Raw genomic sequence first — 72,089 nt, 5'->3', positions numbered from 1 at the left:
CAAAATCACATCTATATTAACTCTCGGGCGTATTAGCCAAAGCTAACTCGAGTTTTAATATAAATGCGGATATTGATTTTATAAACAAGAGTTGCATAGAGATGTAATTGGTAATCATTACCTACCGATTATATTAAGCCTTGGGCGTATTAGCCAAAGCTAACCCAAGGGTTAGTATGATGTGGATCTTGTCCCACAAGAATTATAGAATTCAGTGGGAGCATCATTTAATTAAAGAGCTAATTAAATGATTTTAAAAGAATATGATATTTATTTCTACTTTTATTCTGTTGTAGATAACCATGACGTCAAATACGAACACCTTCTCCCTGCGATCTGTCCTTGAGAAGGACTAGCTCAACGGAGCAAACTTCCTGGACTGGTACAGGAACTTGAGAATAGTTCTCACTCAGGAACGTAAATTGTACATTCTGGAGCAGCCCATTCCGGAGGCTCCTCCTGCCAATGCCCCGCGAGCTGACAAAGATGCTTACAAGAAGCATCAAGATGACGCATTAGATGTGTCTTGTCTAATGCTCGCGACCATGAACTCTGAGCTTCAGAAGCAACACGAGTTAATGGGCGCTTACGATATGGTTGAACATCTTCGTCAACTGTATCAAGGTCAAGCGAGGCATGAGAGATTTGAGATCTCAAGGGCACTGTTTCAGTGCAAGATGTCAGACGGGGCTCCTGTAGGCCCATATGTACTCAAAATGATTGGGTACATAGAGAACCTACAAAGGTTGGGGTTCCCACTTGGCCAAGAGCTGGCCACTGATCTGATCTTGGAATCCTTGCCGGATAGCTATAGTCAGTTCGTTCTAAACTACAATATGAACGAGATTGACAAGCCACTGCCCGAGCTGCTCAGCATGTTAAGAACTGCTGAGCTAAACCTTAAGAAGGCTAAGCCCAACACTGTTATGATGGTTCAGAAACATAAGGGCAAGGGCAAGCCCAAAGGTAAGGGAAAGTCCCAAGCCAAGGGCAAAGGCAAGGCACTGAAGCCGAAAGGAGGGGTCGCCAAGGATGCTACCTACTTCCACTGCGGTCAGACCGGGCACTGGAAGAGGAACTGCAAGGTATACTTGGAGGATCTTAAGAAGAAGCGAAGTGAGACTTCCACTTCAGGTATATATGTTATAGAAGTCAATCTATCTATTTCTACATCATGGGTATTAGATACTGGATGTGCTTCTCACATTTGTACTGATGTGCAGGCACTGAGAAATAACAGGGCATTGACAAAGGGCGAGGTGGACCTACGAGTAGGCAATGGAGCACGGGTTGCTGCTGTTGCTGTAGGGACTTACTTTTTATCTCTACCCTCTGGGCTTGTACTAGAGTTAGACGATTGTTGTTATGTGCCTGCATTAACTAAGAACATTATTTCAGTTTCTTGTTTGGACAAGAAAGGTTTCTCGTTTACTATAAAGAACAAATGTTGTTCCGTCTATTTAAACGATATGTTCTATTGTAGTGCACCTCTGATGAACGGACTCTATATTCTAGACCTTGAGAGCTCTATCTATAACGTTAGTACCAAGAGGTTCAAATCGAACGATATGAACCACACCTATCTCTGGCACTGTCGCTTAGGTCATATAAATGACAAGCGCTTATCCCAGCTCCATAAGGATGGTTTGCTGGACTCATTTGATTTTGAATCATATGAGATATGCGAGTCATGCCTACGAGGGAAGATGACCAAGACTCCCTTTAGTGGCCACAGCGAGAGAGCGACTGATTTGTTAGGACTCATACATAGTGATGTATGTGACCCTTTCAATATCGCTGCTAGAGGCGGTTATAGATACTTCATCACATTTATTGATGACTTCAGTAGATATGGTTATGTGTACTTGATGACACATAAGTCCGAATCCTTTGAAAAGTTCAAAGAATTCAAGAATGAAGTATAGAACCAGCTTGGCAAGAGTATTAAAATACTTCGATCAGATCGAGGTGGTGAATACTTAAGCCATGAGTTTCGTGACTATTTAGTTGAGTGTGGGATTCTATCCCAACTCACTCCTCCTGGAACACCACAGTGGAATGGTGTATCCAAAGGAGGAATCGTACCCTATTAGATATGGTACGATCTATGATGAGTCACACAGATCTTCCGACAAACCTTTGGGGCTATGCTCTAGACACGGCAGCTTTCATTCTCAACCGAGTTCCATCCAAGGCCGTGATAAAGACACCATATAGGATATGGACTGGGAGAGATGCCCAGGTGTCTTTCATGAGGATTTGGGGTTGTGAGGCTTACGTACGACGTCAAGTCTCAGACAAATTAGGACCCAAATTTGACAAGCGCTATTTCATTGGATATCCCAAGGAAACTAAGGGATATTACTTCTACATTCCCAGTCAGCACAAGATAGTTGTGGCAAAGACTGGGGTCTTTCTAGAAAGAGACTTTGTTTCTAGAAAGACTAGTGGGAGCGCGTTCGATCTTGAAGAAGTTCAAGATGCGAACAATAGCACTGATGCCTCGATAGAAATTGAACTGGAACCACAAAGTGTTGTGGATGATGTTCCACAAGCAGTTGAGGAACAACAACCAGTTCAAGTAGACATACCTCTTCGTAGGTCTGATAGGGTACGTCGTCAGCCTGAGAGATATTCTTTTCTCTTGTCTGACCATGATGACGTTGTGCTCATAGAGGATGAGCCTACCACCTATCAGGAAGCTGTGATGAGACCAGATTCCGAGAAATGGCTAGAAGCCATGAGATCCAAAATGGAATCCATGTACACCAACCAAGTATGGACTTTGGTTGATCCACCTGAAGGGGTAAAACCCATAGGGTGCAAGTGGGTCGTTAAGAGAAAGACTGACATGAATGGACTTATCTATAAGGGTCGCTTGGTAGCTAAAGGTTTCAAGCATATTCATGGTATTGACTATGATGAAACCTTTTCTCCAGTAGAGATGTTTAAGTCCATTCGGATCATGCTTGCTATTGCAGCCTACCATGACTATGAGATATGGCAGATGGATGTCAAAATCGTGTTTCTGAATGGAAACCTACTTGAGGATGTGTACATGACACAACTTGAGGGTTTTGTAGATCCACAGCATACTAGCAGAGTATGCAAGCTACATAGGTCCATTTATGGACTAAAGCAAGCTTCTCGGAGCTGGAATCTTCGATTCGATGATGTAATCAAATAGTTTGGTTTCATCAAGAATAAAGATGAGCCTTGTGTCTACAAAAAGGTTGTAGGGGATATAGTTGTCTTCCTCATATTGTATGTGGATGACATATTAGTCATTGGGAAGGACATCCCTATGCTTCAGTCTGTCAAGACCTGGCTAGGGAGTTGCTTCTCAATGAAGGACTTAGGTGAGGCATCCCGCATTCTAGGGATACAGATCTATAGAGATAGATCTAAGAGATTGCTTGGCCAAAGTCAGAGTACATACATTGACAAGGTACTCCTTCGGTTTGCCATGCAGAACTCCAAGAAGGGATTTCTGCCGATGTCACATGGCGTGAGTCTTTCGAAGACTCAAGGTCCCTCTTCTAGAGAGGAGAGAGACCGCATGGATCAGATCCCTTATGCCTCAGCCATAGGATCGATCATGTATGTCATGCTATGTACTCGACCTGATGTCTCGTATGCTTTGAGCAGATACCAGTCAGATCCAGGTGAAAGTCACTGGATAGCGGTCAAGAATATTCTTAAGTACTTGAGAAGGACTAAAGAATATTTCTTGATATATGGAGGCAATGATGAGCTAGCTGTAAAGGGTTACGGTGATGCTAGCTTCCAGACCGATCAGGATGACTATAGATCGCAGTCGGGGTTAGTATTTTGCATTAATGGTGGTGCTGTCAGCTGGAAGAGTTCGAAGCAGGATACAATAGCTGATTCTACAACAGAAGCCGAGTATATTGCTGCATCAGTGGCAGCAAAGGAGGCAGTTTGGATTCGCAAGTTCATCACTGAACTTGGGGTGGTTCCAAGCATCGCTGACCTAGTTGAGCTCTATTGTGACAACAATGGAGCTATAGCACAGGCGAAGGAACCTCACTCACACCAGCGGACCAAGCACATACTACGGCGCTTCCATCTCATTCGAGAGATCATCGAGAGAGGAGATGTGAAGATTTGCAGAGTACCGACAAAGGCTAACATTGCAGATCCCTTGACCAAGGCTTTGGCACAGAGGAAGCATGATGGTCACACTAGGTCATTTGGGCTTAGAGCCTACACTGATTGGCACTAGTGCTAGTGGGAGATTGTTAGCTAGAGCCCTAGAGCCAATCATTTGATGATTGTATATTGGACTTATTGTATCATATTCTTTATAAATAAAAGGCATTTGGATTTTGGTTATTATACTTACTTGTATTGGTGCCAAATAAACTAAGTATAATAATGTCCTTGAGTAGATGGTTCTCACCTATATCAATCGGTTAGTTGAACCGATAGTGAGATGATATAGGGAACACTACTCTTAATCATTCCTAGTCGAGTATTAACATTCAGGGATAATGTTAATGCAATATGACTAGCATGTAGGTCAACTCGATGACTTGATCTCACAAGTCATGGATATAGAGATATCAAGTTGACACATGGGTATACATTAGAGAATGTATACTAAATGACCCGCCATGAGAAAGTATCATGGATCATTATATGAGTGTCATATACTTTCTCATGTGGCTATTAGTATGACTACTAGTCCTTAGACCTGAAGTCACCATAGATCCCTACATAAGGAGTTATGTACTTTAGTTTCGTCAAACGTCACCCGTAACTGGGTGGACTATAAAGGCGATTACTGGGTATGTAACAAATTATGCGGAGGGATGTGAGTAATGTAGATGGGATCTATCCCTCCTATATGACGGGAGTGACATCAGTATTCTTGATAGAGTGAGACCACGAAGTGCATGGTCATTCCCAAATGAGTCAATATAGGATATTGAGCTCATTTGATTTAGTGTGTCTACTTGGAGTTCAAGATTTAGATTGATTAGAGGATGACACGGTCTATGCCTCATAATAATCAATCTAGATGTCTAGGATAGAAGGACACTTGTCATATATTGTGAGGAGTCACAATTAGTAGTCACAAGGTGATGTCGGATCTCGATATTCTTGTAACTTGGGTAGTAATGATGTGTTGCTAGATACCGCTCATTACTTATGCTCATAAATGGGTTTAGGGCATTGCCAACGTTACAAGAACCTATAGGGTCACACACTTAGGACAATTAGATGGAGATTAGGTTCATATGATGAACCAAGAGGATTAGATTCATTTTATAAATCAAATTGGATTAAGAGTAATCCTAATTGGGCTAACTTGAGTTTGACTCAAGTTGATTCATGTGTTTAATGAGTCTAATTTAGATTTTGACTCATTGAATCAATTTAATTAAATGAATTAGATTCATTATATTAAGTTGGCTTGAATCAAATGGTTGGATTCGATCAACCATGGAAGAGATTTGGTCAAGTTTGACTTGACTTGAGGGGAAGATTAAAAGTGAAGTTAGACTTGACTTTATGCCACCTCATTGGTGAGTTGGCATTGAAGTGGACCAATGATGTTACTCCACATCATCATGGGTGCCACCTCATGGAAGTTACAAAGCCATTTTCTTAATAACTTCACATTAATTGCATTTAATGGGGAGTTACACTATGGGAAGTGGCCGGCCACTTTTGGTTTTGAATGGGAATTCATTTTTCATTCAAGTGTGTATCTTCTTCCTTCTTCCTCTCAAGCTCTCCCTCTCCTCCTCAACTTGGCCGAACCATACATAGGTGCTAGCACACCTTTTGTGTGGTTTTCTCCACCTACGTGTTCGTGTGGATACTTTTAGAGGGGTATCTATCTTGATACTCTCGAGATCCGGCGTTTTGGACGAGAGAGAATTTTGCGAGGGCACGCTTCAAAGGTAAAAGCTCTCAACACATAGATCTAGGAGTAGATCTAAAGTTTTTGAAACTCATACTTATATTGTCTTCGAATTTTTCCTAGCACGGATCTACGGCTTTAGGTGATTCGGGGTTTCCGCGACGCGAAAAGCGGTTTTCGCGGCCCGAAAAAACCCAACACTTCAGAACATGGAGCCTCCGCGCAACATGAGAGAAGCTCAAAGACTTACTGGCCGGATTACGCCCTTGTCTAGGTTCATTTCCCGGTCGGTCGATCGTAGCTTCCACTTCTTTAAAATACTCCGGAAGGCAAACAAATTTCAGTGGAACGAGGAATGTGAGAAGGCCTTTCAAGAGTTAAAAGATTACTTGTCTACTCTTCCTGTATTAGCTAAGCCTATAGTAGGAGAGACCCTCTGGGTATATTTGGCAGCTAATGAAAACGCTGTAGGCTCTGTATTAGTTAGGCAGGAGGGAAAGGAACAACAACCTGTATATTTCTCTAGCCATTTATTAAAAGGAGCTGAGTGTAGATATACTACACTAAAAAAGTTGGCTTATGCATTAGTATTGATTGCTCGGAGGTTCCGCCCGTATTTCTTAGCACATGAAATTGTTGTATTGACCAACAGTACCCTCGGACGGGTCGTACTCAACCCAAAAGCATCCAGCCGGCTGATCAAATGGATGACTGAACTTGGTGAATATGACATACAGTATCAACCTTGCTCGTCCATCAAGGCACAAGCTCTAGCAGATTTCATTATAGAAGTTCAAGGCCCTGAGGAAGAAAATATTTGTAAAGTTTATGTAGGTGGCTCCTCAACCAGACAAGGTAGTGGAATTGGTGTTCTTCTTTTATCTCCAAGGGAAGATAGACTCCAACTCTCTATCAGATTAAATTACAGAGCTACTAACAATGAGGCAGAATATGAAGCCTTGATAGCTGGATTATAAGCCGCTCGGCATATAGGAGCAACTCGAGTCCTCATCTATTCTTATTTTCAATTAGCATCCCAACAACTATCAGGTAATTTTGAAATTAATAATGACAGCTCAAGTTATATGCTGAGGCATTTGATAGGTTGAAGTCCCAGTTCCAAGAAGTAAATATACAAAATGTTCCTCGATCTAAAAATCAGGTAGCAGATGAATTGACTAAGCTGGCCTCCGCTATAACACCATGGAATTTGGATCGGCCAGTAGAACAAACTCTATTAATATCTTGTATCGAAAGACAAGCTGATGCATAAATACAAGGTGACTGCAGGCCGCAAATCATATTGTATCTACAGCAAGGTATTCTTCCGAGTAATGCAGAACAAGCTAGGATATTTAAGAAAAGATCTGCTCGGTACACTATGATAGGAGAACAGTTATATAAAAGAGCTTTTTCTAGACCTCTGCTCAAGTGTATTGGCACAGAAGATATACAATTTATTTTACAAGAAGTTCATCATAGCTCATGTGGTAGTCATATAGGAGGAAGATCCTTGGCCCGCAAAATCTTACTAGCAGGATATTTCTGGCCTACTCTACACGAGGATGCCAACAAGTAGGTAAGAATTGTATTTCTTGTCAGAAACATCAAAATATTTCACATCATCCTACACAGTTGTTGAGGACCTCTATATAGTCTAATGTCCCTTCGATCAATGGGGTATGGACATAGTAGGCCCATTTCCTATGGCAACTGCACAAAGAAGGTTTTTATTGGTAGCAGTGGATTATTTTTCTAAATGGGTAGAAGCAGAACCACTTGCCTGGATTACCAAAGATGCAGTTATTAAATTTCTGTGGAAAAATATCATATGCAGATTCGACATTCCTCATAAATTAGTCTCTGATAATGGAAGGCAATTTCAAGGGGATAGAATCTTAGATTGGTGAAAAAGATATGGTATTATTTAGGCCTTCACCTCTGTAGCTTATCCGCAAAGTAATGGTTAAGCGGAAGTAACCAACAGAGAAATTATAAGGGGTTTAAAAACCAAACTAGATCGTATCGGAGGTAGCTGGGTAGATGAATTACCCAGCGTTCTTTGGGCCTATCGTACTACACCTTGAGAAGCAACCGGAATTACTCCTTTTCAATTAGTTTAGGGAGGAGAAGCTATAATTCCCATCGAAGTGGGAGTAGAATCTGATAGAAAATGACTATGTGATGAAGACAATGCTGGTCGACGGCTCATGGAGCTGAACTTGATAGAAGAAATTAGAGACAAGGCTGCAGCTCGACTCACCTCATATCGACAATGGATGAGGCAAAATTATAACAAAAGAGTTATCCCGAGACTTTTCCAAGTAGGAGATTTGGTATGGAAACGTGTAAAACCCGTTGGGGATGTCAGTAAGTTAGCACCACAATGGGGAGGACCTTACAAAGTAGTAAAAAAACTCGTATCGGGTTCGTATTATCTCAAGGATACTGAATGAAGAATTCTCGAGCGTCCCTGGAGTGTAAATCACTTACAGCCTTACCGAACCTAACCAGATCATATCAGTCAATAGTACATCTGAAAGAACAAATACAAATGATTTGAAACCAGTTCTCAGCAAAATAAGAACAATGATGCTTAATGTTTATGTATTTTATTCCCTTCAGTGGACATAATGCAAGACAAGTGTCACCCGAGAAATAAATGTGGTTCAAACAGTTTGATAATCTTTGGTTGAACTTTTATAATCTTTTCAAGCGGTCAACAATTGGGAACCCTGAGGAGAGACCTACCCATTTTCCTTAAAAAAAACTCGGAAGCATTAAACCATTACAAGGTCAGTGCAAGCATTATAGCTTTTTTGCATCTAAGCATAGTCGATCGGGAAGTCTCATGAAGTAACTCGGACGGGTCTTTATGGGAGGAACCGAAGACTTTAAACTATCACGGAGCATAGTCGATCGGGAAATCTCATGAAGTAACTCGGACGGGTCATCATGGGAGGAACCGGAGACTTTAAACTATCATAGAACATAGTCGATCGGTAAGTCTCATGAAGTAACTCGAACGGATCTTCATGGGAGGAACCGGAGACTTTAAACCATCACAGAACATGGTCGATCGGGAAATCTCATGAAGTAACTCAGACAGGTCTTCATGGGAGGAACAGGAGACTTTAAACTATCATAGAAAATAGTCGATCGGAAAGTCTCATGAAATAACTCGGATGGGTCTTCATGGGAGGAACCGGAGACTTTAAACTATCTTAGAACATAGTCGATCAGGTAATCTCATGAAGTAACTCTGACGGGTCTTCATGGGAGGAACCAAAGACTTTAAACTATCACAGAACATAGTCGATTGGGAAATCTCATGAAGTAACTTGGACGGGTCTTCATGGGAGAAACCGGAGACTTTAAACTATCACAGTGCATAGTCGATCGAGAAATCTCATGAACTAACTCGGACGAGTCTTCATGGGAGGAACCAGAGACTTTAAACTATCACAGAGCATAGTCGATCGGGAAATTTCATGAAGTAACTCGGGCGGGTCTTCATGGGAGGAACCGGAGACTTTAAACTATCACAGAGCATAGTCGATCGGGAAATCTCATGAAGTAACTCGAACGGGTCTTCATGGGAGGAACCGGAGACTTTAAACTATCACAGAACATAGTCGATCGGGAAATCTTATGAAGTAACTTGGACGGGTCTTCATGGGAGGAACCAGAGACTTTAAACTATCACAGAGCATAGTTGATCGGGAAATCTCATGAAGTAACTCGGACGGGTCTTCATGGGAGGAACCAGAGACTTTAAACTATCACAGAACATAGTCAATCGGGAAATCTCATGAAGTAACTCGGACGGGTCTTCATGGGAGGAACCGGAGACTTTAAACTATCAGAGAACATAGTCGATAGGAAAATCTCATGAAGTCACTCGGACGGGTCATCATGGGAGGAACCGGAGACTTTAAACTATCACATAACATAGTCAATCGGGAAGTCTCATGAAGTAACTCGGACGAGTCTTTATGGGAGGAACCGGAGACTTTAAACTATCACAGAGCATAGTCGATCGGGAAGTCTCATGATGTAACTCGGACGGGTCTTCATGAGAGGAACCGGAGACTTTAAACTATCACAGAACATAGTCGATCGGGAAGTCTCATGAAGTAACTCGGACGGGTCTTTATGGGAGGAACCGGAGACTTTAAACTATCACAGAGCATAGTCGATCGGGAAATCTCATGAAGTAACTCGGACGGGTCTTCATGGGAGGAACCGAAGACTTTAAACTATCATAAAGCCTAATCGACCAGGATTATATTGTCGAGGCAAATTCAAAGTTATACAGATTTCTTCACAAAAATCATTTGACATCCTACGCTGAATCAAAAGCCAAGGTTAGAAGGGGATTCTATACATATATACATACGTTACATTTCCTATCTGGAGGCCCGTTTACATGGAGCTCTTTATTTAAAATCGCCCAGAATATTATACCTAGCTCGAAGCTCAGAAGTTTTATAAAGTTCCTTATATGAAATCGCTCAGAATTATTCATTATTTTAAAATATAAAGCATACTCGGCACATTCCTATCTGAGTGAAACACAGGATGATTATGGAAATTCTACTGATTAAAGTTATATGGTCATGAAAGATATTATCTGCAAAGGTGTTTATTAAAACAAGGTTTAACTTCAAAACTTAAGCAAGGAATTCTTGACTAAAACTTATACTCAATATCCGGAAGCATTTCAATGGAGGCACTCTCAAACTAACACAAAAGAGAAACAGGTAAGTATCAAAACTTTCCCATATATCGCAATCACTTAATTACAAAGTTTTCGGTTACAGTTCCTTTCATTACAAGTTTCTCCATTGTAAGTTCTTTCATTGCCAATCTTTTTGAATACATAGATATGCTTACTTAAAATGACTTGTTAAATCTTCGGGTAATTCTTTGTTGAGTTTACGACGGCTTATGAATGAAGAAGGGGGTTCCCTAGGTAGATAACCACCCTCTCTCAGTTGTTGAAGAATTCCCGACACAGAGTGATTTAAAGCTCCTACCATTCGATGGACATATTCTTTAACAAATGCCGGAGATTTCAGATAATCTAGTCACCACTCTTCCCATCGGTTCTTCTCCTACTCCTTATAACTCTGAAAATTAGATTGTAGTTTAGTATTTTGATCTTTTAAAGCATCTTTCTCCAATTTGAGTTGATCCAGTTCCTTTTGGAGCAGGGACAGCTCAGCATCTTGAGCCTTTCTTTGCTCTTGTTCCTGTAGGATGGCAAAATCATGAGAGGCTAGGTCTTGAGCTTGTTCAGAAAGACAGACATTATGAAGCCTCTCTACTTTCTCTAAAACAAATCTTTTATGAGAAACATCTAAAAGAGCCTTTTCTTTCAAAGCAATTTCCAGCCGAAGGCCAGAATATAATCGGTCCACCTGTAGCTCCGAAGTTCTCCTTGCAAGCTCTTTATCTTTCAATAATTGTTGCGATTCCTGTAATTCCTGTCTCAATACCCTTAGTTGTTGATCTTGCAAAACCACTGCAACGGCCCACCTCCTACTGACTAAGCTGTGAGGCCGAGGTTACTTACTTTGTTCTAAACTGAACTATAAAGTGCGGAAAGCTGATCTAATTAAAAAAAATTCTGCTATATGCTATAAAATCCGGAATTCCATGTTCACAATACTGATCAAGAGCCAAAATCAGACTTTCCAATCGATCGACGGATCTATTGGAGTTATTTGATCGATCCACTGATCGATTCAACGTGCTACTGTGCACGGAGGTCAATTCTAGATCGATCGGCTGATCGATCCAGCCTGTCCAATCGATCCAATGGTCGATTCAGCAGGCTTCTGTTCGTGGGAACTCACCTTCTGATCGATCGGCTGATCGATCCATGGCCAATCGATCAGCTGATCGATTCATCAGCTCTCTGTACGCGGGGGAGTGCTTCTCAATCGATCGACTGATCGATTGAGGACTCCTCAATCGATCAGCTGATCGACTGGGTTTCTGATTTTCCAGAAATTCCACCCGAAACTCATTCACAACTCACATGAATCAACTACAAGCACAAAAATACTACTAGGCATGACATTACGTACAGTTTAGTATCTAATATCAAGACAACAAGAAGTCTAAGCATGGCATCGTGTATACCTTCACAATTCATGATTCTAAAATACCCTAAATGTGTAGTAAAGTAACCAAACCAGAAACACTAAGTCTTTCAATGGACTAATCCCCAAGGTCTTTATTCCAAGTTCCTTCTCACACACATTTGGTTGCATTGAACTCTAGCCTCTGTTAATCCATCTTCCCTTTACCTTTATCTGCAGTATAAGGAAAAAGGAAACTATAAGATTGGGAGCTTAGTAAGAACCATCTACCTCACAAAACATGTAATCGATGAAATCATGCTTTAAAGAATGCTAATTGCAATACATGCTGATGATCAAGCTGAAAAATACTAATACATGGCATATAGGCAAACAAATCATGGCAATCAAAGACTGAACATAAAGCTATTGTTATATCAATAAGAAAACTAAACTGAAGCTGAGCTGTATTCACATTTATGGTTTGTGAAGTTTGAAAACTATTTTCATAAATAGATAAAAAATAATAATCATGCTGCTGATGGGCTCGACATCTGTACTTGCTATGCGCGCATCCCTAATTAGACCCGAGGTAGCTAGTCCCGAATTTAATAGGGTTTACTAGGTTATCTGAACCTAGGGACGACTATGGGAGCTCAACCCAAGGACAACTGACAGTACAGTACAGTGCCACTGATAAAAGTAAATTACTGTTCATAAATTGATCTATCTTATCTTGCTCTTACTAGGTTATCTGAACCTAGAGCTAGGTTATCTGAACCTAGAGGCCACTATGGGAGCCCACCCATTGGACCGTAGTCCCATATAAACTGAAACAAGATTAAGCATGCTATTTAAAAAGCTTCTATGGCATTTACTGGGCTGTAAAAACGCCTACTGTATCTTGTAGCTGTAAGGTTCATTTTATCGAGAACTTGGTGTGCTCTAACTCTCCTCTCTATTAGGGGACCACCTCTAGGCACCCGACAATGTCCCAAAGCCCAAAACTGAAGGGGGAAATTGGTCCGGCCCATCTAGAGGTGCTCATATAGACCCTAAACTTGCGAGGAGGGTCAAATACACCCCACGTGTCGAAGAATCTGCATATGGCTGAACTAAAGGCGTAAAAACATACGATTAACTACTTATACTACAGGTGAGGAGTTACTTACTTCCTGCGCTAGATTTCTTACAATTCCGATCGCTAGGTTTCCGGAGAAGAAGATCTCTACGGCGATCCTCTTACGTCTACGCGTTCTTCTCGCGGAGGGAAGCGTCCTCGTATCGGAGTTGTCGCCTGAAGGTGCTCCTACGACCCTAGGGATGGAACCCTAGGTCTCTTGGGGTTTGTGCGCCGAGATGGTGAGGAAGAGAGAGGGGCGACGGTGAGGGTTTGAGGGATAAGAGAAGTTGTCGATAAAAATAATTCTCCACTTAAATTCCTTATTTATATTAAGTGATTTATGTGCCCCAACCCAATCATAAATATAATTCCTCTCCTCTTCTTTCAGCACACCCCTGCTGGGGCCCCTTGGTTACTAAGTCACCCTATAAGTCATAGAGTTCATAGGTCGCGGGTTCAATTCCCGTTTAGATTATTTTACGTTTTTATTTAATTTTGCTACTTTTGCTACTTCAAAAATTCCCTAAAAATATTCTAGAATTCCTGAAAAATAATAGAATATTTCTAAAATTTATGTGATAATTTTCGGGTATTACAATCCCCCATACCTTATAAAAAGTTTGTCCTCGAACTTAAAATAACTCTGGGTACTTCTGTCTCATACTAGCTTCTGTCTCCCAAGTTGCCTCTTCTACTGTGTAATTTTGCCAAATGACTTTTACTAATGGCACCTCCTTGTTTCGCAATTTCTTAACTGCTCGGTCTACTATCTGAATAGGCCGACTGTCATACCTGAGGTCTTCGCGAATTTGTACCGACTGAGACTCAATCACCTGGGTGGCATCTGGGATTTGCTTCTTCAGCATAGAGACATGAAATACGTTATGGATAGCTGACATCTCCTAGGGTAGCTCTTGCTCATATGCTACCTTGCCAACTCTTCTGGTGATAAGGTATGGTCCCACATATCTGGGACTTAATTTGCCCTTCTTCCCAAAATGCATCACTCCCTTTATAGGAGCCACTCGGAGGAATAATGTATCCCCAACTGAAAACTCTAAGGGTCGACGCCGTGTATCAGCATAGCTTTTCTGGCGGCTCTGAGCTGTCTCTATCCTCTAGCGGATCTGCTGTATAGCTGCTGTGGTATCTGCTACTAAATCTGTCTAAAGTTCTAGCTCTTTCTGTTCATCACTTTCATACCAACAGATTGGAGATCTACACATCCGCCCGTAGAGAGCCTCGTAGGGTGCCATGCCGATAGTGGCCTGATAACTATTGTTGTATGCAAATTCTGCTAAACACAGATATTTGCACCAACTTCCCTTGAAGTCTAGAGCACACGCTTGGAGCATATCTTCGAGTACCTGATTTACTCGTTCCGTCTGACCATCTGTTTGAGGGTGGAAAGCTGTGCTAAACTTTAACCTGGTGCCCAATACTGACTGTACACACTCCCAGAAGTGTGACGTGAATCTACTGTCTTTGTCTGAAATGATGGTCTGTGGGACTCCATGCAGTCTGACAATCTCCTTGAGATATAACTGAGCTAGATGCTCCATGGAGTAGGATATCCTGATAGCTAAGAAGTGGGCTGATTTAGTCAATCTGTCGACTATTACCCATGTAACGACCACCCTTCTTACTATACTATTCTACTCTCTAAGGATGACTGTTACTTAACTACTAACTCTACTTAACCGGTATGATCGAAACCACGAGGAGTCCTTAACGAAAAATTTCAGCGGATTCTCCCATGTACCGGTGACCATAATCATCAATACATAAATATATACTTCAGCCACAGGCGGCTGGAACATGTATCAAACACCCATGCAGTTTAATAAGAGTAAAAAACTATAATATCAACTTATTACATAGAACCTCATCACAGCATGCAATCTAAAACGTGAATAAACTCAATAAAACATGGAATATAAAATACAATCTCACATGACATCAACCATAAAGTACAACTCAATTACTTCTTATCCATTAGACACGAAAACTTAAAACTTCCCAGTTCTCTCCCACAGTCTTGGCATCACACACCATCCGCACCACCTTGTCGCCTTCCTTGCTAAATCTTTTCCTTTCCTTTATCTGCAGTAAGAGGAAATGCAATCTATAATCAAAATTTGCTTAGTAAGTGCTACCTAACTCACAAAAACACGAATATGCATGTATACAAGAAGAACTAGAAATTGTATGCTCTAAAAGAAAATAAAGCATAAACATAGCTTCTCATGTTAAATCTAATAGCAAAGAAAAGCTAAGGAATATACTCATGTAATTCTAATAGCTAATCATGATATACAAGGATAAAACTGCATGCTGGAAGATAAAGCTAATCATGCTAAATAACTATTCAGGAAACAAACAAAACTAATATTCCATGCTTCGAATTAAAAGAAACTAAACTTGCTGACTCTAAACATAAGTGAAGCTTGTTTCATTTGTTTCAAATCTTATACTTTATTACTTTAAAATAATAATCAACTTCTCTTGGGCCCAAGCATAGTACCAAAGCGCGCTCCCTAATAGACACTGTGGTAGCTAGTCACAAGTCCTACGAGGGTAAAGACCTTGGTCTTACCAGGGCCAAGACCTTGGAATTGGTCACATGAATTTGTTTAACGATAACCTTAGAAGTCGGGTACTAGACTTTCTTTAAAATAAAATACTTATTATCTTTTTATGTTCTTATAATATAATGCCTTGGCATTTCTTTGAGCACTTGGTGTGCTACTGATCCCAATACTTAAAATTTAGGGATCCTATCAAGACCTTGGCCTTTTCTTACTTATAACTTCCATAAATCTCTAAAAGGATTTAATAGAACACTATATGTACATATAAATTCTAGAGTTACATAGAACGAGTTCAATTCATTAAGACTTGTTGTGAAAATAAGAAATTTCATTTAACTGTACATGCTGTCCAATAACAAAGAAATCTAAGTTATGCTAATTTCAAGGGCTGTTCTTTTCATTGCAGCAAGGAGAAAAACAGTAAGAGCTATAAATCTACAGCATTTTATACTCTAATAATTCAACAAAAGGTCTATAACTAATATAGATCCAAAATGTGCCTATGTAGATCTTATTTTTATTGGTTCTAAGCTTATACTTTTATTTTCTTCCTTTGTAATTCACGACAGCAAGTTTAAAGAAACAATCCTCAACTTCTCACAAATGTGTGACCCAATTAAATCCATAATACTTTACGAAAGACTTCATCAAATTCAAGCTATGAATTCCCAGAAATCCAAAACCCACAGAAATCACAAAATGGTCTCCAAATCCTCACGGAAGTCCTCAAACCAAATTCACAACTTCATACAAAGCTCAAATCACATAGGCATCTCGGTCAGACATTAAAACAAACAGGAAACACTCAGCTTACACACCGTGCACTAAACTTCATCCGGCACGGAATACTCACAGTTCAATCTTGATCCCAACCCTCAAATACCAAACGAAACCTCCATAAAAACATAATGAGGAAATTCAGAATTTCTTACAAAACTGAAGTCACTGCCAAAACCCCCAAAAGCATTTGCTACCCAGGCAATATCTTCAATCGTGACTTTAAACTAAAACACAACTCCCCAGAGGTAAGGCCAACCGGTAACAACTTGCAAGGAAAACCAATCGAGAACAAAACTACTCGAAAACCAATCGAAGGAACTACTCTTACTGCAGGTGAGAGTACTTACCTTCGTGTTCTTGGATTTACAACCGAAGAGGAAGACTTCTACTGCTTCTAGGGTTTCCGAAACTTGCAAGCTCTGACCCTTCCTCGTGCTCACGGTTTCCTCTTGACGAAAGGATCACGGAGATGTGAAGACCTCACGGAGAAAGGTGCTCGCTGGCCGCCGGAGGTGCCCTAGCCTCCAGCTGCAATTTCGTCCGAGAAGAGGAACGGCGCCGTCAGGAGAGAAGGGGGAGGAAAAGTTTAGGTTTAGGGAAAATAATCCCTAAGTTCTCCCTTTAATAACTAACTATTTCTATTATCCACTCCCCTTTAAATATATATCGTCCCTTATTTGAACAACATCACCCGCTGGCACACTTGGTTGGCTGCATTCGGTTAAGGCTCGGTTCAGGTCCGAGGTCCACGGTTCGAATATTGACTTGGACATTTTTTTGTCGAAACTTCCTTCGTTTAGTAAAAATACCAAATGACCTCCAAAAATTGCATAAAAATACTCTAAAAATTTCTAAATATCTCTATAATATTTCTAAAGTATTTCTAAATATTTTTAAATTATTTTTGGGACTCGAAATGAGAAAATTTTGGTTGTTACAATTCCCCATACCTTATAAAATGTTCGTCCTCAAACTTAGAATAACTCTGGATATTTCTGTCTCATACTGTCCTCACGCTTCCAGGTAACTTCCTCGTGCCTCTGATTTTGCCAGATGACCTTCACTAGTGGCACTTCTTTGTTCCTTAGTCTCTTAACTTCTTTGTCCACTATCTGTGTAGGTCTGCTCTCATAACTAAGATCCTCCTAGATCTGTACTGACTGAGGCTGAATCACTTGACTAGGGTCGTGGAGACACTTCTTTAGCATGGAGACATGAAATACATTATGTATTGCCGAAATGTCCTGTGGTAAGTCCAGCTTGTATGCTACATTCCCAATCCTTTCTGTGATCAGGTAAGGTCCTACATAACGAGTACTTAATTTGCCCTTCTTGCCAAATCTCATCACTCCCTTCATAGGAGCAACCTTGAGAAAGACTGAATCCCCTACCTGGAATTTAAGTGGCCTACGGCGTGTGTCAGCATAACTCTTCTGTCTACTCTGGGCAGTCTCAATCCTCTGTCTGATCTTCTGGATAGCCTGAGTGGTTTCTTCTATCATCTCAGTCTGAATGCCCAGCTCTACGTCCATTTCTCTTCTTTCACCTGCTTCTTGCCAGCAAATGGGTGATCTGCACTTCCTACCATACAATGTCTCAAAAGGTGCCATCTTGATGGTGACCTGATAGCTATTGTTGCAGGCAAACTCAGCTAAGCATAGATACTTGCACCAACATCCCTTGAAATCTAGTGCACAAGCTCTGAACATATCTTCTAGAATATGATTTACACGCTCTGTCTGTCCATCAGTCTGAGGATGGAAGGCTGTGCTGAACTTGAGTTTGGTGCCTAGTGCATTCTGAACGCACTCCCAAAAGTGTGAGGTGAAGCGTCCATCTCTATCAGAAACAATAGATTTAGGAACTCCGTGAAGTCTGATCTCCTCCTTAACATATAACTGTGCCAACTGCTCTATAGAGTGGGACACCTTGATGGCTAGAAAATGAGCAGACTTTGTCAATTTGTCCACTATCACCCATATCGCATCATATCCATTTGTGGTTCTTGGGAGACCAGTTATGAAGTCCATGGATATGTCTTCCCACTTCCACTCTGGTATAGGAAGAGGCTGTAGAACTCCTCCTGGTCTCTGGTGCTCTACTTTGACTCTCTGACATGTCAGGCAGGTACTGACATATTTAGCTACATCTCTTTTGAGTCCAGACCACCAGAACCTCTGTTTCATGTCTTAGTACATCATGGTAGAACCAGGATGCATGGAGTAAGGTGTACTATGAGCTTCCTCTAAAATTTTCTTTCTCAGCTCTTCATCATTGGGGACATAAAGGCGACTCCCCAGATAAAGATTTCCACTGTCTGATACTCGAAACTCCGAATTTTCTTCTTTCTGTATCCCCTGCTTGATCTTCCAGATATCTGGATCTTCACTTTGCTTTCTCTGTATATCCTTAAGCAAGGTAGACTCTAAGGTCAATGCAGAGAGTTGCCCATAAATAATTTCCATTCCAAAGTCTGACAACTCCTTCTGCAGTGGTAGGGCTAATGATGACAAAGACATCAGGGATGCACTGGATTTTCTGTTTAGTGCATCTGCCACTTTATTAGCTTTGCCTAGGTGGTAGAGGATTTCACAGTTATAGTCCTTGACCAACTCTAGCCACTTGCGATGTCTCATGTTTAAATCTTTCTGGGTGAAGAAATACTTTAAACTCTGATGGTCTTTGAAGATTCTGCACTGGACTCCATACAGGTAGTGTCGCCAGAGTTTCAGTGCAAAGACTACAGCTGCCAGCTCAAGATCATGAGTGGGGTAGTTCTTCTCGTAGTCTTTGAGTTGCCTGGAAGCATAAGCTATAACTTTTCCTTCTTGCATGAGTACAACTCCTAGGCCCATCTTGGAAGCATCACTGTAGATGTCAAAACTCTTGTCACTCTCTGGAACAGTCAGGATAGGAGCACTGGTCAGTCTCTTCTTTAGCTCTTGGAAACTCTGCTCACATATATCTGACCATTCAAACTTCTTGTTCTTCCTGGTTAAGGCCGTTAGTGGAGAGGCTATCCTGGAAAAGTCCTCCACGAATTTCCTGTAGTACCCAGCTAAACCAAGGAAGCTTCTGATCTCCCTGGCATTCTTGGGTCTAGTCCAGTTGTTGACCGCTTCCATTTTGGCAGGATCCACCTGAATGCTTTCTTTAGAAATGATGTGACCTAGAAACGCCACCTGATTTAACAAAAACTCACACTTTGAGAATTTAGCATAAAGCTGCTTTTGCTGAAGGGTCTGCAGTACTATCCTCAAGTGCGTATCATGCTCCTCTGGGGTTCTGGAATAGACTAGAATGTCGTCGATGACCACGATGACAAATTTGTCAAGGTATTCTCTGAACACTCTGTTCATCAGGTCCATGAAGACTGCAGGTGCATTAGTCACACCAAAAGGTATGACTACAAACTCATAGTGTCCATATCTGGTCCTGAAAGCTGTTCTGGTTATATCACTTTCCTTCACTTTCAACTGATGGTACCCAGAGCGCAGGTCTATCTTTGAGAACACTGTTGCCCCTCTCAACTGATTAAATAAGTCGTCGATCCTGGGAAGGGGGTACTTGTTCTTGATTGTCACTTGATTCAGAGCTCTATAATCTATGCACATCCGCATAGATCCATCCTTCTTCTTGACAAACAACAGAGGAGCTCACCATGGTGAATGACTAGGACAGATGAAGCCTTTGTCAAGCAGCTCCTGAAGTTGCTCTTGTAACTCTTTCAACTCTGCTGGAGACATACGGTATGGAGCTTTTGAAATTGGACCGTTACCAGGAACCAATTCAATCTCAAACTCCACTTCTCTGTTGGGAGGTAGTCTAGGTAGCTCTTCTGGGAATACCTCTGGATACTCACAGACTACTTGAACTTCCTCCTGCTTGGGTCTTTCTTGTTCTTCTGTACTCACAATGTATGCAAGAAAACTAGCACACCCTTTGGCTAACATCTGGTGAGCTGTCAGAGAAGAAAGAAGCTTCTGGGTCCTCCTCCTTGGCACTCCTGTGAATTCAAAGATTGGTTCACCCTCTGGACTAAAGATCACTTTTCTTCTACGGCAGCCCACTGAGGCACTGTACTTGCTGAGGAAATCCATACCCAAAATGATATCGAAATCCTGCATGGCGAGGACTACCAGATTAACATATAGCTCTCGGTCTGCAATTCTGCTTGTACAGACCGAAGCCACTGGCTGGATTCCATGACTTCCCCAGAAGGTAGGGTCGTCAGGAACTTGGAGTTCATGCTTTCTGTAGGTACCTGTAATTCTTTGGCAAAGGGTACTGATACAAAAGAATGGGTCACTCCAGTATCAAATAGTGCAGTAGCTAAATGCTAAAAAATAACTACTTGACCTGTTACGACCGTGGAGGCACTAGCAGCTTCTTCTTTAGTAAGGGAGAATACTCTGGCACTAGCTAGAACTGGTGGGGCTTCCAACCTTCCTTGATTGAGCTGAGGTCCTTCCAGAGTTGCAGACATATAATGTAGCTGAGGTTTGCCTCCATATTGTATTGGCTGTGGCTGAGGTGCTTTGAACTTGTTAGGACATTCTTTAGACATGTGTCCTTCCTGCCCACATGAATAACATCCAGTCTTACGCAAAAGACAGGCTCTTGGATGTGTTCTCCCACATTTAGGACAGGGAGGGAACTTGGTCTGCTAATTTGCTGGTCTTCCTTTCTAGTTACCTCCTGAGTTCCACTACATTCTCTAATTATCTTTGCCCTTCCAGTGCTGCTTATTTGCCTGAGATTTCTGACTTCCAGCTGTCTTGTCTTTGATCTTGACTGGCTTATGCTGTGCTCGTTGTGCCCTGATGCTGTCCAGATAGTGCTCAGCAACTAATGCTCTGCTGACCAGCTCTTCGCCAGTTTAGGGCTGGTGAGTTCCACTACTCACATTAAGTGCTATCACTGGCCTTAGCATCCTGAGCATCAGTCTGACTTGTTCCTTCTCCATGCTACTAGCTCTGGGCAGAGACGAGCTAGCCTATTGAATTTCTTTACTGCTTCTTCCACTGACAGGTCACCTTGTCTAAATTCTATGAACTCCTCATAATGCTTATTGGTGATCCGCTGGCGGAAGAATTCTTCATAAAACTCTGCTTCAAAGTCAACCCAGCTCATCTGATTGACTGCTCTCTTGCTTTTAACTCTCTCCCACCACATACGAGCATCTCCAGATAGGCAGAATGAAGCACACTTGACCTTCTCGACTTCTGGCCAGTCAAGAAGATCCATGGTGCTCTCTAGTGTCTTGAACCAAGCCTGAGCATCCCAGGGCTCAGTCGTGCCCGAGAAACTCTCTGGCTTCAGTTTCAGCCATTGTATCAGGTATGCTTCTTGTCTTCTAGGTGCTGTGGGGACTTCTAAGGCGGCTGGTGGAACCTCAGTCACCACTGGAGTCTCCACATTGATTGTTGGAGGAGTGGGAGGGACTGGCTGCAGATTCGTCATTAGATTGACGATCACTTGTTGCTACTCTGATACTTGTCTCTGGAGTTGAGCAACAACTTAAGAAAGATTTGGTTCAGCTGCTCTGGGCTCCTCGTTCCCCGGTGCTCGGTCCTCAGTACGAGCGGTACGGGGACGCCCTCTTCTTGACATCTAGTTATGCAAAGAAAAAGAAAGACCTGATATATTCTCTATCCTTTCTAAACAAACTTATATTTATAGATAAAAGAGAAACAAAACTTCTATCTTACTAAAGCGCATATAAGCAATTACTCTATACTGCAAATAATAAAGAAAGGATAAAAGGAAAAACTTAAATACTTTCTTACTTGAAGACGGCAAGGATAATGCGGATGTGTGTGTGATACTGGAGAATGGGAACTGCTCTAATACCAACTGTAACGACCACCCTTCTTACTATACTATACTACTCTCTAAGGATGACCGTTACTTAACTACTAACTTTACTTAACCGGTATGATTGAAACCGCGAGGAGCCCTTACCGAAAAATTTAGGCAGAATCTCCCCTGTACCGGTGACCATAATCATCAATACATAAATATATACTTTAGCCAAAGGCGGCTGGAACATGTATCAAACACCCATGCAGTTTAATAAGAGTAAAAAACTATAATATCTACTTATTACATAGAACCTCATCACAGCATGCAATCTAAAACGTGAATAAACTCAATAAAACATGAAATATAAAATACAATCTCACATGACATCAACCATAAAGTACAACTCAATTACTTCTTATCCACTAGACACGAAAACTCAAAACTTCCCAGTTCTCTCCCACAGTCCTGGCATCACACACCATCCGCACCACCTTGTCGCCTTCCTTGCTAAATCTTTTCCTTTCCTTTATCTGCAGTAAGAGGAAATGCAATCTATAAGCAAAATTTGCTTAGTAAGCGCTATCAAACTCACAAAAACACGAATATGCATGTATACAAGAAGAACTAGAAACTGTATGCTCTAAAAGAAAATAAAGCATAAACATAGCTACTCATGTTAAATCTAATAGCAAAGAAAAGCTAAGGAATCTACTCATGTAATTCTAATAGCTAATCATGCTATACAATGATAAAACTGCATGCTGGAAGATAAAGCTAATCATGCTAAATAACTAATCAGGAAACAAACAAAACTAATACTGCATGTTTCGAATTAGAAGAAACTAAACTTGCTGACTCTAAACATAAGTGAAGCTTGTTTCATTTGTTTCAAATCTTATACTTTATTACTTTAAAATAATAATCAACTTCTCTTGGGCCGAGGCATAGTACCAAAGCGCATTTCCTAATAGATACTGTGGTAGCTAGTTGTTGGTGCGGGAAGCATCCGACGATCGAACCTATGTTTTGATAATGGCAAAGGATTCAAAGTTAAGGTGCTTTGTTATCTGACAGCTGTTGCTGAGTGTTTCAGGAAAGTCCTAATTGCGGTTAGGCAAGGTAAAACCCTAGGGGGTAGTAGCCCTAGGTCATAGGGGGTGGTAACCCTATGCGGAAAGTCTTGGTAGGTCGATGGCTTCAGGCAAAAGTCCTAGGGGGTGGTAACCCTAGGTGGAAAGTCCTGGTGTCGCGAACCAGGTGAAAGTCTGGACTGGCCGGTGAAGCGGATGTTCAGCAGAAAGTCCGGAAGCATCGAGTGCTGAGCAAAAGTCCAGTCGATCTGGAGGATCGTACTGGCAACAGGTAAATCTCCTGAGTGGAGTAGGTGAGGACGCGTTCCCCGTAGAGGGAACAGTAGGCGTCGGGTCGACCTAGGGTTTTCGGTTGGAAACCCGAAGTCAGACCCGGACAGTTCGAATGCTGTCAAATCTTTTATTCATTATGTTTCTGTGCTAACTTTGTTTTGCAGGGTATGTGTTTGGGACTAACACATTTTGCAGGAACAAAGGAGCAAGTTACAACTCGGATGAACAGTGTCCGAGGCGCCTCCATGGAGCTTGGAGGCACCTCGGGTGCGAGCCAGGAAAAGGCCAGCGCAGCAGACTGGAGACACCTTGAATGGAGTTCAAGGTGCCTTGGACCGGAGGTTGAAGGCGCCTTGGATAGGCTGAAGGCGCCTTGAACCAGATAGAGTTCGACTAGGTCAGTGCTGATCCACGCGGGTGACTCGGCTCGTTCAAGGCACCTTTATGAACAATATAAGGCGCCTTGAACCCTCTTTATAAGGGGTCTCGACCAGCAGCTCTCTACAACTTCTTCCAAGCGATCTTTCTGCTACAAGCTGCTCACGAGATGATCCCGAAGTGCTGCTACGAGACACCGATGACCCGGAGCTCCGAAATCTTCAGATTACGATATTGTCGTCGGTATAACTGTACTTTTTCATTATACTTAACTGTAATACTTGTACTCTTGTCGAGCTTATAGTTGTTGCCCACGGAAAGCGATCAAGGATCGCGGGCCTTCGAGTAGGAGTCGTCACAGGCTCCGAACGAAGTAAATTCCCTTGTCTTTCTGTGTGTTTGTTTCTTTCCGCTGCGTTAATTACTCTACGAACATTTTACGATTCCGATAATCGAACAAATAGCCGCGAGCGCTATTCACCCCCCCCCCTCTAGCGCGTCTCGATCCAACAATTGATATCAGAGCGGGGTCGTTTTGAATTGGTGCAACCACCTTTCAAAACAAATTTTTCGCAGTTTTTTTTCGTTTTCGGAGTCGAATTAGAATTTAGCCTTATAGCTATATTCTAATTTCTGTTTCCCTCGAATCGACTTTTGCTCGAAGTAGGTGCAACACCACTCGAGCTCGTTTTTATTATTCTTTATTCCAGCACTACTAATCCAAGACTTAGTCTTGGAACATATTCTGTTGTTTTCTTTTGTTACATATTATAAATGGCCCAACAAGAGGGTTTCAGCACTGTACGCCCCCCGCTATTCTCCGGAGAGGATTTTGGCTACTGGAAGGGAAGAATGGAAACGTATCTAAAGATACAATTCGAAACGTGGATGATCATAAAGACGGGACTGAAACTGCCAGTCGATGACGACGGCAAAACTACACCCTGCGAGAAGTGGGACGCCTCTCTAATAAAAAAGGTGGAAGCCGACGCCAAAGCTACCTGCACCCTCCAGTGTGGTCTTACCAAGGAAGAACTCAACAGAGTTGGCCCGTTCTCCTCTGCAAAGGAACTCTGGGAAAAGCTAATCGAACTCCACGAAGGCACTGACGACACCAAGGTAAGTAAAAGAGATCTTTTACTTAATAAATTATATAATCTAAAAATGCAGGAAGGCGAAACGGCGAGTTCTCTTCACGCAAGAATACAAGACATCCTTAACTCTCTTCACGGAATTGGCCAGAAGATAGAAAATCGGGACGTAATAAGGTATGCCCTAAACTCGTTTCCAAGGAATACATTGTGGGCATCAATGGTAGATGCCTACAAAGTTTCCAAGGACTTATCTTCTTTAAAACTAGATGAACTTTTTAGTGAATTTGAACTTCATGAGCAGACTAATGCACAGCCTACCGAGAAAGGTATTGCGTTGGTTGCAGGTACAAGCCGAACCCGGGAACCGAAACCACGACGGAGAACCGAACCAGCATCGGAAGCTGAACCAGACTCTGATGATGAAGAAGGTGACATTACAACCGAGCTGGTAAATCTCGTGAAGAAGCTCTACAAGACGAAAGGATTCGACAAAAGGGATCTAAAGAAGGCAGTAAAATCAAAGGAAGGCCCACAAAATACAAAGATGAAGTTTGAAGTTACATGCTACGGGTGTAACCAAAGAGGGCACATCAAATCCAACTGCCCTAACCTGAAGGAGGTCAAAAAGCAAAGAAGGAAAAAGGTCCTTAAGGCAACATGGGACGAATCTTCATCAGAGGACGACGACGACGAGCTCGAACAAACGAGTCTACTCGCATTAATGGCCCGGGACCAAGTCGTCGAATACGGATGCGAGAGCGAGTCTGAGGCAGAGTCCGAGCAAAGCCACGGATCCGTATCCGTTTCCGAAGGACCAGACCCCGCTGTAAGTATCTCCCGGTTGAACATTTTAGTTAGCTATTTATTGCGCAAATTAGCTAAGTCAAACCTGAAAGTTAAGGTACTTCTAAAGGAAGTAAGTGTCCTTAAAGAAGAGGCTAACACCAAACCCATACCTGACCAGAGTCAGACTGAATTTCCGACTCAAGTTCAAAAACTTGAGGAAGAAAATTCATGTTTAACAAATAAGGTTAAAGATTTAGAAAATACCTTAGAACGGTTTACTTTGGGCTCCAAGAATCTGGACTTGATTCTTGGGACACAAAGAGCCGTCTACAACAGAACTGGGTTGAGATACAAAAGTAAATATAGATCTTATTTATCACTAATAAACAAACAAAGTATTAAATCAGTCCAAGCATGGGTCTCCAAGTCTAACTTGGTCAATCAAGTTGGACTTGGCCAATACTAGGTTCCGAAGGATCAAATATACTACCTCGAAAGACCATATCGAGGCCATGATCCAGGGGGAGCAAAAAGAAAAAACAATCCTAAAAATTTAAAATTCGAAATTCAAAATTCAAAATTTAAATTAAAAATTAAAAATTAAATTCGAAATTGAAATTCAAAATTTGAAATTAAAAATTAAATTCGAAATTGAAATTAAAGTTAAATTAAAGATTCGAAATTGAAATTAAATTATGAATTCAAAACTCAAAAATAAAATAAACTTCAAAATTAAGTTAAAATTCAAAATTCAAAATTGAAGTTAAAAATTAAAATTTAAAATTCTAAATTCAAAATTTAAATTAAAAATTAAAAATTAAATTCGAAATTAAAATTAAAGTTAAATTCAAAATTCGAAATTGAAATTAAAAATTAAAATTAAAATTCAAAATTCGAAATTAAAAATTAAAAATTAAAATTAAAATTCAAAATTCAAAATTGAAATTAAAAATTAAAGTTAAATTCAAAATTCGAAATTGAAAGTCAAAATAAAATCATAAATTAAAACTCAAAATAAAGATGGAGGTTCCAGACTCGCTGGCACCCCCAACTAAACTACCCGGCAGGGTAACTGAACCTAATCTACCCGAAATGGGTAAAACAAGAGTAGATTACCCGGCAGGGTAATTAAGGTTAGATTAAAACGGACTAAGGTTAACTTGAACCACAGTACTGGTGAAGTTTTTGGATGATAGTACGTTAGGGAAGCTTGGGCATCGCATGACTAGGAAGATATGGCTTCGACCTGGTGCATTTGGCCAAGTGGAACTGACCGAAGCTACCCTTAAATGGATCCTGACTAGTTAGACCAAGGATTGGTATTAAGTTCAATGGGTAGGACTATTTGGAAAACCTCAAAGGCATGGTTACTTTAATGGGCTCCTTGTGACTCACCATAACTCAGAAGTTTATCCAAAGAATGCTTACTTGTTGAACCCAAAGCCAAATCTGAATCTAACACAAAGTTAAACCAAAACTCCTGAATTCAACAATAAATCATCTCACATCAATCATAGGATTCTCTGACTGAAAATTTAGATCGGGTGAGATGACTAAGTTTTAAAAAATATTTTAAAACTCAATTTCAAAATTATTTTTAAAACTCAATTTCAAAATTATTTTTAAAACTCAATTTCAAAATTATTTTAAAACTCAATTTCAAAATTATTTTAAAACTTAATTTCAAAATTATTTTAAAACTCAATTTCAAAATTATTTTAAAACTTAACTTCAAAATTATTTTAAAACTCAATTTCAAAATTATTTTAAAACTCAATTTCAAAATTATTTTAAAACTCAATTTCAAAATGATTTTAAAACTCAATTTAAAAATTATTTTAAAACTTAACTTCAAAATTATTTTAAAACTCAATTTCAAAATTATTTTAAAACTCAATTTCAAATTTATTTTAAAACTCAATTTCAAAATGATTTTAAAACTCAATTTCAAAATTATTTTAAAACTCAATTTCAAAATTATTTTAAAACTTAACTTCAAAATTATTTTAAAACTCAATTTCAAAATTATTTTAAAACTCAATTTCAAAATTATTTTAAAACTTAACTTCAAAATTATTTTAAAACTCAATTTCAAAATTATTTTTAACTCAATTTCAAAATTATTTTAAAACTCAATTTCAAAATTATTTTAAAACTCAATTTCAAAATTATTTTAAAACTCAATTTCAAAATTATTTTAAAACTCAACTTTAAAATTATTTTAAAAACTCAATTTCAAAATTATTTTAAAACTCAACCACTTCCTATGTAGGAATTGGATCAATGGATGTTGGATAGTGGCTGCTCCAGACACATGACTGGAGATAAATTGAAGTTTACTAAACTCACGTACAAGAACTTAGGATCAGTTGCATTCGGTAACGAAGGTCAACTTAAGGTAATCGGAAGAGGTAATATCGAACTCAACTCCGATTTTATTATTCGAAAAGTCCTTTTAGTTGAAAATTTCAAGTTTAATCTACTAAGTATAAGTCAATTGTGTGATAGCGGATACTTAGTAACTTTTGACAAAACCAGGTGTTTAGTTAAAAACATTGAAAATCCTGAAATCTTACTTAAGGGACTTAGGATAAATAATATGTATTCAATTAATCTACCGACATCCTCAACAAAGTGTTTTCTAACACAAGAAGAGGAAACTGATTTGTGGCACAGAAGATTGTGTCACACTCACACTAGACTCATTTCAAAAATGAGTCATAATGGTCTAGTTAAAGGTTTACCAAAACTAAAATTCATTGAAAATTCTATCTGTAATGCTTGTCAACAGGGAAAACAAACTAAGTCAACACACAAATCAACAAATCTTGAAAGAACCAGCTCCTTACTTGAGCTCCTTCACCTTGACTTATTTGATTCACATGGAGCTAAGTCACTAAGCAAGAACCAGTATTGCTTAGTAATAATTGATGACTACTCTAGATTTTCATGGGTAAAATTCCTAAAAACTAAAGATGAAACCTATGAAATATTTAGTAACTTTTGTAAATTAATAGAAAATGAAAAAGATACTAAAATTAAAAGAATAAGAAGTGATCATGGAGGGGAATTTTAAAATCATAAATTTACCCAATTTTGTAAGATAAATGGATATCAACATGAATTTTCATGTCCTAGAACCCCCCAACAAAATGGTCTGGTGGAACGTAAAAATAGAACTCTACAAGAAGCCGCTAGAACCATGTTAAATGAATATAATTTAAATCACCAATTCTGGGCAGAAGCAATAAATACTGCAAATCATATTCAAAACCGAATTTTGATCAACAAATTTCACAAGAAAACCCCTTATGAACTATATTATCATAAAATTCCTAACTTAAATTATTTAAAAGTATTTGGATGTAAAGTTCACATTTTAAATACTAAAGATTATTTAAGAAAATTCACACCCAAATCTAACAAAGGAATATTTTTAGGATACTCCTCAAACAGTCGAACCTATAGAGTCTACAATCAAAACACCCTAAAAGTTGAAGAAACAACTAATATAATATTTGATGAAGAAAATAATCTACCAAATATAAATGAGAATGTTGATATTGATCCAAGAAATATAGAAGATGATGAAATTCAACCAAATCTTAATAAACCAGAGGAACCAGCCCCTGACCCACTTATAAGACCAACTAGGGCCAGCACCTCTCGCCCATCTGATCAAATTTTGGGTGATCCAAATCTAGGAGTCAGAACTAGATCCTCCTATAGAATCCACAGTCAGATTGCCCTAATTTCTAAAATCGAACCAAAAACAATAGAAGAAGCACTACCTGACCCGGACTAGATCATAGCTATGCAGGAAGAGTTAGCCCAATTTGAGAGAAATCAAGTCTGGGAACTTGTATCTAAACCCTCAAATAAATCAATAATCGATACAAAATGGGTATTTAGAAACAAGCTAGATGATCAAGGCGAAATAATTAGAAATAAGGCTAGGCTTGTAGCTAAAGGATTTAGCCAAGTTGAAGGTTTGGACTATGATGAAACCTATGTTGGAGTGTATACTGAAAGCCTAAGCTTTGTAAACATTCATTATGAATAAAGAATCACATTTGGTCTAATTGTCTACATTTGTTTGTAGTTGTTCATTTAATTTATATTGTAGATAACATAGTATGTGGTGTCACATACAGAAGATGATGTTATCAGTACCTTATAAATTATAAACAGTAGTTCACGACTAAAATGGAAAGGAACAAACCATTAGAAGATCGTAGTGTAATTAGGTATTAGTTTATCTTGACTATACAATTACACTAGTACACTCAGAGTGTATTGAGTAGGACCATTAGAGGTCGTTTCTTTTATACTGACTTTATAAAGGAACAAAGACCTCAGTTATTATGGAAGTGTGTGCTCTTAATCCTAATATAATAACAAGCACATATGTTTGATATTTATTTCTTTAATTTATCAATGGGTGAGATTTGGTTCGATGAATCAATAAACTCGATAAGTTGGGAAATGGTATCACTTATAGTGTGTGTTGTTGATTATAGAAGGAAACTGTGTCCTAGAGATACTAGGTTGATAATGTCCTCAAGAGGAGCTCATAAAGATTGTCATGTTAAACCCTGCAGGTGGACTTAGTCCGACATGATAATAAGGTTGAGTGGTACTACTCTTGGACTTAGATATTAATTAAATGAGCTGTCAGTAACTCACTTAATTAGTGGACATTCGATATCTTAAACACAGGGAGACTAACACACTCATAATAAGAAGGAGCCCAAAAATGTAATTTGGGATTGGTGCGGTAGTTCAATGATAGTTCTCTAGTGGAATGAATTATCATTGATAAAATTAAGTTGTGTGTTCGAGATGCTTAATTTTATCAGGAGACCAAAATCAATTCCTCCTCTCGGTCTCTATCGTAGCCTCTTATTTATAGAGTTCTATACCCATCTATACCCACCTTCTATACCCACCCAATAGGGGCCGGCCAAGCTAGCTTGGGATCAAGCTAGGGACGGCCTAGGTATGAAATTGGGTGGCCGGCCCTAGCTTGAACCCAAGCTATTAGGGCCGGCCAAAATAAATTAAAAAGAAATTTAATTTTAATTTTTTATTATGTGGTAGATATAATTTAAAGAGAATTAAAATTAAAATATCTCTCTTGTAAAAGATTTACAAAAGATTAAAGAAAGAGATTAGATCTCTTTCCTTATTTATAGATTGGAGAGATTTTATTTTCTCTTTAAAATTATTCACATGTTAATAAAATTAAAATTATAGATATTTCCTTTTATTAACCATGAAGAGATTTTTAAAGAGAAATTTTATTTTAAAATTTCCGAAACAAATAAGGAAAGTTTTAATTGTTGATTGAAACTTGTCCAATTTGCTTCCTCTTGATGTGGCCGACCATTAGAGTTTATTTGGGAAATTTTATTTTATTTTTCTCAAATAAATCATGTCAAGGAAATTAAGGAAATTTTATTGTAAATAAATTTCCTAATTTGCCTAGGCCAAGGAATATAAAAGAAGGGGTAGGGGTGCCTTCATGAGACACAACCTCTATTGTTTTCTCTCCCTTTTTCCTTGGTGTTGTGGCCGGCCATTACCCTCTCCCTCTCTTCCTCTTGTGGTGGCCGAATACTTCATCTTTCTTGGAGTTCTTGTGGTGGCCGGATACTACTTGGAGAAGAAGAAGAAGAAGGAGAGAAAGCTAGCATCTCTTGGAGCTTGGTTAGTATTTTGATTTTCTTCTTTGGTAAAGTTCTTCCTTTGTGGCCGAACCTTGCTTGGAGGAGAAGAAGGTGGTTGGTGGTTTCTCGTCTCGGAAGATCGTTGCCCACACAACGTCTGAGGTTAGAAGAGGAATACGGTAGAAGATCAAGAGGTTTTTCTATAAGGTATAACTAGTAATTTCTATTTCCGCATCATGCTAGTTATTTATGGAAATAATACCAAATATAAGAGGCTTACGTTCTAGAATTTCGAATATGTTTTTTCGAAGTTGTGTTCTTTTGTTTCTTTCTTTTCCTTGTGATTTTATTGCTCTCTTTGGTTAACCTAAAGTTATTTTAGGAAATTAAATATTAGCTTTCTATTAAAGGTTTTGTCTAGTCGGTGGTGGTTGCTCCCATATCCATGAAGGCCATGTGCCTCGCCACGTCAGTACTGGGAACCTTTTATGGAAATTAATATTTAATGGAATTAATAACTTAAGGAGACTTGGGTCGAACGTGTTAAGTTCCGCAGGAGATCCAAGTCAAAACCTAAAAGAACAAATAGATTAAGTTTTGGATCAAACGTGTTAAGTTCCGCAGGCGATCCAAAATTTAATTTAAAAGAACACATGGTAGCTAGGAAAAGGTTCAGACCTTTGTACAAAATTTTTATACAGTGGAACCTATAGGTTTTCCGAGTAGCAACCAACAACCTATGCCCCAGTAGCTAGGCTCGAATCCATTAGAATGTTGTTAGCCTATGCAGCAAACAAAGGATTTAAACTATACCAAATGGATGTCAAGTCAGCATTCTTAAATGGATTTATTAAGGAGGAAGTTTATGTAAGCCAACCCCCAGGATTTGAGGACTTAGGATATCCTAATCATGTATTTAAGTTAAAAAAGGCCTTGTACGGACTTAAACAAGCCCCTAGGGCATGGTATGAACGATTATCAAATCACTTAATATCCAAAGGTTTCAACCAAGGTTAAATAGATCCAACTCTATTTGTAAAAACTGTAGAAAAAGACATCTTCATAGCTCAAATCTATGTTGATGATATAATTTTTGGATCAAATAACTCTAAATTTTTAAAAGAATTGATTAGATTAATGGAAAATGAATTTGAAATGAGTATGGTTGGTGAACTTAATTTTTTCTTAGGTTTACAAATAAAACAAACTAAAGATGGAATATACATTTATCAAACTAAATATGCAAAGGAATTAATTAAAAAATTCTGCATGAAAAATTCAAAAATAATAAATACTCCAATGGCCACCAACATTGTGAGATCTCGGAAAATTTAAATAAATAGGGTTATTTCAGAAATAGCCTTATAGAATTTTTCCGGAATTTTTAGAAATTTTCTGGAAATTTTTCGGAGCTTGTACGGAGGATTTTGAGGGGATAGATCGATAAGTTCGGATAAAGCCTGTTTGGGATACCAATTTAAGTGAGAAAATGTTTTTATTATATAAATCCTTTTCCCTTTATTTCCTCCCCCAAATCGCCGATCCCGACCCGACCTTTCCCCTCTCTGCCGACGCGAACCTCCCTTCCTTCTCGGTTCTCTCTCGCGGACAAGCGACGGCGACGGGAGCAAGGGTCCAGCTCCGGCGATCGTCGATCTCGACCCAGGGGAGCAGTCGCTAGCGCAGATCCGGACGTGGGTGATTTTCTCCAGCCCTAGGTGAGAGCGCTGATCTTCTCTCGGCGTCGTCGGCGCAGATCGGAGCTCGGAGCATAAGGGTTCCGATTCTCTCCTCCTCTGGTTTCCTTCAATCTCCGATTTCTTTCTTCTCAGCCGAGTCTGCCGATCCTTTTCTTCCCCGATCGACATCACTGGATTGAGTCGTGCCGCCCGATCGCCGGCGTGGAAGAGCAATTAGGGCTTCAAAGGTAAGCCATCGAAACTCTTCTTTCCTCTTGATTCATGGTTGGGTTCTTGTTGATTCATGGGTTAGCGCTCTATTCTGGTGTTGTGTGATCCGTGATCTCCATTGATTGAACCCTTCTTGATCCGATCAGGAGGCGAGGTCCTGTTCTGTGAAGGCGATCTTGGATTCCCTCTGTGTCGCTGCTGATTGAGGTCTCGGGTGAATTGGGAAAGAACTCCAGCAGAGGTTGCTGTGAGTTTTCTGATCCAGCAAGGTGAAGATCTGTTTTGGTTCTTGCTGTGGTGTTTTTGGCTTCGGCAGACACCTCATCCAGCCAGCTCAGTTTGGATCGGCAGTCATCCATACCTCAGTGTACTTGATACAGCACCTAGTTCAGCTGGGAATTGAGGTATGTGTAGGGATTTTGATACATGTGTAGTGTTGATTTAGGGTTAGGTTTGAAATGAATTGTGGTTGGAACATGTTATAGATTATGTGTTAGATGATTAGGTATGATCTTGATACCTATTGATAATTAATTATCATTAGGTTGTGTAGATTAATTAGGTTATATGGATTTAGGTTTGATTTGCTAATCTAGTGGTTGATTAGGGATTAGGAAACTATCCTTAGTCAACCGTTAGAAAGGTTGTGGGATATGGTTTAGGGTTGTTCCTAAATTTCTACTTAAGCTTTATTTAGCTATTTGTTAGTATTCTAGCTAAATAAAAGGTAAATGTATTGACACAGGACTCTGATTAGAGACAGGCGTCTCGACCTTGGATTGCTTGATCGTACCTTCTATTTGAGGCGGGTACCCTTTGACTTATCTTTTGATACTGTCTTATGATATGTATAGTTTATATATAGTTGCTAGTGATAGGTGGTAGATTTATTTCTTCCCTGGTCTTAGCTAGTTGATACCTATCACATGCTTCATCTGTTAGTTGCCTTACTTCAGGATTGGATATTTACCTCTTGCCATGTATATATATGTTCATAGAGATGCATGTCTATAGTGCTCTACTCTACTGGATTAGTTGCTTTACATGTGGGATACATGCTCTTGGATTCATGATACTTACATCATTGTTATATGTGATATCTTTGAGTTTATGCTGTTTATATCATGGTTATATATATGCGTTTACCTTTTGGGCACCCGCATATATGGAGGAGGCTATGTTCAGGTATGACATACTGTAGCATCATGCACCATCCTGCATGATTGCATGCTGGGCGATTGACGACTCCATTATTGTTGAGCTCGTCGGCCGGCTACACGGGCCTGCACACAACGTGACCACTGCATGGGTAGTGGCACAGCACCCAGGGTGTGTATGGCAGTTGCTCTGTAGTGCTCCGCTGGTCCGCTCATGGGTAGTGTGACTGCAGCGTGGTAGCGGACAGGGATCCCTCCCCGTCATTGCGTACCGGGAGTTGAGAGCGTTACGCTCCCTCACTATGTTTGAGGTAGGAGGATAGGTGTACTCCGACAGCATCCCGTCCACTCGGTCACTCATCAGGGGTAGTGACGACAGAGTGCACGGTGTCACAGCCCTACCTACTCGGTCTCGCCATCGCGTGTGAGACGGCTGACTAGCGTCAGGGGTGACCATGTCATATCGCATCATATGCACAGATTGCATTTATTGTGATTGTTGCATATTGGATGATGCACTTGGGTGACTGCATATGATTGACATGCATACAGGATACATGCGTATTTGTTCTGACTATCTTTATCTGTGTATGTCCACAGTCATTCGCCCAAGCCTCGCAGGTGAGTACAGTTTATTTCAGTTATGCATTTCTTATTATTCTTGCTGTAAACTGTATTACATGCTTCTGGTTACTCATTACAGTTTATTCAGCTATGCATACCTGTTATATTGTTAGGAGACTGTACCTTAGGATATTACTGGTAGTTATATGTTGCTGTACATATCTATTGGATTACCTGCTGAGTTCTTTGAACTCACCCCGTTGTTACTATTTTTTCAGGTTGAGGCCGTCAGGAGAGATTCCAGTCGCTAGCCCCATTATCGCGAGGATTTCCTTTGTCGGATTATATTTTGCTTTTGCATCTTATATACTTGTATTGTGGGTTTGTAATGTGGACTTTATGTCGAACCTTTGGGTTTGCTACTTTTGTTTTCCGCTGCGGTTGTATTTCCATTACTTCGTGGATTTGTTTCTTCGTTGTAGTGGAGTAGGCTGTTTACATATATCTTCGAGGTTCTATATCGTCTTTCTTTATTAAACTGCGTGGATTGATCATATATTATATCTGTGTGGAATGTTGATATAAACTGCGTGGTTTGTTTCTTATTTGTATTGTATTATTCCGGCCGTGTGTGGCCGAGGTATAGAGATATATGTATACTGAGCTTCATATTGTCCGCCGTACAGGGGAGATGCTGCCGAAATTTCTTCGGACAGGGACTACCTGGGGCGTGACAATTTTTGGTATCAGAGCAAAGTTTTGCGATACCTACTTGTCGGGTTTCGGATTTACGAGGCTTACTTTCGTAAGCATTTCTCGGTATTTCGGATTATACGGATTTTCGTCGATTTTATCGTTTCGGAATTCCGAGGTATTTTGACGCGGTTTTATTGGTTCTATTTGGGGCTAAGCAGCGACAGGATATCTCCAGACGGCAAATAGGTACATTAGGTAATTTTGCAGTTCTTATACCTGTAGTGATATCTGGGTAACATTTCTTTACAGATATGCCACCTACACGTGTACCGGCACCGAGACGTGGGCGGCCACGTAAGAGGCCGTTAGATTCTCCTGAGGCAGAGTCTTCAGAGAGGTCTGCTAGGGCTGAGCCTGCCCGTCAGGGGCAGACTCCTCCGGTCATTGTGGGTACGTCTGCGTATCAGATCCCGATAGTTCCGACGTCAGAGGTACCTACCTCGACTGTACCACCAGTGGTACCACCGTCGGCATATTCAGCACCTCCCCCAGCAGTAGTACCCCCTGCTACCACGTACTCGGCACCGCAGACACATGTCCGATTACTACATATCTGCACCCGCACCAGCAGTACCGGTTCCTGCACACCCGGCACCCGCACCGGCAGTACCGGTTACTCCTTATCCGGTACCACCCACCGTACCTCCAGTCGCCCCTACTTATGCCTACTCAGCAGTTCCACCGACGGTACCCACCCCAGGTTATACGGCAGCACCAGTGGTACCTCTTCCGTCTTATCCCTCAGTACCACCCATAGGACCAGCTCCAGTGGTTCTACCTAGTTCCGCAGCGATTCCTACTGACCTAGTTGCGGCACGAGCACGGATCCCAGCCTTAGCCGAGTCGATGAAGAGTCGATTCACATTATTCCGCGGGGAGACTGATTCGAGCATAGCTCAGTCTTGGATAGAGACTATGGAGCAGACATTCTCTTACATGGCCTGTTCCGAGTGGGAGAAGGCTGAGCTGGCTGCTTACCACTTACGAGACGGGGCAGAGATCTGGTGGGACACATAGCGCTCGATTATAGGCGAGCAGCATATTTCCTAGATGAGATTTAGGGAGGCATTCGAGAGTCAGTATTTCCCCCGAGCATATCAGATGACACGTCGACAGGATTTTCTGAGTCTTCGACAGAATAACCGCTCAGTGATGGAGTATAATGCCAAATTTAACCGGTTGGCCAGATTCTGTCCTGAGTTAGTTGCCGATGACAGATCTCGTATGCTTCAGTTTGTCCAGGGACTGGACGGGCATCTTCAGCTGAAGATGTCTGGTTTTGGTTGTTCATCATACACCGAGACACTGGATAGAGCTCTCATGATTGAGTCTACTCATCAGAGAGTGAACGCAGACAAGAAGAGGAAGCAGACTGATCGGACTGCGGGACAGATTCAGCAGCCACAGACTACTGGACAGCAGCAGAGCAGTCGCACTCAGACGGGTCAGAGCACTTCTGGGTCATCTGGCCGACGCCAGAAGTCAGGGCGATCAGGACGTTCCCGCTCTGCTCAGCAGAAGCGGAAACAGTCCACGGGTGACTCTTACTGCACCAGATGCGGAGCCCGAGATCACATCACCTCTGCGTGCGCCTTGGGACTGTCAGTTTGCTATTATTGCAAGCTGCCTGGGCACTTGAGCCGAGGTTGTTCGCTGAAGGCCCAGCATGTAGCTTCCGGAGTTTCTGTGTCTGGAGGACCACTTGGTCAGTCTGGGACTCAGCGAGGAGGGCCGAAAGCCCAATCTTCGCGTCATCAGTAGAGGACAGCTCCCACTACAGCAGCTGCTTATGGCATTCAGGGTTAGGAGCGTTCTGGCGTCCTTATGGAGTCCCAGAGTTCTATTTCGGGACCTCAGTATCTGACTCAGGAGCAGTATCAGTTGCAGCCTCAGCCATTGGCGCAGTATCAGTTACAGCCCCAGCCACCGATTCAGTACGTATTGCAGCCTATAGTCCCATCTCTGACTCAGTATCCAGTACAAACTCAGTGGCAGGCTCAGACTTCGACGCAGCAGCCTTTGGCAGTGCTACCGCCTCTACCACCGTCCGATGCTGGACGAGTACACGCGGTCACCAGAGAGGACGCACAGCGGGCCGACGGATCCGTTTTCCGCGGTACGGTTTTACTTTATGCATTTTCTGCTGATATGCTAATTGATACAGGTAGTTCACATTCTTTTATATCTTGTGCATTTATGAGAGAGATTGGTAGACTACCTTCTTGTAGACCGCGACGACTGACCGTCTCCTTACCATCTGGTGATACTTTGGATGTCACTCAGGAGGTCAGAGGTTGCCCGTTAGATTTTGGTAGCATTATACTCACGGTAGATTTGTTAGTATTGGAAATGGTCGAGTTCGATATTATCCTTGGCATGGATTGGTTGTCTGCATACCATGCCACAGTTGATTGCCAGAAGAGGGTGGTTACTTTTCGACCTCCGAACCAACCCTCTTGGGATTTCACTGGCATCAGAGACGATGGGATATCGACCATTTCTGCGATACAGGCGCAGAAACTGCTATCACATGGATGTCAGGGATTTCTATTATCGTTGATTACTACTGATGACATCAGTAGCCCTCAGCTCTCAGACGTCCCAGTGGTCCGAGAGTATCCCGACGTTTTCCCAGACGAGTTACCAGGTTTGCCTCCCCGAAGGCAAGTGGAGTTTGCTATTGAGCTGATTCCAGGGACTGCACCAACATCGAAAGCTCCTTATCGGATGACACCGAAAGAGTTGGACGAATTAAAAGTCCAACTCCAGGAGTTATTGGATAGGGGGTTTATTCGTCCTAGTGTATCTCCGTGGGGGTCTCCAGTACTATTCGTCAAGAAGAAGGATGGTACTCTGAGGTTGTGCATCGATTATAGGCAGCTGAATGCAGTGACTATCAGAAATAAGTACCCCTTGCCACGGATTGAGGATTTATTTGATCAGCTCAGAGATACATCAGTGTATTCTAAGATTGATCTGCGGTCAGGATATCATCAGCTGAGAGTTAGAGATTCTGATATTCAGAAGACAGCTTTCCGCACCAGATACGGACATTACGAGTTTTTGGTAATGCCATTTGGGCTTACCAATGCTCCAGCAGTATTTATGGATTTGATGAACCGTATCTTTTTGGAGTATCTGGATCAGTTTGTGATTGTATTTATCGATGACATATTGATCTATTCACGTTCCGAGGAGGAACATGCGCAGCACCTTCGCATAGTCTTGGAGAATCTGTATGCGAAGTTCAGCAAGTGTGCATTTTGGCTTTCCTCAGTTGGTTTTCTAGGACATGTGGTTTCTAGCCGAGGTATTTCAGTAGATCCTCAGAAGATCGAGGCTATCACTAGCTGGGAGCAGCCGAAGTCAGTCCAGGAGATCCATAGTTTCTTGGGCTTGGCTGGATATTACCGACGATTCGTTGAGGGTTTCTCTAGCATTGCTATGCCGTTGACACGTCTGACTAGGAAAGGCGTGAAGTTCACGTGGTCAGAGGCTTGTGAGACCAGCTTCCAGGAGCTGAAGCGGAGATTAGTATCAGCACCAGTTTTGGTTTTACCTTCTGGTGATGACGGGTTCGTACTTTACACAGATGCATCCCTTCAGGGCTTGGGCGCTGTTTTGATGCAGCATGGTAGGGTAGTCTCCTATGCTTCTCGTCAGTTGAAGGAGCATGAGAAGAACTACCCAGTACATGATTTAGAGCTAGCCGCTATTATCTTTGCTTTGAAGATTTGGCGACATCATCTTTATGGTATTACTTTTGAGATTCTTACTGATTATAAGAGTCTCAAATATATTTTCACACAGAAGGAACTCAATCTCCGACAGAGGAGATGGATGGAGTTCCTGAAGGATTATGATTGTATTATTAGCTACCATCCGGGTAAAGCTAATGTGGTTGCTGATGCACTGAGCAGGAAGTCCAGAGGGACTTTAGCTTGTCACCGAGTTACAGTCACGGACTTGATTCAGGGATTCTCCGAGTTGGGCCTTGAGGAGCAGGGACGGACAGAGCAGGGTATTCTTGTTACCATGATTGCTCAGTCGTCGATCAGGATGAGGATTCGAGAGGCCCAGGCCGGAGATCAGCATTTACAGTTCATTGGCAGCCAGATAGCTTCCGGACAGCAGACCGAGTTTACACGAGATGATGAGGGTATTATTTATTTCCGAGGCAGATTATGTGTACCTCAGTCTCACCCGGTCATGGAGGAGTTACTTCAGGAGGCTCATCGTTCTAGATTTACTATCCACCCAGGTGGGACTCGTATGTATCGCGATTTGAGACGTTCCTATTGGTGGAACGGCATGAAGAAAGACATCGCAGATTTTGTAGCTAGATGTCTTGTTTGTCAGCAGGTGAAGGCTGAGCACCAGAGACCTGCTGGTTTACTTCAGAGGATCCCTATTCCAGAGTGGAAGTGGGAGCATATCACTATGGATTTTGTGGTAGGATTGCCTAGGACTCGACGAGGTCATGATGCGATTTGGGTAATCGTTGACCGATTAACCAAATCCGCACACTTTTTAGCGATCCGGAAGACTGATTCTCTGGATCGATTAGCTGAGTTGTACTGTCGAGAGATTATCAGATTGCATGGAGTTCCGTTGAGCATCATATCAGATAGAGACCCACGGTTCACGTCCCGATTCTGGCAGAGTCTGCAGCAGGCCTTGGGCACACAACTTCGTTTCAGTACGGCATTCCATCCGCAGACAGATGGGCAGTCAGAGCGGACTATTCAGACATTGGAGGACTTGCTGAGATCTTGTGTCATGGACTTCGGAGGCAGTTGGGAGGACCACCTGCCATTAGTGGAGTTCGCCTACAACAACAGCTATCATTCGGCTATCCAGATGGCACCGTTTGAGGCATTGTATGGTAGGCCCTGTCGGACACCCGTCCTCTGGGAAGAGGTTGGGGAGGCCCAGCTGATAGGACCTCAGAGAGCTCAGCAGGATGCAGAGTTAGTTCGCACTATCAGACGGAGGATGTCAGAGGCCCAGGACCGTCAGAAAAGTTATGCTGATCAGAGACGGAGACCCCTGGAGTTCTCCATTGGTGATCATGTATTTCTTAGAGTTTCACCCACGAAAGGGGTGAAGAGATTTGGTCTCCGAGGTAAGCTAGCCCCCCGATATATTGGACCATTCCAGATCTTGGAGAGGATTGGAGCAGTGGCTTACCGTCTGGCGCTACCACCATCTCTAGCTGGCATTCATGATGTATTCCATGTATCTATGCTGAGGAGATACGTATCCGATCCAGCACATGTTCTGTCAGATGTATCTGTTCCTATTCAGCCTGATGTTACTTACGAGGAGGTTCCGGTGCGGATTCTGGACCACAGGGAGCGTCAGCTACGGAACAAGACTGTCCGACTGGTTAAAGTCGGATGACAGCATCATTCTGACGAGGAGGCTACATGGGAGCACGAGGATACGATCCGAGCTCGATACCCTCATCTTTTTGCTTGAGGTATGTGGGTTAGAGTTCCTTTCAGTATTTATACCGTTTGGTTATATTCTAGTGTTTGCTGTTGGTTATAGCAAAATTTGGGGACCAAATTTTTTATTAGTAGGGGAGGATGTGAGATCTCGGAAAATTTAAATAAATAGGGTTATTTCAGAAATAGCCTTATAGAATTTTTCCGGAATTTTTAGAAATTTTCTGGAAATTTTTCGGAGCTTGTACGGAGGATTTTGAGGGGATAGATCGATAAGTTCGGATAAAGCCTGTTTGGGATACCAATTTAAGTGAGAAAATGTTTTTAATATATAAATCCTTTTCCCTTTATTTCCTCCCCCAAATCGCCGATCCCGACCCGACCTTTCCCCTCTCTGCCGACGCGAACCTCCCTTCCTTCTCGGTTCTCTCTCGCGGACAAGCGACGGCGACGGGAGCAAGGGTCCAGCTCCGGCGATCGTCGATCTCGACCCAGGGGAGCAGTCGCTAGCGCAGATCCGGACGTGGGTGATTTTCTCCAGCCCTAGGTGAGAGCGCTGATCTTCTCTCGGTGTCGTCGGCGCAGATCGGAGCTCGGAGCATAAGGGTTCCGATTCTCTCCTCCTCTGGTTTCCTTCAATCTCCGATTTCTTTCTTCTCAGCCGAGTCTGCCGATCCTTTTCTTCCCCGATCGACATCACTGGATTGAGTCGTGCCGCCCGATCGCCGGCGTGGAAGAGCAATTAGGGCTTCAAAGGTAAGCCATCGAAACTCTTCTTTCCTCTTGATTCATGGTTGGGTTCTTGTTGATTCATGGGTTAGCGCTCTATTCTGGTGTTGTGTGATCCGTGATCTCCATTGATTGAACCCTTCTTGATCCGATCAGGAGGCGAGGTCCTGTTCTGTGAAGGCGATCTTGGATTCCCTCTGTGTCGCTGCTGATTGAGGTCTCGGGTGAATTGGGAAAGAACTCCAGCAGAGGTTGCTGTGAGTTTTCTGATCCAGCAAGGTGAAGATCTGTTTTGGTTCTTGCTGTGGTGTTTTTGGCTTCGGCAGACACCTCATCCAGCCAGCTCAGTTTGGATCGGCAGTCATCCATACCTCAGTGTACTTGATACAGCACCTAGTTCAGCTGGGAATTGAGGTATGTGTAGGGATTTTGATACATGTGTAGTGTTGATTTAGGGTTAGGTTTGAAATGAATTGTGGTTGGAACATGTTATAGATTATGTGTTAGATGATTAGGTATGATCTTGATACCTATTGATAATTAATTATCATTAGGTTGTGTAGATTAATTAGGTTATATGGATTTAGGTTTGATTTGCTAATCTAGTGGTTGATTAGGGATTAGGAAACTATCCTTAGTCAACCGTTAGAAAGGTTGTGGGATATGGTTTAGGGTTGTTCCTAAATTTCTACTTAAGCTTTATTTAGCTATTTGTTAGTATTCTAGCTAAATAAAAGGTAAATGTATTTACACAGGACTCTGATTCGAGACGAGCATCTCGATATTGGATTAGGACCGGATTGTACCTTCTATTCGAGGCGGGTACCCTTTGACTTATCTTTTGATACTGTCTTATGATATGTATAGTTTATATATAGTTGCTAGTGATAGGTGGTAGATTTATTTCTTCCCTGGTCTTAGCTAGTTGATACCTATCACATGCTTCATCTGTTAGTTGCCTTACTTCAGGATTGGATATTTACCTCTTGCCATGTATATATATGTTCATAGAGATGCATGTCTATAGTGCTCTACTCTACCGGATTAGTTGCTTTACATGTGGGATACATGCTCTTGGATTCATGATACTTACATCATTGTTATATGTGATATCTTTGAGTTTATGCTGTTTATATCATGGTTATATATATGCGTTTACCTTTTGGGCACCCGCATATATGGAGGAGGCTATGTTCAGGTATGACATACTGTAGCATCATGCACCATCCTGCATGATTGCATGCTGGGCGATTGACGACTCCATTATTGTTGAGCTCGTCGGCCGGCTACATGGGCCTGCACACAACGTGACCACTGCATGGGTAGTGGCACAGCACCCAGGGTGTGTATGGCAGTTGCTCTGTAGCGCTCCGCTGGTCCGCTCATGGGTAGTGTGACTGCAGCGTGGTAGCGGACAGGGATCCCTCCCCGTCATTGCGTACCGGGAGTTGAGAGCGTTACGCTCCCTCACTATGTTTGAGGTAGGAGGATAGGTGTACTCCGACAGCATCCCGTCCACTCGGTCACTCATCAGGGGTAGTGACGACAGAGTGCACGGTGTCACAGCCCTACCTACTCGGTCTCGCCATCGCGTGTGAGACGGCTGACTAGCGTCAGGGGTGACCATGTCATATCGCATCATATGCACAGATTGCATTTATTGTGATTGTTGCATATTGGATGATGCACTTGGGTGACTGCATATGATTGACATGCATACAGGATACATGCGTATTTGTTCTGACTATCTTTATCTGTGTATGTCCACAGTCATTCGCCCAAGCCTCGCAGGTGAGTACAGTTTATTTCAGTTATGCATTTCTTATTATTCTTGCTGTAAACTGTATTACATGCTTCTGGTTACTCATTACAGTTTATTCAGCTATGCATACCTGTTATATTGTTAGGAGACTGTACCTTAGGATATTACTGGTAGTTATATGTTGCTGTACATATCTATTGGATTACCTGCTGAGTTCTTTGAACTCACCCCGTTGTTACTATTTTTTCAGGTTGAGGCCGTCAGGAGAGATTCCAGTCGCTAGCCCCATTATCGCGAGGATTTCCTTTGTCGGATTATATTTTGCTTTTGCATCTTATATACTTGTATTGTGGGTTTGTAATGTGGACTTTATGTCGAACCTTTGGGTTTGCTACTTTTGTTTTCCGCTGCGGTTGTATTTCCATTACTTCGTGGATTTGTTTCTTCGTTGTAGTGGAGTAGGCTGTTTACATATATCTTCGAGGTTCTATATCGTCTTTCTTTATTAAACTGCGTGGATTGATCATATATTATATCTGTGTGGAATGTTGATATAAACTGCGTGGTTTGTTTCTTATTTGTATTGTATTATTCCGGCCGTGTGTGGCCGAGGTATAGAGATATATGTATACTGAGCTTCATATTGTCCGCCGTACAGGGGAGATGCTGCCGAAATTTCTTCGGACAGGGACTACCTGGGGCGTGACAAACATTAACATAGACTCTGACCCTGAAGGAAAACCAGTAGATCCAAAGTACTATAGGAGTGCCATAGGAAGCTTGCTTTACCTAACTGCAAGCCGACCCGACATATTATTTGCGGTTGGTATGTGCGCAAGATACCAATCTTGTGCAAAAGAGTCACATTTAACCTATGTTAAAAGAATACTTAGGTACATTAAAGGTACTCTAAATATAGGACTCTGGTACCCTAGAACTTGCACCTTTGACCTTCTTGGCTATTCTGACTCAGATTACGCCGGATGCAAGTTAGATAGAAAAAGCACAAGTGGTAGTTGTCAATTTCTAGGACAATGCCTAGTAAGTTGGTCAAGTAGAAAGCAACATTGTGTTGCTTTATCTACCACTGAAGCTGAATATATAGCCTTAGGTGAATGCACATCTCAATTGCTTTGGATGATGCACACTCTTAAAGACTATCAACTGAACTATCATAACACAAAAATCTCAATTGATAATATAAGTTCCATAAATTTAACAAAAAACCCAATTCATCACTCAAGGACTAAACATATAGAAGTGAAGCACCATTTTGTAAGGGATCATGTAGCTAAGGGTGATATTATACTCAACTATGTTGAGTCAAAATCAAATCTAGCTGACATCTTCACAAAACCCTTACCTGAACTTGAGTTCAGCTCACTTAGAAGACAAATAGGAATGTGTTGGGTAGAATAGACAATGTTTTTTAAATTGGTTTATCATTTTCTTTTAAAATTCTAGGAAAATACTTATTTCAAAATTCCAATTTCTTAGAAGTTTCAAAAAAAAATTCGGATTAAGCCTAGGTTTTCCCCCTAGAAAACATGTTCCTCTAGCTTTAAGCCAGAGCATCTCACAAACACCTAGGTCTACCTTGCTTGTGTTTTAAAAAACTTAGAATGGAGTGAGATGCATAGGGTACAGCCTGGACTCAGGAATGCTTATATTTGTGCATCAATATGAGTTTGGGCGTTAAACACATCATAAATAATAATCAAGTCAAGTCTTCCAGCTCTAGCCAACTCTAACTGGACCAAATGGACTTAATTTGACTAACCATGTGAAAGCTACTGCCCTCTAGGCAATCAGCAAGTAGCTAAAGGTTAGACAATTGGGAAAAGTGTGTTTCAATTTTTTTTAAGCATAATTGTACTTTAAGGTTCTAATCAAATTACCTTACCTGATTATTTTAAGGCTCTGATACTTAATCAAATTAAACTCAATAACTTAATTTGACTCATGCTTGGACTAGAAAACAAACTACTGCTACTCCCTCTGTCCTAAAACTAAATATTTTTCTTTAATATCAAAGTTTCTTCATATTTTCAAAGTTAGTTTTAAGACTATTTTAACTAGACTTAGTTAGATTGTACTCTAAACTTAGTTACTTGGCAAAATATTTTTTCAATACAAATCATTTCGAAGCTGAGTATATAGCTAAGTATTTTCAAATTTGGCAAATTCCAAAACTCAAAAAGCTAAGTCGTTTTTGCTAAGAAGAAAATTGTTCTTTTTCCCTCTTTTGAAAATTTTCCTTCCGAAAAATGCAAATCTACTTTCAAACTGGTTTATTTTTGATATATGGCAAAGGGGGAGAGTAGGTAAATTAAAGTTAAAGGAAAATTCAAAGCAGAGAGTAGGTAAAGTAAAGTTAAATTCAAGTATTTAATAAAAGGAGGGCTTTTATTAAGGGGGAGTCTTATATTACAAAGTTAAAAGTTTCCAGCTTAACTGTTATTGCATTTGAAGTTTATTTACTTAAGCTTGGTTAACTTTATACAGTTATTACATATGTTGTTTTTCTTAACTTTGAATTACGTGTTGCCATAATCAAAAAGGGGGAGATTGTTGGTGCGGGAAGCATCCGACGATCGAACCTAAGTTTTGATAATGGCAAAGGATTCAAAGTTAAGGTGCTTTGTTATCTGACAGTTGTTGCTGAGTGTTTCAGGAAAGTCCTAACTGCGGTTAGGCAAGGTAAAACCCTAGGGGGTAGTAGACCTAGGTCATAGGGGTGGTAACCCTATGCGGAAAGTCTTGGTAGGTCGATGGCTTCAGGCAAAAGTCCTAGGGGGTGGTAACCCTAGGTGGAAAGTCCTGGTGTCGCGAACCAGGTGAAAGTCTGGACTGGCCGGTGAAGCGGATGTTCAGCAGAAAGTCCGGAAGCATCGAGTGTCGAGCAAAAGAGGTAATCTCTCCTGAGGGGAGTAGGTGAGGGCGCGTTCCCCGTAGAGGAACAGTAGGCGTCGGGTCGACCTAGGGTTTCTGGTTGGAAGTCAGACCCGGACAGTTCGAATGCTGTCAGAGCTTTTATTCATTATGTTTCTGTGCTAACTTTGTTTTGCAGGGTATGTCTTTGGGACTAACACATTTTGCAGGAACAAAGGAGCAAGTTACAACTCGGATGAACAGTGTCCGAGGCGCCTCCATGGAGCTTGGAGGCGCCTCGGGTACAAAAGCAGACTGGAGGCGCCTTGAATGGAGTTCAAGGCGCCTTGGACCGGAGGTTGAAGGCGCCTTGGATAGGCTGAAGGCGCCTTGAACCAGATAGAGTTCGACCAGGTCAGTGCTGATCCACGCGGGTGACTCGGCTCGTTCAAGGTGCCTTTATGAACAGTATAAGGCGCCTTGAACCCTCTTTATAAGGGGTCTCGACCAGCAACTCTCTACAACTTCTTCCAAGTGATATTTCTGCTACAAGTTGCTCACGAGACGATCCCGAAGTGCTGCTACGAGACACCGACGACCCGGAGCTCCGAAATCTTCAGATTACGATATTGTCGTCGGTATAACTGTACTTTTTCATTATACTTAACTGTAATACTTGTACTCTTGTCGAGCTTATAGTTGTTGCCCACGGAAAGCGATCAAGGATCGCGGGCCTTCGAGTAGGAGTCGTCACAGGCTCCGAACGAAGTAAATTCCCTTGTCTTTCTGTGTGTTTGTTTCTTTCCGCTGCGTTAATTACTCTACGAACATTTTACGATTCCGATAATCGAACAAATAGCCGCGAGCGCTATTCACCCCCCCCCCCCTCTAGCGCGTCTCGATCCAACACTAGTCACAATTCCTACGAGGGTAAAGACCTTGGTCTTACCAGGGCCAAGACCTTGAAATTGGTCACCTGGATTTGTTTAAAGACAACCTTGGAAGTCGGGTACTAGCCTTTATTTAAAATAAAATACTTATTATCTTTTTAAGTTCTTATAATATAATGCCTTGGCATTTCTTTGAGCACTTGGAGTGCTACTGATCCCAATACTTAAAATTTAGGGATCCTATCAAGACCTTGGTCTTTTCTTACTTTTAACTTCTCATAAATCCCTAAAAGGATTTAATAGAACACTATATGTACATATAAATTCTAGAGTTACATAGAACGAGTTCAATTCGTTAAGACTTGTTGTGAAAATAAGAAATTTCATCTAACTGTACATGCTGTCCAATAACAAAGAAATCTAAGTTTGGTATGCTAACTTCAAGGGCTATTCTTTTTATTGCAGCAAGGAGAAAAATAGTAAGAGCTATAATTCTACAACATTTCATACTCTAATAATTCAACAAAAGGTCTATAACTGATATAGATCCAAAACGTGCCTATGTAGATCTTATTTTTATTGGTTCTAAGCTTATAATTTTATTTTCTTCCTTTGTAATTCTTTACAAATGTGTGACCCAATCCTCAACTTCTCACAAATGTGTGACCCAATCCTCAACTTCTCACAAATGTGTGACCCAATTAAATCCATAATTCTTTACATATAAAGGGAATATGGAAATCTGCCAATACGAAAGACTTCATCAAATTCAAGCTATGAATTCCCAGAAATCCAAAACCCACAAAAATCACAAAATGGTCTCCAAATCCTCACGGAAGTCCTCAAACCGAATCCACCACTTCATACAAAGCTCAAATCACACAGGCATCTCAGTCAGACATTAAAACAAACAGGAAACATTCAGCTTACACACCGTGCACTAAACTTCATTCGTCACGGAATACTCACAGTTCAATCTTGATCCCAACCCTCAAATACCAAACGAAACGTCCATAAAAACATAATGAGGAAATTTGGAATTTCATAAAAAACTGAAGTCACTGCCAAAACCCCCAAAAGCATTTGCTACCCAGGCAATATCTTCGATCGTGACTTTAAACTAAAACACAACTCCCCAGAGGTAAGGTCAACCGGTAACAACTTGCAAGGAAAACCAATCGAGAACAAAACCAGTCAAAAACCAATCGAAGGAACTACTCTTACTGCAGGTGAGAGCACTTACCTTCGTGTTCTTGGACTTACAACCGAAGAGGAAGACTTCTACTGCTTCTAGGGTTTCCGGAACTTGTAAGCTCCGACTCTTCCTCGTGCTCACGGTTTCCTCTTGACGAAAGGATCACGGAGATGTGAAGACCTCACGGAGAAAGGTGCTCGCCGGCCGCCAGAGGTGCCCTAGCCTCCAGCTATGATTTCGTCCGAGAATAGGAACGACGCCGTCGGGTATAGAAGGGGGAGGAAAATTTAGGTTTAGGGAAAATAATCCCTAAGTTCTCCCTTTAATAACTAACTATTTCTATTATCCACTCCCCTTTAAATATATATCGTCCCTTATTTGAACAACATCACCCGCTGGCACACTTGGTTGGCTGCATTTGGTTAAGGCTCGGTTCAGGTCCGAGGTCCACGGTTCGAATCTCGTCTTGAATATTTTTTAGTAAAAATACCAAACAACCTCCAAAAATTACATAAAAATACTCTAAAAATTTATAAATATCTCTAGAATATTTCTGAAGTATTTATAAATTATTTTTGGGACTCGAAATGAGAAAATTTGGGTTGTTGCAACCCAGATGGCATCAAAACCATTCGTTGTTCTTGGTAGTCCCACTATGAAATCCATGGAAATATCTTCTCACTTCCATTCTGGAATATGAATAGGCTGCAGAACTCCTTCTGGTCTCTGGTGTTCTGCCTTGACCCTCTGGCAGGTCAGACAGGTACTGACATATCTAGCGATGTCTCTTTTCATCCTAGGCCACCAAAAACGCTTCTTTAGGTCTTGGTACATCTTGGTGGAACCAGGATACATCGCGTAAGGAGTCCTGTGAGCCTCATCTAATATTTTCCCCTGTAGTTCCTCCTTATCCGGAATGAATAGTCTGTCACCAAAGTACAATACCCCACTATCGGATACTCTGAACTCTTTATTTTCTGATTCTGCTAACCCTTGCTTGATTTTCTAAATTTCAGGGTCCTGATCTTGAGCTGTTTGGATGTCACCAAGCAGGGTAGATGCTAAGGTCATAGTAGAGAGCTGTCCAACTATAAGTTCGAGAGCGAAATCTGTAATTTCCTTCTGTAGGGGCGGTGACATGGCTGCTAAGGATAGTAAGGTGGCACTGGACTTCTTGCTAAGTGCGTCTGCCACCTTATTGGCCTTTCTTGGGTGGTAGAGGATGTCTATATTATAGTCCTTGACCAGCTCGAGCCATCTGCGCTATCGCATATTCAGATCCTTCTAAGTGAAGAAGTACTTCAGACTCTGATGATCTGTATACACTCTGCACTGAGCTCCATACAAGTAATGTCTCCAAATTTTGAGGGCGAAGACAACTGCTACAAACTCAAGATCATGAGTAGGACAGTTCCTCTCATAGTCCTTGAGTTGTCTGGAGGCATAGGTGATCACCTTGCCATTTTGCATCAGTACTGCTCTTAGTCCCAATTTAGAGGCATCACTGTAAATATCAAAGCTGTCTGTGTCTTCTGGCAGAGTCAGAATGGAAGCATTGGTCAATCTTATTTTTAGCTCGATGAAGTTGTAGTACTCTGTCCACTAAAATTTTCTGTTCTTCCTGGTGAGAGCTGTCAGTGGGGAGGCTATCCTGGAGAAATCCTTTACAAATTTTTTGTAATAGCCTACTAGTCCCAGAAAGCTTCTGATTTCACTAGCGTTCATAGGTCTTTTCCAGTTACTCACAGCCTCTATCTTACTGGGGTCTACCATGATACCATATTTGGAGAAGATGTGACCCAAAAAGGATACTTAATCGAGCCAAAATTCACATTTCATGAACTTGGCATACAACTGGTTCTGCTGGAGAGTCTGCAGTACTATCTTCAGGTGCTCTGCGTGTTCCTCCTGAGTTCCGGAATAGATAAGGATGTCGTCGATGAACACGATAATAAACTTATCTAAGTATTCTTTGAATACTCTGTTCAGGAGGTCCATGAAAGTAGCTGGAGCATTCGTCACACCAAAGGGCATGACTATGAACTCATAATGTCCGTATCTGGTACTGAAAGCTGTCTTGGGTATATCACCTTCTTTAACTCTAACCTGGTGATATCCCGATCTGAGGTCTATTTTAGAGAACACTGCTGCTCCCTTTGGTTGATCAAACAGGTCATCTATCTTGGGAAGAGGATACCTGTTCTTAATCGTGACCTGATTTAGTGCTCGATAGTCTATACACAGGCGCATGCTCCCATCCTTCTTCTTCACGAACAATACAGGCGCTCCCCATGGTGAGTGACTTGAGCGTATGAAGCCCTTGTCAAGCAGCTCCTGTAGTTGCTGTTGGTTGCTACTCGGAAAACCTAGAGGTTCCACTGTACAAAATTTTGTACAAAGGTCTGAACCTTTTCCTAGCTACCATGTGTTCTTTTAAATTAAATTTTGGATCGCCTGCGGAACTTAACACGTTTGATCCAAAACTTAATCTATTCGTTCTTTTAGGTTTTGACTTGGGTCTCCTGCGGAACTTAACACGTTCGACCCAAATCACCTTAAGTTATTAATTCCATTAAATATTAATTTCCATAATTGGTTTCCAGTACTGACGTGGCGAGGCACATGGCCTTCTTGGATATGGGAGCAACCACCACCGACTAGACAAAACCTTTTATGGAAAGCTAATATTTAATTTCCTAAAATAACTTTAGGTTAACCGAAAAGAACAATCAAATCACAAGGAAAAAAAAAAAACAAAAGAACACAACATCGAAAAACATATTCGAAATACTAGAATCACATGCCTCTTGTATTTGGTATTATTTCCAAAAATAACTAGTATGATGCGGAAAGAAAAATTACTAGTTATACCTTTTAGAAAGACCTCTTGATCTTCTACCGTATTCCTCTTCTAACCTCGGACGTTGTGTGGGCAACGATCTTCCGAGATGAGAAACCACCAAAGCACCTTCTCCTTTCTTCAAATTTCGGCCAAGCACAAAGCTTCCAAAAGATGAAGATCTTTTCCACCAACCAAGCTCCTAGGGATATAAGCTTTTCTCTCCTTCTTCCTCAAGCTAGATCCGGCCACCAATTAAAACTCCATGAGGATGAAGAGGTTCGGCCACAAAGAGAAGAAGAAGAGAAGAAGGAAGGGCCGGCCACACCACCAAGGAAAAGAGGGAGAAAAATAGAATAGAGTCATTAGCCTTGAAGCCTCCTCTACCCCCTCTTTTATAATCCTTGGTCTTGGCAAATAAGGAAATTTAATTAAAAACTTCCTTAATTCTTTTGCCATGAAAAGAAAAATTAATTAATTAAAATTAATTTCCTTTTATTTACGCCACTTTCCTAATCAAGGAAAGTTTTAATTAAACAAGAATTAAAACTTCCTAATTTGTTTCCGGAAATTTATAAAAATTTCTCCAATAATTTTATCCCTTCATGATTGGTTTATAAAAAGGAAATTTAATAAATTAAAATCTTTCTTTTAAACATGTGGATAAAAAGAAAGTTATCTCTATAAATTAAAATCTCTTTTAATCTACAAATAAGGAAAGATATCAAATCTTTTCTTAATCTTTTGTAGAAACTTATAAAAGAGAATATTTAATTTTAAACTCTCTTTTAAATCATGAACATGGTTAAAAAGGAAAGTTTTCTTAAAATTTAAAATCCACCTTTAATCAACAAATAAGGAAAGATTTCAAATTTTAAACTCTCTTTTAAACATGTAGATGATTTACAAATAAGGAAAGTTTTTACCAAAAATTAAAACCATCCTTTTAAACTACAAATAAGGAAAGAGATTAATCTCTTCTCTTAATCTTTTGTAGAAAGCTATAAAAGGAAATTTTTAATTTTTAAACTCTCTTTTAAAATCATGATATCCACATAAGAAATAATTTTAATAAAAATCCTTTTTAATATTCTAGTGGCCGGCCACCAAAGCTTGGGACCCAAGCTTTGCACCTCTGGCTCATCCACTTGGTCTTGGCGGCCTAGCTTGGGTTCCAAGATAGCTTGGCCGGCCCCATTAGATGGGTAAGAAGGTGGGTATGCGGTGGGTATAAATCTCTATATACTAGAGGCTACGATAGGGACCGAGAGGAGGAATTGGTTTTGGTCTCCCGATAAAATTAAGCATCCCGTGTTCGCCCCGAACACACAACTTAATTTTATCAATAATAATTCATTCCACTAGAGAACTATTATTGAACTACCGCACTAATCCCAAATTACATTTTGGGCTCCTTCTTATTATGAGTGTGTTAGTCTCCCTGTGTTTAAGATAACAAATGTCCACTAATTAAGTAAGTTACTGACAACTCACTTAATTAATATCTTAGTCCAAGAATAGTACTACTCAACCTTATCATCATGTCGGACTAGGTCCACCTGCAGGGTTTAACATGACAATCCTTATGAGCTCCTCTTGAGGACATTATCAACCTAGTATCTCTAGGACACAGTTTCCTTCTATAATCAACAACACACACTATAAGTGATACCATTTCCCAACTTATCGGGCTTATTGATTCATCGAACTAAATCTCACCCATTGATAAATTAAAGAAATAAATATCAAATATATGTGCTTGTTATTATATTAGGATTAAGAGCACACACTTCCATAATGACCGAGGTCTTTGTTTCTTTATAAAATCAGTATAAAAGAAACGACCTCAAATGGTCCTACTCAATACACTCTAAGTGTACTAGTGTAATTATACAGTCAAGATAAACTGATACCTAATTACACTACGACCTTCTAATGGTTTGTTCCTTTCCATTTTGGTCGTGAGCTACTGTTTATAATTTATAAGGTACTGATAACATGATCCTCTGTGTGTGACACCACACACCATGTTATCTACAATATAAATTAATTGAACAACTACATTTATCACAAATGTAGACATTTGACCAATGTGATTCTTATTTCTAGATAAATGTTTATACCAAAAGCTAGGCTTTTAGTATACACTCTAACAATCTCCCACTTATACTAAAAGACTAAGCTGCCATATCTGCTGCCATACATCTGATTCCCATCCCTTCAACATGCCCATCAAAAGCTCTTGCCTTAAGGACCTTAGTGAAAGGATCTATAGGTCATCACCTGATGCAATCTAGGCGGCAACAACTTCTCCTCATTTATACGATTCCTCGTATTGGGTGGTACTTGCGCTCTATTGTGTTTACTTGCCTTATAGACTTATGGTTTCTTCGAGTTTGCTACTGCACCAACATTATTACAATAAATTGTAATAATTTTTGGACAAACCAGAAATCATATCTAAGTCTATCTTGAGGTTATTGAGTCATTCAGCTTTTATGGCTACCTCAGAGGCTTGCCATATACTAAGCTTCTATGGTGGAGTTCAGAAAAACACCTATGCTTATCACTCTTCCATAGTTATGACTTTACCTCCTAAAGTAAACACAAAACCCCGAGGTTGACTTATTATTGTCCCTATCCGATTGGAAGTCAAAATCCATGCAACCCACAAGGACTAAATTAACTGCCTTGTAAGCTAGCATATAATCTCTAGTGCCTCTAAGGTACTACAATATATGCTTTCCGTCCTTGTCCAGCTTACTTTGATATCGCTAACTATGCCTCAAACAGATTTCTAATCTTGCATAGCATACATTAGGCTTAACTGTCTTAATTTCCTTTATCCCCTTTGATGTCTACAGAGACATATCTTTAGATAAAGTTACTCCATCCTGAAAAGGTAAGAAACCTTTCTTGGAGTTTTGTATGCTTTAAAACGAGCAAGGATTTTTCCGATGTATGAAGCTTGGGATAAGTAAAATATTCTTTTCTTGCGATCCCTTATTACTTTGATCTCAAGAATATATACATTCTCCCAAGTCCTTTATATTGAATTGTTTGGACAACCATACCCTTACTTCTGACAACATTTTGATATTGTTTCCAACTACCAAAAATGTTATCTAAGTATAGTACAAGAAATATCACCACGTTTCCATCACATCTTTTGTATACACAAGACTTATCCGGTTACTAAATCCATAGATCTGGATTACTTTGATAAACCGGATGTTCCAAGACCTTGAAACTTTGCCTCAGTCCATAGACTGATTGAGCTTGCACACAAGATGCTCTTAGCCCTTTGCAATGAACCCTTCTGGTTGCTTTATATAGATGTTTTCTTCAAGACTTCCATTAAGGAATGCTGTCTTGACATCCACTTGCCAAATAGATAAAAGAATCCGAATAGACTTAAGCATGGCTACCAGTGAAAAAGTTTCCTTTTTCATCTAGCCTTGCTTTGAAGGTTTCTACCTTCCTGTCTATCCCTCTTTTCCTATTATAGACCTTTTACACCCAAAGGATTTTACACCACTTGGTGGTTCTACAAGCTTCCAGATTTTATTAGAATTCATATATTCTAATTCTATTATTTATTACTCTTTGCCAAGATGCTGCATATTTATCTTGGAGTGCTTCGTCATATGTCCGGAGATCAGGTTTATGTCCTTCAGGGATCGAGTCCAAAAACTCTCCCAAAACATGACCTATTTAGGTTGCCTAACAACCCTCCCACTACGACAAGGCACTTTCTGCAATTGTGTATCATTTGTGATACGTGTTACAGTTTTCTTGTGGTATCTTATCTTATACAGTTGGTACTAGGTTAGACATGTCCTTTATTATTTCCTTAAGAACAAATTTACTTATGAGCACGTGGTTCATTATATAGTCCTTTTCTAAAAATCAGTCATTGATGCTAACAATGACTTTCTGATTTTTAAGGCTATAAACCTACTTTTGTTTATCTAGGATAACTTACAAACAAGTGAACTCCTATCCAACTTGTCATTGTCTCTCATATGTGCTGGATTACCCGAATCCGAATATGCTTCAAAATAGGTTTTCACCTATTCAGCAATTCTATATGAGTAGAGAGTTCTAACTTGGAAGGTACTATGTTCACTTTCGTTTTCAGAGTTTATCCTTAAAACAAATTTGGTAATTTTCTGAATAACTCATCATCTATCTAATTATTCCATAAGAGTCCTTTACCTTCTTTCTACTACACCATTCTGTTGGAGTGTACCAGATGCAGTTAGTTGGGATTGAATCCCTACTTCTGATAAATGACTCCTAAATTCTCCCAAGAGGTACTTGCCACTACGATCTTACCGTAGTGTCTTGATATTTTTACTTTGTCGTTTCTCCACATCAGCCTCGTACTCTTTGAACTAATCAAAGCACTTAGACTTGCGGCACATCAAGTAAATATATCCGTATCTCAAATAGTTGTCTATAAAATAGATAAAATATTTGAAACAACCTCTTGCCTGGATGCTCATAGGATCACACAAATCAGAATGAACCAATTCCTATATATCTTTGGCTCCATACCCCTTAGACTTAAAAGCTCCTTGGTTATTTTCCTTCCAAGTAAGACTCGCAGGTTGGAAAGATTTCCACTACTAATGAACCCAAAAGTTCATCAGCTACCAATGAATCCTACTCAAGTATAACCTAGCTTTTAGATGTCAAAGATATAATTGGTTCATTTCCGAAGGTTGCTTTCTCTTAAAATTAGAAGATGTGTTACTAATTTCCATTTGTTGCATCGTGGGAGTTATTGGATTATAAATTGTCAACCATCATACCAGAATAGATAACTTCCCTATTTTTCTTGATAACAACTTTGTTATCAAAATAGACACAATATCTATAATAGTTTAGAAACGTTCTTTCTAAACTTGGTACGTAAAGACAATTACTTAAAATCCATATTTTATTCTTATCAAAGGATAAACATCTCCCACTGCAATAGCTACCACTTTTACAGTAGTGCCCATGTGGACGGTGATTTACCTTTCATTTAGTTGTCGGGTTTCCTGGAACCCTGCAATGAATTGCAGACATGATTAATGGCATCTTGTATCTACACTCCAGGTTCTGGTAGATAACACCACTAGACATGTTTCAACTAATGAATTAAATACACCTAAATTGTTCTTAGTTCTAAGAAGACAGTCTACCTTAATGTCCAAGTTCTATTACAATTGGGACTACTAAGTCTTTTTCTATAGTATGACTACTAGGGATTGACTAACTTCCTAAGAATCACAAGAATATTTGGTCAAGATCAACTTCTTAAAATCTCCATAAATTTTGCGTATACAAAATTGAAGAGGAGATTTCATTAATTTTATTATCTCGTCAACTTTACTTTATGACGAATAAAATTAATAGTTGGTCTATCTTTAATCAAATATTTGGTCAAGACTCTAAATTTAAAATAATATTGATTCCTCTAACAATACTATTTAAATTTACCAACACCTCAAAACACCGTGAATTTTGCATGCCACGTTAGTGTGGACGTATACAAAATCAACATTTGTAAGAGGAGAGTTTTACCCATTAATTATCTTGTCAACGTAACTTTATGACAAATAAAATTATCTCAAACACCGTTAATTTTGTATGCCACGTTAATGTGGACGTATACAAAATCAATCATTTGTAAGAGGGGTTTTAACCCTTTAATTTTATTATCTTGTCAACCTAGTTTTATGACAAATTAATAGTTGGTTTCATTTGGTCACACAAATAATAGCAGTGACTCCGATGGGGAGGATACTATTAGATGTGTCTAAGTGTATACCATTACTTGACACTAAGTCCATTAATAAGATTATGCCCTTCCGCTGGGGAAGATCACACGCTCTTAATTAACTTCCTATAGTCATCCAAAAATGGAAGTCTGTTCTAGTGATCCACAAACAAGCTCATCCGTTATGGAGGAAGGCACTCAGAGCCAACGCGCAAGCTTGTTTGCATCACTTACAAACCAGTAATGGAGACCATGGGATTTACTTAAAATCCCTCTCCCACTTAGTTATTTATAAATGAGGAATTTTAACTATGCTAGCCTACTAAACTTGTAAACTAACATGCACACACAGCACAATATAAAAGCAATAAATAGAAAATCTAATTTTCAACTATTATGGCTTTTATCTCTAGTTGTCCTCCGTGTGTTGTCATCCCAAGCTGCTGCCATATTTGGCCACCGCCACCGGGTCTAGCATCTTGCTCCTAGTTCCGCTGCGCCTCTGGTCCTTAGAAGGTTCCACGCTTTGCAAGATTCGATCCGCGACATAAATAGAATTTTACATTTTGATCCTATATTCCATAAAAGGAATGTACATGTATCTAGATCAAAAATAAAATCCTAATAAATCTAAATACAGCTCCTGCTGTATTTTAATACAATCATGCACACACATATAAATGCCCTTGACATGTCCAAGGGTCCAATCACACACATAATAACTAAAAGCCATAATAGTTGGATCCTGCATCCACAGAGTTAGCACATCCTACTATTAACCTGCCTAAATTATGTATGACATGTGCATAATTAAACTAATACCAAATACACAGAGGCAAAACCCTAGCTCTGATACCAATTGTTGGTTGCTACTCGGAAAACCTAGAGGTTCCACTGTACAAAATTTTGTACAAAGGTCTGAACCTTTTCCTAGCTACCATGTGTTCTTTTAAATTAAATTTTGGATCGCCTGCGGAACTTAACACGTTTGATCCAAAACTTAATCTATTCGTTCTTTTAGGTTTTGACTTGGGTCTCCTGCGGAACTTAACACGTTCGACCCAAATCACCTTAAGTTATTAATTCCATTAAATATTAATTTCCATAATTGGTTCCCAGTACTGACGTGGCGAGGCACATGGCCTTCTTGGATATGGGAGCAACCACCACCGACTAGACAAAACCTTTTATGGAAAGCTAATATTTAATTTCCTAAAATAACTTTAGGTTAACCGAAAAGAACAATCAAATCACAAGGAAAAAAAAACAAAACAAAAGAACACAACATCGAAAAACATATTCGAAATACTAGAATCGCATGCCTCTTGTATTTGGTATTATTTCCAAAAATAACTAGTATGATGCGGAAAGAAAAATTACTAGTTATACCTTTTAGAAAGACCTCTTGATCTTCTACCGTATTCCTCTTCTAACCTCGGACGTTGTGTGGGCAACGATCTTCCGAGATGAGAAACCACCAAAGCACCTTCTCCTTTCTTCAAATTTCGGCCAAGCACAAAGCTTCCAAAAGATGAAGATCTTTTCCACCAACCAAGCTCCAAGGGATATAACCTTTCTCTCCTTCTTCCTCAAGCTAGATCCGGCCACCAATTAAAACTCCATGAGCATGAAGAGGTTCGGCCACAAAGAGAAGAAGAAGAGAAGAAGGAAGGGCACACCACCAAGGAAAAGAGGGAGAAAATAGAATAGAGTCATTAGCCTTGAAGCCTCCTCTACCCCTCTTTTATAATCCTTGGTCTTGGCAAATAAGGAAATTTAATTAAAACTTCCTTAATTCTTTTGCCATGAAAAGAAAAATTAATTAATTAAAATTAATTTCCTTTTACAACTTATTTGGCATTCAATCTAAAATCAAGGAAAGTTTTAATTAAAACAAAATTAAAACTTCCTAATTTGTTTCTAGAAATTTATAAAAATTTCTCCAATAATTTTATCCCTTCATGATTGGTTAATAAAAGGAAATTTTATAAATTAAAATTTTTCTTTTAAACATGTGGATAAAAAGAAAGTTATCTCTAAAATTAAAATCTCTTTTAATCTACAAATAAGGAAAGATATCAAATCTTTTCTTAATCTTTTGTAGAAACTTATAAAAGAGAATATTTAATTTTAAACTCTCTTTTAAATCATGAACATGGTTAAAAAGGAAAGTTTTCTTAAAATTTAAAATCCTCCTTTAATCAACAAATAAGGAAAGATTTCAAATTTTAAACTCTCTTTTAAACATGTAGATGATTTACAAATAAGGAAAGTTTTTACCAAAAATTAAAACCATCCTTTTAAACTACAAATAAGGAAAGAGATTAATCTCTTCTCTTAATCTTTTGTAGAAAGTTATAAAAGGAAATTTTTAATTTTTAAACTCTCTTTTAAAATCATGATATCCACATAAGAAATAATTTTAATAAAAATCCTTTTTAATATTCTAGTGGCCGGCCACCTAAGCTTGGGACCCAAGCTTTGGCCGGCCACCTACATGGCTCATCCACTTGGTCTTGGCCGGCCCTAGCTTGGGTTCCAAGCTAGCTTGGCCGGCCCCATTGGATGGGTAAGAAGGTGGGTATGTGGGTATAAATCTCTATATACTAGAGGCTACGATAGGGACCGAGAGGAGGAATTGGTTTTGGTCTCCCGATAAAATTAATCCCTGTTCGCCCCACACACAACTTAATTTTATCAATAATAATTCATTCCACTAGAGAACTATTATTGAACTACGCACTAATCCCAAATTACATTTTGGGCTCCTTCTTATTATGAGTGTGTTAGTCTCCTGTTTAAGATAACAAATGTCCACTAATTAAGTAAGTTACTGACAACTCACTTAATTAATATCTTAGTCCAAGAATAGTACCACTCAACCTTATCATCATGTCGGACTAGGTCCACCTGCAGGGTTTAACATGACAATCCTTATGAGCTCCTCTTGAGGACATTATCAACCTAGTATCTCTAGGACACATTTTCCTTCTATAATCAACAACACACACTATAAGTGATACCATTTCCCAACTTATCGGGCTTATTGATTCATCGAACTAAATCTCACCCATTGATAAATTAAAGAAATAAATATCAAATATATGTGCTTGTTATTATATTAGGATTAAGAGCACACACTTCCATAATAACCGAGGTCTTTGTTTCTTTATAAAATCAGTATAAAAGAAACGACCTCAAATGGTCCTACTCAATACACTCTAAGTGTACTAGTGTAATTATACAGTCAAGATAAACTGATACCTAATTACACTACGACCTTCTAATGGTTTGTTCCTTTCCATTTTGGTCGTGAGCTACTGTTTATAATTTATAAGGTACTGATAACATGATCCTCTGTGTGTGACACCACACACCATGTTATCTACAATATAAATTAATTGAACAACTACATTTATCACAAATGTAGACATTTGACCAATGTGATTCTTATTTCTAGATAAATGTTTATACCAAAAGCTAGGCTTTTAGTATACACTCTAACAGTTGCTCCTGAAGTTCCTTCAGTTCTGCTGGAGCCATGCGATAGGGTGCTTTGGAGATGGGATTTGTATCGGGAACGAGTTCCATCTCAAATTCAATCTCCTTGTCTGGTGCTAAACCTGGTAACTCCTCAGGGAAGACTACTGGATAGTCACATACCACTCGGACCTCTTCTAGCTTCTGGTTCTCATCCTGACTGGTACTGACCACATGTGCTAGGAATCCCGTACACCCTGAATCCAGTAGTTTCTGTGCTTTCAAAGCTGAGAGAAACTTCTTGGATTTTCTCTTTCGTTCTCTGATGTAACCAAACTGCACTCCTGCTTCAGGTTGGAATATAACTTTTTGTTTATGACACTCTATGGAGGCACCGTACTTGATCAGAAAGTCCATTCCCAAGATGACATCATAGTCAGTCATATATAGCACTATAAGATCACCAAAAAGCTCTCTATCTGCTATAATGACTGGCACTGCTCGGAGCCAGTGCGTGGATGCCATGATTTCTCCTGAAGGTAGTGTTGTCAAAAACTGACCACTGAGTACCTCTGGAGATATTGTTAACTTTTCGGCAAATGCCCTGGATATATAAGAATGGGTTGCCCCAGTATCGAATAAGACAGTTGCACTTTGCTGTAAAATACTAATCTGACCTATAACAACTGTCGAGGCATTCGCTACATCCTCTCTGATTAGTGAGTAGATTCTCGCATTCGTCGTGGTTGAGGGGGCTTCTAGTCTGCCCTGGCTGATGTGTGGACCATCTATAGCAGCCTGCATCTAGTGTAATTGTGCTGGTTTGTCACCGTATTGAATCGACTGTGGTGGAGGAAAACTGGTCTTGTTCGGGCATTGCTTAGCCATATGCCCTTCCTGGCCACATTCGAAGCATCCTCGCGTGCCCTTGCGACAAACTCCGGGGTGGAATATCCCACAAGTAGAACACTTGGGATAACTAGGCTGTTTACTAGCTGGTCCTCCTTTTGGGTAACTCCCTGGTTTACATTTGTGACTAGAGTTCCCTTTCCAGTTAGAGCTGTGGCTCTGGTGCTTCTGAGTACCTGAGCCTCCTTGGCCTTTGGACACTGAGAATGTAACGCCCACCCTCCCTGCTAACAACAAGGGACGGGGCTACGATACTCTACGTACGTATTACAGCGGAAGACTTAAAATTATTTTTCTTAACTTAATTAAAACCGAACTACACTAACATGGTTTCATAACATGGTAGCAAAATAAATAAAAACTTAACATCAAGTCACCCATATTGTATTACATTTCACAAAACCAAAGCATAGTTCTTAAAGGTTTTAAAGCAAGTTCTTAATTAGTTGCCTATCCACCGCCACACACATCTTCGTTGCCCCTCCTGCTGCTCCTTTAACTCATCCAGCTTTTTCCTTTATCTGTGGTACAAGGAAAGTAAGCTATGAGCACTCATGGCTCAGTAAGTTCCTTTCCTACTCACTAAAACCAACAATCAGCACATAATCAAATAATGTCTCAACTTAACATGATCTCAACTAGTCATGGCATAACATATCATACTCTTTAAGCATATCATGCAACATAACAAACATTATAACTAGTCATGTCATATCACCTCTTAAAGCATAGCATGAAACATAACATAATCATATCATGGCATATCATCTCTTAAAACATAGCATGAAATATAACATAATCATATCATGGCATATCTTAAATCATAGCCTCAACACAACATAATCATAGATTTTATCCATCATGATTTTAAAAACATGTATCCGAAAAACATGTGTATGTCTCATGATCTTTTAAAACCATTTTCTTCTTACATATATATACTTGAACATAATATCAACATATTTAGGGCCCCGTCTTGTACCATACATACATAACATAGATGCGCGCGTCCTAAGTATATCCAAGGTAGCAAGTCTTGAATCATACTAGGAACTAGGTCAAGATCACAAAGCATGGCCTAGGGGCGTACTTGAAGAGTCCATCCCTTATTAGCCTAGATCACAAAGCAAGGCTTAGCCTAGATCACAAAGCAATGCCTAGGGTGTACTAAGGAGCCCATCCCTTATTAGCCTAGATCACAAAGCAAGGCTTAGCCCAGATCACAAAGCAAGGCCTAGGGACTGATTAGGAGTCCAACCTTGGTACAAGCCTTACAAAATAAAATAGCATGTATAAAAATGCATCATTTAGTCACATAGCATAGCATAAAAGTATGCATCACTTAGGCATACATTATGTCATAAAAGTATGCATCACTTAGGCATACCTCATATCATAAAAAGTATGCATCACTTAGGCATACCTCATATCATAAAAAGTATGCATCACTTAGGCATACATCATATGATAAAAAGTATGCATCACTTAGGCATACATCATGTCATAAAAGCAGGCATATTTTAAATACATAGCATATCATAAAAACATGCATATTCTAAGCACATAGCATATCATTAAAGCATGCATATTTCTACTCACATAGCATATCATAAGAGCATGCATATTCTAAGCCCATAGCATATCATTAAAGCTTGCATATTTCTAGTACATAACATATCATTAAAACATGCATATCTCTATCCACATATCATATCATAAAAAGGTATAAATCACAAGCATACATGGTTAAGCATAAGGGTATATCATGTGATTATACTATCATAAGAAACATAGTAACATAGTTAACTTAGGTTCTAAGCTTCCTAAACCCTTGGGTTCCTATCATGGCCGAACCCCCTTAGGTCTCAATTTAGGTAAAAACAACCTCCAAGCATGTGAAACCTAAATCATCATCACATAAATTTCATAGGAAGCATTATAAGCATGATTAACTTGGTTTCTAAGTTCTCCAAGTCCTTAAACTCATGTGGCAAAACCCTATCAGTTTATAAACAAGGTCCCAAATGTCATGAAAGCATGGAAACCTTAAACCATATTTATAGCATTTTTTTCAAGTAACATAGTAAGCATATTCAGCTAGTTCCTAAGTCCTTCAAGCCCTTAACATATGTCATGGTCAAACTTTTAACAAGTGTTCATTAGGGTTAAAAACAAACATACAAGCATGTGAACTTGAACTAACATCATGTATAAATTCATAACAAGACATTATACAATATGTATGGCCGAAACTTACCCTAGCCACAATTAGGTCATTAAACAACATATAGCATGGGAACTTTGTCTTTCTACTTATCATATTCCATGTAAAGTGACATAAGCATATTTAATTCTTGTTCTAGAGTTTCTAGGGCATCTATTCCTTCATGGCCGAACATACAATAGTTCATTTAGGTCATGGAAAAAAATTATACAAATATGTGACACAATCAACACATTATCATATTTTCATAAGAAGCACTTTTAACACATTTGGTTTCATTTCTAAGGCCTCTAGGTCTTTTAAACCCTACTTGGCCGAAACTCACAGAATATAAACTTGCTTCAAATAGCCTAAAAGCATGAGAAATTATGCAAGTTTCATAGCATGTATAAAGACAAGCATAATAAACATACATGTGAATTGTGTCTTAGGCTTCCAAGGTTTCTTTCTCTTTTTCTTTTATTTTTCCTCATGGCCGAAACCTACCAATCTCTAAACTAGGTTTTAAGTGGCCTAAAGCATGGAAAAACTAAGTAAGTTTCATGGCAAAAATTACTAAGAACATCATATACAAAGTTGGTTCATAAACAAGCTAGGACCCTTGTGATCTTACATGTCATATATCATGTAACTAATTTTCTATACTCAATTTAAACATAAGAGCATTAAACAACTTTCATATCATAATATCACAGAGGTCTTGAGCATATTAGAATTTTTTTCAAGCTTTTCTAAACTATCCATCTTATCATAGCCAAAAATCTAAAATAAGAGTTCATGAATTTCTAGTAATGTACAACATGCAATTCTTTAAGAGAACTCTATATTCTATCATACAAACATGGTTATTTAAATTTAAAGGTCTTCCTAACCCTAAGCCCTTTTCTTGGCCGAAACATATAAATGGATTTCTTTGGTTCCAAGTAACCTTCAAGTAAGAAAACCAACAAAAACCCTTAGTAGTTCATGGGAGAAATTTTGTACTAGTTTAGTTAAACAATATTTTTCCCTAACCTCCTTAATATATTTTTGGCCGAAATTCTAGGGTTAGGTACTCCTCTGACAAAGCATCATTTAAGTATAAAAACATGAAGAAAATCCTTCCTACATAGCATAGAAAGAATATCATGAAATAAGGACTTGTTTAAACCATCCTAGATTTGAAAACCCTTTCTTAGCCAAATTTTCTTAAATTCTTTTCTAGGTTTTCTAATCCTTATAAAATCCGAAAATCACATAAAAATCCTTGTACCACAGGTGAGGGGAAGCTTACATCCTTTTCGCTTGTGGATCTAAGGTATGGTGAAAAAGAAGTAGCCTCTTCTTCTAGCTCCTTTCCCTTGATTCCTTTGCTAAGTCCTCCTTGTATCTTAGGCTTTCTTAGGGAAAAACTTGGCTTTGGGGCCGAAGATGGAGGAGAGGGGACTGTGGTGTTCTCGGTGAGGGAGAGGATGAATGAGAGAAAATGAGAGAAAAATAGTTTTCTCTTTTCTTGCTCGCTTTTATGTTAAGGGGGAAGAGGTAGCAAACTTAGTTTTTGCTTTCCTTCTCCCTTAACCCATTTTCTATTTTTCTTACACTTATTTTATTTTCTATTTATTCTCACCATTCATGATAAAATAAGGGGGAATGAATCCCCTTAATTCCTCTTTATGTTTTCGGCAAAATCAAAGAGGAAGAGGGAGAGAAAGGGAGGAAGGCAAGTTGCCTTTCTCTTGCTCTTTTCTTGTTTTCTTTTGGCTAGCTTTTACTCTTACCTTTATCATGAGTTTCCCTCCTTTGCTATCAATATCTTCTCTCTATCCCAATTGGTTTCTACTAATTAATTCTAGGAATTATAATATAAGAGGTTCAAGGTTCAATCCTTGACCTTCACTTTTTTTTTTTATTTCATTTTATTTCTTTTTGCTTCAACTCACTTCCTATTATTTTTCTAAGGAAAAATCCCACATTCATATATTTATCTTACAAGCTTAGTGGGTATTACAGAGAAGGCTTACTTCTGCTGCTTGATGTTGTTCTGGTAATGCTCGGTGATCAGAGCACTACTTACTAGTTCTTCAGTGGTTTGCGACCTACGGATGCTGCTGGCCACGTTCAGTGTTATTTCCGGCCTTAGCATTTTGAGCATCAACCGGACTCGTTCTCTTTCAGTGCTGACTAGTTCAAGGAATAGACGAGCCAGTCTGTTGAATTTTTCACGGCCTCCTCAACTGAAAGGTTGCCCTGACGAAATTCAGTGAACTCGTCGTAGTGGCGGTTTGTGACCCGCATGTGAAAGAACTCCTCAAAGAATTCTCTCTCGAAGTCGGCCCATGTCATCTGGTTCACCGAGCGCTTCACTTTAATTCTCTCCCACCATATACGTGTGTCTCCTACCAGGCAGAAGGTGGCTCATTTCACCTTTTCATACTCTGGCCAGTCCAAAAGCTCCATCGTACTCTCCAGTGTTTTGAACTAGGCTTGGGCATCCCATGGTTCACCGGTGCCTGAGAAGTTCACTGGCTTAATTTTCTGCCACAAGATCAGATAGGCTTCTCTCCTTACCCCTGCTGCTGATGCTGGGGCTACTGGTGCTATAGATTGGACTGGTAGAACCTCTATCACTACTGGGGTTGCTAAGTTGGTTTCCGGGGTGGCAGTGGGAGTGTTCTGCTGATTAGCCCTTAGGGTGGCTATCTCCTGTTGCTGTTCAACTAGTTGCTTCTGTAACTGAGCCACTACCTCTGTAAGGTCTGGGGGAGGCACTGAGCTGTCTGCCTCATGCTGGGGCTCAGTAGCTGGTGCCCTTTTTGCTGGGCGTCCTCGTACCATTTTCTAGAAAAATAGAGGACATACATAACTAATACAATCATATTTACATGACTACTATTATCATGTTAGATGCTATCATATATATATAAGCATGCTTTAGTTATCTATAAACATGAAAGAAAGAACATAATAAAGTGAGAGGTATTCTTACTTGGAAGCTGCAGCTTCAATGCTGATGTGTGTGTGGAGGAAGTATGGAACTTGCTCTGATACCACTCTGTAACGACCCGCCTCCTACTGACTAGGTTGTGAGGCCGGGGGTTACTTACTTTGTGCTAAACTGAACTATAAAGTGCGGAAAGCTGATCTAATTAAAAAAAAAAAATCTGCTATGTGCTATAAAATCTGGAATTCCATGTTCACAATACTGATCAAGAGCTGAAATCAGACTTTCCAATCGATCGACGGATCGATTGGAGTTATTTGATCGATCCACTGATCGATTCAACGTGCTACTGTGCACGGAGGTCAATTCTGGATCGATCGGCTGATCGATCCAGCCTGGCTGATTGATCCAATGGTCGATTCAGCAGGCTTCTGTTCGTAAGAACTCACCTTCTGATTGATCGGCTGATCGATCCATGGCCAATCGATCACCTGATCGATTCATCAACTCTCTGTACGCGGGGGAGTGCTTCCCAATCGATCAGCTGATCGATTGAGGACTCCTCAATCGATCAGCTGATCGACTGAGTTTCTGATTTTCTAGAAATTCCACCCAAAACTCATTCACAACTCACATGAATCAACTACAAGCACAAAAATACTACTATGCATGACATTACATACAGTTTACTATCTAATATCAAGACAACAAGAAGTTTAAGCATGACATCGTGTATACCTTCACAATTCATGATTCTAAAATACCCTAAAAGTGCAGAAAAGTAACCAAAGCAGAAACACTAAGTCTTTCAATGGAATAATCCCCAACGGTCTTTATTCAAAGTTCCTTCTCACACACATCTGGATGCATTGAACTCCAGCCTCCGCTAATCCATCTTCCCTTTACTTTATCTGCAGTATAAGGAAAAAGGAAACTATAAGCTTGGGAGCTTAGTAATAACCATCTACCTCACAAAACATGCAATCGATGAAATCATGCTTTTAAAGAATGCTAATTGCAATACATGCTGATGATCATGCTGAAAAATACTAACACATGGCATATAGGCAGACAAATCATGGCAATCAAAGACTGAACATAAAGCTATTGTTATATCAATAAGAAAACTAAACTGAAGCTGAGCTGTATTCACATTTCTAGTTTGTGAAGTTTGAAAACTATTTTAATAAATAGATAAAAATAATAATCATGTTGTTGATGGGCTCGGCATCTGTACTTGCTATGCGTGCATCCCTAATTAGACTCGAGGTAGCTAGTCCCGAATCTAATAGGTTTAATAGGTTATCTGAACCTAGGGACGACTATGGGAGCCCAACCCAAGGACAACTGAGAGTCCAGTACAGTGCCACTGATAAAAGTAAAATACTGTTCATAAACTGATCTATCTTATCATGCTCTTACTAGGTTATCTGAACCTAGAGCTTGGTTATCTAAACCTAGAGGCGACTATGGGAGCCCACCCATTGGATCGTAGTCCCTTATAAACTGAAACAAGATTAAGCATGCTATTTAAAAAGCTTCTATGACATTTATTGAGCAGTAAAAATGTCTACTGTATCTTGTAGCTGTAAGGGTCATTTATCGAGAATTTGGTGTTCTCTAACTCTCCTCTCTATTAGGGGGCCACCTCTAGGCACCCGACAATGTCCCAAAATCCCAAAACTTAAGGGGGAAATAGGTCCGGCCCATCTAGAGGTGCTCACATAGACCCTAAACTTGCAAGGAGAGTCAAATACACCCTACGTGTCGAAGAATCTGCATATGGATGAACTAAAGGTGTAAAAACATGCGATTAATTACTTATACTGTAGGTGAGGGGTTACTTACTTCCTGCACTAGATTTCTTACAATTCCGATCGCTAGGTTTCCCGAGAAGAAGATCTCTTCGGCGATCCTCTTACGTCTACGCGTTCTTCTCGCGGAGGGAAGCGTCCTCGTATCATAGTTGTTGCCGGAAGGTGCTCCTACGACCCTAGGGAAGGAACCCCAAGTCTCTTGGGGTTTGTACGCCGAGAGGGTGAGGAAGAGAGAGGGGCGACGGTGAGAGTTTGAGGGATAAGAGAAGTTGTCGATAAGAATAAATCCCCACTTAAATTCCTTATTTATATTAAGTGATTTATGTGCCCCAATCCAATCATAAATATAATTCCTCTCCTCTTCTTTCAGCACACCCCTGCTGGGGCCCCTTGGTTACTAAGTCACCCTATAAGACATAGAGTCCATAGGTCGCAGGTTCAATTCCCGTTTAGGCTGTTTTACGTTTTTATTTAATTTTGCTACTTCTGCTAGTTCAAAAATTCCATAAAAATATTTTAGAATTCCAAAAATAATAGAATATTTCTAAAATTTATGTGAGAATTTTTGGGCGTTAAAACCACTTTCTCTTGCAACTGAGTCAGGTCATCATGAGAAGGAGGTAGATTAGCTTTCAATGTCTCTAGTTGAGCTTTCAACTTATTGTTCTCCCGGTCCCAAGCCATAAGTAGCTGGTCTATGTGAAGACTTGAGGCAAGGAACTAAATAACATAATGATACAATTAGAGATAGTGAAAAGAAGTTAATAGCATGTAACTAAGAATACTTACAACAACTGCTTGATGACTGTGGTGGTCGGCCCGATTTGAAAGACTAATGCCCCTTAGTTGTTCTTGTCCATGTAGCCAAGATTCAGCCAATAGGCCTTGTAGTTGTTGGGAGCCATAACAAGGCGGATCAGAGGTCTATCCCATTTGAGAAGGTAAACCCACAGCTTGTTTGAATAAAGACAGAGGAATGGAGGAAGAAGGAGGTAAGGAGGAAGAAGATGCAATAGAAGGAAAAGAAGTAGTAGAAACAAAAGCAGCGGAAGAAGAACTAGATGGGATGGAAGGTGGTAATGCAAGGGGTGTTGACTCAATCGTTGAAACACAAACTGCTGAGGGCCCTGCACGGGGAGAAGATCTCCGGCAAGGGGTTCGTTTGGCTCGCGGCCCAGAGGCCAAAGGAAGCAAGGCCAGTGCAAGAGGAGGAGGAGACATAGAGGAGATAACTGCCATCTCGGAAGCATAAGTGGAAGAATCTGAAACAATAGCAGAAGAAGAGGGGATGAGTAGACCAGGTCTCATCATCCTAAGAGTAGGATTAGAGATAATATAGGTAGGGGCATTGGTGCCTTACCTCTCTCAAAAGAAATAGGCGCCGGGACGAGAGGAGCTTGCACAAAAGTACCAAAAAGGCCGCTAAAAGGAGCATCCTCTGTAAGTTTCGGTTTTTTTATTAAGGTAAGGAAGGGTTCTCTTCTTCTTCCATGGCTGCAACAACTTCTGCTTGTTGCTCTTCTTTAGACAGCAAACCCAAGGTAGAGGAATTAGGATTAGCTCGACGAGTTCATAGCCATTTTTCTCCAAGATTATTCACAAAAGACTTAGTCATAGTAGTATTCTTGTACATAAAAGCCGGAAGAAGAGCATCAGCTGAAACACAAAGAATCAGACACCATTATAAGGGAGACATACCAATCAGTAAATGTAGCTCGAAATATTTATACATATCGAAAGAGTCATCCAAGGGAGTGTCAATGTTACTTATCCCAAAAGGGAACATTAAACCCTCCACAATCAAGTGCGGTAAGCTAAATTTTGCCCCCTTTAGTTTAGATAAGGCAAAAGCAAGAGAGGGGTCATTGAGGAGATTGCTGGTGCTAGGAACTGGAGGTAAATCGCATATCCATTGGATAGGAAAAGGAGGAGGAGAAGGGAGACGCATAAAGAAAAACTTGTGATACCATTCTCCTTGAGGAGGAATTCGGTTAAACAAAATGGCCTTAGGACGAGATTAAAATTTGAAGACACCAATATCTACTTGACGAGGAATGAAGAAGTGGTGAAAAAGACGAGGAGATAGAGGAAAATCTAGCAGTTTCGACACTCCCACGAAACCCATGAGGATAGAGAAAGATTGAGGGATAAACTGATTAAGGGGAATGCTAAAGTAGATACTAACATCAGCAAAAAAGGGGGGAAGAGGAAATCGAAAACCTTGTAGAACTTGATCCCGGAAGATAGATATACACCCTAAAGGAGAAAGATGTGGACTATCCAATGGAGAAGGGTGAACTATATAAAAAGGAAAACCATAACTCACTTTTAAATCCACCTCCTCTATTTCTATGAGGTTAGAAGCACACGAAAGAAACCATGCAGGAGAAGAAGTAGCCATGATGGAACAGTAGAAGGAAGATGAATCGAGGAAGGCAAGAAGAAAGTCTGGAAGTGGAAGGGAACTTATTAAACCCTTGTTTTACCTCTCGACCCTATGCCAAACCCCCCAAATAAAGACAGCAGGAGGAATAGAAAAAGGGAAAGTACTTGGAATTCCAACCGTTATAAATAGGTAATGACATTAAAGGATAAAATCGAATTTGAAAAAGAAGAGCAATCCCAAGGAAAAGATGTTAAGTTGAGTAATCTTCCTCGAAAAATGTGACTGAGTTTCCCTGGATATAAGTTTAGTTCTTAAGAAAGTCCGACAAATATGAGGAAAATCGGACAGGTATTATAAGTTCAGATTATTTGTTCAATAGAACAACAAACCCAAATGGGCATAATAGACCGGAGGAAAGTTGAGTATGAGGCATTAGTCAACCAGGTATAGTAAAATAATTGATGTCGAAATTAGCACAGCAAACAGGATTTGGTTAGAAAATACCGGACGAGATTTGTAAATATGAGTATGAATCGGTCGGGCATAGTGGACCAGCCGAGATAAATACTATTCTAATATCTCGATCGGAGGTTTATAATGGTAAGTCAGATGACATCCACCATGATAAAACCATATGAAATTTGGTTAAGTATAATACATAAGGTGATATGCATAAATACAAGTATAAATCAATCGAGTGTAACAAATAGACCAATATTGAGAATATTACGATAGGACTGTACTAAATCGAACGGGACACAATTTGCTATAAAATATCGGACGATACTTGTCTGCATTGATATACACCGGCCGGTCACGATAGAGCGGTTAGAATAAAGAACATTATAATATGTTGAGCGAAGTTTTAGGGTGGCCAACCAGGTGGCA

General features: G+C 40.1%; 2 long non-coding RNA genes across 4 annotated transcripts; both read left to right on the top strand.

Annotated features, from left to right (window-relative positions):
* Positions 1-33,122: 33,122 nt before the first annotated feature.
* On the top strand, positions 33,123-35,519 carry LOC121987378. 2 transcript variants are annotated; one of them, XR_006113540.1, is made up of 3 exons: positions 33,123-33,499; positions 33,629-33,886; positions 35,482-35,519. It is a non-coding gene; the product is annotated as an uncharacterized LOC121987378 (long non-coding RNA). The 2 variants fall into 2 exon arrangements; XR_006113541.1 differs by lacking the exon at positions 35,482-35,519 and adding an exon at positions 34,228-34,237.
* Positions 35,520-41,979: 6,460 nt separating this feature from the next.
* LOC121987377 lies at positions 41,980-44,188 on the top strand. Of its 2 annotated transcripts, none has more exons than XR_006113539.1 (3): positions 41,980-42,165; positions 42,295-42,552; positions 44,151-44,188. It is a non-coding gene; the product is annotated as an uncharacterized LOC121987377 (long non-coding RNA). The 2 variants fall into 2 exon arrangements; XR_006113538.1 differs by lacking the exon at positions 44,151-44,188 and adding an exon at positions 42,894-42,924.
* The last annotated feature ends 27,901 nt before the right edge of the window (positions 44,189-72,089 follow it).

The sequence above is a fragment of the Zingiber officinale genome, chromosome 5B, assembly GCF_018446385.1.
Source record: "Zingiber officinale cultivar Zhangliang chromosome 5B, Zo_v1.1, whole genome shotgun sequence".
NCBI classification, from domain to species: domain Eukaryota; kingdom Viridiplantae; phylum Streptophyta; class Magnoliopsida; order Zingiberales; family Zingiberaceae; genus Zingiber; species Zingiber officinale.
The sequence above is the reverse complement of the archived record's forward strand: the minus strand, read 5'-3'. Positions and strand labels throughout refer to the sequence as shown.